The sequence below is a fragment of the Vigna unguiculata genome, chromosome 4 (assembly GCF_004118075.2).
Source record: "Vigna unguiculata cultivar IT97K-499-35 chromosome 4, ASM411807v1, whole genome shotgun sequence".
NCBI classification, from domain to species: Eukaryota; Viridiplantae; Streptophyta; class Magnoliopsida; order Fabales; family Fabaceae; genus Vigna; species Vigna unguiculata.
Genome location: NC_040282.1, coordinates 24,764,923 through 24,837,011, shown reverse-complemented (window position 1 = coordinate 24,837,011; position 72,089 = coordinate 24,764,923). Strand labels below are relative to the sequence as shown.

Sequence of the window (72,089 nt, the reverse complement as noted above, 5' to 3'; positions counted from 1 at the left end):
CGAGTGAGTACTTACTATGAGATTGATGTGTATTTATATATTTTTGGATCATGAATAAAGGCTTAGGTAACCAAAAGATATAATTGGATATTTAGTTCTTGTTGTTTGATATTCATTCCTTTACAACCATATGATGTTATTAGCTTCTTATCAGATTTATCCAAGTTACTTGGATACCAAATAAATATATTATTAACTGAATTCACATTTAATTATTTCTACGAGCTTCTCTAAGGTAGGAGGGTTTGTAAGTCCCTCAAACTTGAAATCCATAAATGAGGTGCAAGTGAATTGATTTGTAGAATGAACAAGTTTGATTGTATTAACCAATTAATGATTGTTCTTGTGTAATTAATTGTGGTTGAATTTTCAACACCATCTTGTTCATTTGCAATTATCTTTTGATCATTATTACTTATTATAAAAAGTGAAAAAAAAAGGTATTTGGTCATTTACTATGTATCAAATGAAACACTTGAATGATTAGTTCCTTCTATACAAAATATATCTGATTACTCATTTTTTTACTCACATTTATAGTCTTATTGCATCTTCCAAGTGATTCTTTTTTCCTTATTTATTACATTAAGCATGTTATTTTATTTTTTAGAGTAGATAGAAGTTTTTCTAAATACCCAATATATTTTGTATTTTTCTACTATAATTTTTTCAGCACAAACCTTTGTTTATTCTTTTGTTCATACATTTTTTCTGTAAATGATTGGATGATTCCTTTTGCATTAGATTTTTTACTAAGGTTTCAATTTGGATATTTAGAATGTAGTGTTTTGATTCCAAAGCTACTTTTAACACTTTGTAGAAGTTCGTGAAGAAAAAGTTTTATATGTAAGATTTCTTTATATTTTTAACTTTGTAAAATTGGAAAAGCCCAATCCAGTTTAACTTTGGCCCACTGATTTTTTTTTCATTAAAAATTGTTTATATAGACTAAAAACACTTAAAAAAGATGGTAATTGTTTCCTGCACCATATCATTTTCTTCTTACACCCTATCATTTTATTTAATTCCATTTTGTCCTTAGGAGTTTTATTTGAAGTGTTTAGGAAGGTGTAGTTGTGTGGTTTGAATAATGGATTCTATAAGGGGTATGTGACTTGCTGGAAAATAGATTTTGATAAAAGGAAAACATTGATCGGAAATTGGATTCCCAAAGGAGAAGTATTTTCAGGAATTGTGATTTAGTGTGAAATTAACTTAAGGGACAAATCAACTTGGACGAAGTGCGCTTAAGTTGATTGAGACTTGCTAGACTTGAAATTGTTGTTGTGACGAGTTGTGCAATGAACATAAGAGAAACTTGCTTAGTTAACATGTGCATTAGAGTTAGACAAATTTAGAGTTGAATTGAGAAGCTTTATGCAATATGCCCTGCACCTCACGAGACTTGCCGCCAAAGTGACAAGTTGACCTAAAGTTTAAGCAAGCTTGCACAAGAAGCAATCTAACATGTTGCCAAGCTGGAAGCTGACGTGGAACCTATGCAAAGATAACCCAAAACGACCAGTTAGAAGCTCCAATAGATAGAATTTAAGAGCTAGAGTTACCTATGTTAACTAGTTGCATTGTGAAGAAGTTGACTTTAAGACCTGCTACCTATGTGATAGGGTAGAGTAGTTAAGTAGTTAAAACAATTTTCATAGGTAGTTGACAAGTTTTATGAAATTTTCCAACCTGTAATAACTTGTATTTTCCAATAGTAAGTGTCTTTAGTAGTTAGGAACATATAAATCTGAATTTTCATACATATACACATAAAACGCCAATTTTACTCCACTTTTTATTTTTGGGTTGAAAGCTTTTGGAAGGACGAAGAGATTTGGGACATTGTCTCTGATGCGTTCCAAGCTTGGGACAATATGATTGGTGTGTTCCAACTTTTCATTTAAGTGCAATTGTGATACTTTTGCAAAGTTTGATAGTTCTTTGTACATATCATACATTTTATAGGTTCAATTAGGTTTTACGTATCTACCTTGTTGATTGAGGTCCTACCCTATCAAATTAAATAATGTAAATGCAATACTTAGGAGTTAACCCAAGGTCGTCTCCCAATGACCATTCTTTTCAATCAAAGCTCTCCAGATACAAACACAACACAAAAGGGGGTGGGGTTTGGCAGTTTCAAAAATTCAACACAAGAATAAAATGTAATTGCAAATCTGATAAAACAATAGTGAAAACGACATTGATTCCTATTCGAATGAAATTTCACCAATCACAGATTTCAAATTAAATTGGTTCTGTTATCCCTCATGAGACTCGGAATTAAGCAACTAAGCGAATGTTGACAACGAGTTCAATATACAATTGAGAAGTGCACACATTCATGAATCTGTCACAGTTCATTAATCATGAACAAAACCCAAAAAAATGAATTGCCCACTCTACAATATAAGCATAAATAGATTTGTTTCTTCATTACACGCAAATGCAAATTCAAAAGAGAGAAATAACAAAACTCAACCGAACAAAACACCAATCCCAAGGTTTCATTTCATTCTTTGCAAGGAATCAATGCATAAAATTAGTTGCCCATGGAATTCGAATGAACACCCAATCCAAAACGAAAATGCATCTGTTGAAACTGTACTTTAGTTGTTGCCCTTTTCATTTACGTTGAAATAATTTATTTATTTTAACTTTTTTAATTAAAGTTGTTTAACTATTTTCAAACAAACTTGATCTGTAGTGGTTCATATATTTTTTGGAGTTGTTAAACATGGGATTGTGACCTGTGCAGTTGCTATTATTTTGCTTTGTAGTTTTAGTTTCATTTTGTGTATTTAAAAGTCTTCTTCAATTCAATAAATGTGAGATATACACAACAATCTGCTTTTTGCTTTTTCTCCAACGTACTCCTCTATATTTTCTCTCTCTTAAAACACCAACAAAATGGTATCAAAGCATTCTTCTTAGAAGGACCTATTAGTGAATATTTAAACCCACCTTATTTCAATCCTTTAAATGGATTCTAAAACTCCTTACACAACACTAGCACTATTGTGTTTGATGGTAACAATTATTACATTTGGGCAGCACAAATGGAGGCACACCCGGAGGCAAATGATCTTTGGGAGGTATTGAGGAAGACTACGAAATTCCTCCTTTACCAACAAATCCAACTTTGGCTCAGATTAAAACTCAAAAGGAGTAGAAAGTAAGAAAGTCAAACACAAGAGCTACCTTGTTAGTTCTTGTCTCACAAGATGTTTTCACCAAAATCATGACAATTAAATTTGCATTTAAAATCAAGAAGTTTCTCAAGGATGAATATGAAGGAGATGAAAGGATTAAGGGGATGCAAGTAATGAATCTAGTTAGAGAATTTGAAATGCAAAAAATGAAGGAGTAAAAAACAATCAAGGAGTATGCAAACAAGCTTCTTTGCATTGTGAACAATATAAGATTGTTAGGTACTAAATTTTCTTATTTAAGAATAGTTCAGAAAATATTAGTAACAGTCACTGAAAAGTTTGAGGCTTCTATTACTACATTCGAAAATACGATTTATCAAATATTACATTGGTAGAACTCCTTTAGTGTTATGCAGGCCCCAAAACAAAGGAGCAAAATGAGGGATGTAGTTTTAGTGGAAGGAGCGTTGCAATCCAAACTACAAGTTAACAAAGCGAAAAAGAAAAAAGTGAAGAATTACAAAAAAAAAATTCAAAGGTTCAGAAGCTGCCAACACCAGTAAAGGTAATAAAAAAAGGACTTTCCTCCTTGTAAGCATTGTGGCAAAATGGGTCATCCTCCTTTCAAATGTTGTAGAAGACCTGATGTCAAGTGTGAAAAATGCAACAAACTATGACATCATGTGAGAGGAGCAACTTTGGTCAAGTTGTTGATGAAGAAGAGGAGCAACTTTTTGTGGCCACTTGCTTTGCTAGTTCAAATTCAAGCGATAAATAGCTTATTGATAGTGGTTACACTAATCATATGTCATTTGATTGTGAGCTCTTTAAGGAATAAGATACATGTGTAGCATCCAAAGTGAAGATTAGAAATGGAGAACACATTATAGTCAAAGGAAAAGGCACAATAGCCATTGAAAGTATTTCAGGTACAAAACTTATCAAAGATGTGATATTTTTACCTAATATCAGTCAAAATTTGTTGAGTGTTAGCTGGTTGATTCAAAAAGGTTTTAAAGTTATCATTAAAAGTGATCGGTGCTTGATCAAAGATGCACATGACAATGATGTGTTCAAAGTAAAAAGGAAAGGAAAAAGCATTGCACTTGATCCAATGAAGGAGGAGCAAATAACACTCCCTACAACAAATGTCCAAACTGAAGTTTGGCATAAAAGGCTTGGACACTTCAACCATACTAATGTTGTGAATTTGCAAAGAGTGGAAGTGGTTCAAGATCTCCCTTGTCTTGAGTTAAAAATTCCATAATGTAGAGCTTATCAACAAGGAAAGCAATCAAGACTTCCATTTAAGCAATCAACTTAGAGGGCGACTGAGAAGCTGCAATTAATACATACGGATGTGGTTGGTCCTCACAACACTTTGTAACTCAATGGTAGCAGGTATTTCTTGATTTTTATTGATGATTACTCCAAAATGTGTTGGATATACTTTCTTAGATTCAAATCAAAAGCTGCTAGTGTTTTTTTGAAATTCAAGCAATGGATTGAAACACAAAGTAGTCATAAAGTACAAGCTTTGCGATCTAACAATGGCAAGGAGTACACCTCTAATCAATTTAATCATTTTTGTGAAGAAGTAGGGATTGAACATCAACTCATCGCTCAATACATTCCGCAACAAAATAGAATGAGTGAGAGAAAGAACTATACCATTATGGAGATGGCTAGATGTTTAATGTTTGAGAAAAATTTGCCAAAAGAATATTGGTCGTAAATATTGTAGTTTTCCTTCTTAATTGGTTTCCTACTAAAGTTGTTACAAAAAAACTCCATATGAAGTTTGGTATGGTTTTAAACCCTTTTTGAAAAATCTCAAAGTATTTGGTTCTTTGTGTTTTGTTTATGTTCCTCAGGCAAAACATGATAAGTTGGATAAAAAGGCAAACATTGGGATTTCTGTTGGGTATAGCTTAATTTCTAAAGCTTACAAATTTTCTAGCCAAACACAAGGAAAATATTGATAAGTAGAGATATACATTTCATGGAGAATGATGAGTGGGATTGGGATGAAAAACATGTTAAATTTCCCGATCAAGTTTCAAAATCTCAACTTGATGAAAATGAGCTTGTAGATGACTTTCCAATTATAGGTATGAGATCACTTTCTAGTATTTATCAAAGGTGTAATGTGGTTGTTCTTGAACCAACGGATTTCTAGGAAGCAGAAAATGATCCAAATTGGATTACAACAATGAAAGAAGAACTCCGAATGATTGAAAAAAATGAAACCTGGAAGTTAGTGAAAAGACCCACAAATAGAAAAGTGATTGGTGTGAAGTGGGTATTCAAAACCAAGTTGAATCCTGATGGCTCAATCAACAAGCATAAAGCCAGGCTTGTTGTAAAATGATACTCTCTTTGTGTTGATTTTTTTGACACTTTTGCTCCTGTTGCAAGGTTAGATACAATTAGATTGCTTCTAGTTATAGTTGCACAAAAGAGTTGGAAAGTTTCCTAACTTGATGTCAAGTTAGCATTTTTAAATTGTTTCTTGGAGGAGGAGATTTATGTTGAGCAACCTAAAGGCTTTGTTGTGAAAGGAGAAGAAGATGATGTGTACTTGCTCAAGAAGGCCTTGTATGGCCTAAAACCCAAGAGCATGGTACAACATAATTGATGAGTACTTGATGCAATTTCATTATTGTCTCATTATATGTGGATGACTTATTGGTTATAGGGAGCAATGAAAAGCTTATGAGAAAATTCAAAGAAGATATGAAGAAAATTTTTGAGATGATAGATTTGAGGGAAATGGCTTATTTTCTAAGTATGTAAATAAAGTAGAAAAATGGAGAAGTATTCATCTGTCAAAAGAAGTATGCTAAGGAAATTCTGGAAAAATTCAGAATGGATGAAGGCAAAAGTGTAGATACTCCAATGTGCCAGAAGGTGAAGTTGAGTAAAAGAGATGATGTTGAACCGGTTGATGAAACTTTTTATAGAAGTCTAGTTGGTTGTTTAATGTACTTAACAACTACTAGACCTGATATTTTGTACTTCGTAAGTCTATTATCTAGATTTACCAATTATGCAACGGAAACACATCTTATTGCTGCTAAAAGTGTCCTAAGGTACGTGAAAGGGACTTTAAATTTTGGAATCAAATTCTGCACAAGTCAGAATTATGTATTGCAAAGATATTTTGATAATGACTGGGGAGGTTCTCTTGATGATTTAAAAAGCACTTCAAGTACTACTTCTTGTTTGGAACATGTGCATTGTCATGGTGCTGCCAAAAATAAAATATTATGGCATAGTCTACAGTAGAAGTTGAATTCACTATAGCTAGTAATGTTGTAAACCAAGCTTTATGCTTGAGAAAAGTGTTAATCGATTTGAATATGAAGCAAGAGAGATGCACTGAATTATTCGTTGATAATCAAGCTACGATCTCTATTTCAAACAATCCTATTTTTCACAGAAAAACCAAGCACTTCAACATCAAATTATTTTATCAAAGAAGTGCAAAAGGAAGGAACTATTAGCTTGATTTATTGAAAATCTGAATTGCAACTTGTTAATATATTTACCAAGCCTTTACCAAGAAGTAAGTTTGAGTTTCTTAGAGAAAAACTTGGAGTTTGCAACAACCAAAGTAAGGAGAAATGTTGAAATTGTACTTTAGTTGTTTCCCATTTCATTTACGTTGAAATAATTTATTTTATTTTTTTAAATTAAAGTTGTTTGACTGTTTTCAAACAAACTTGGTCAGTAATGGTTAAGATATTTTACGAAGTTGTTAAACGTGGGATTGTGACCCATGCAATTCCTATTATTTTGCTTTGCAGTTTCAGTTTCATTTTGTGTATTTAAAAGTCTCCTTCAATTCAATAAATGTGAGATATACACTACAATATGTTTTTTTTTTCTTTTTCTCCGTAACGTACTCCTCTATATTTTCTTTCTCTTAAAACACCAACAACATCATTAAATTGAAGAAAAGAAGACATAAAACACAAATTAAAGGAGGCAATGTGTAGAAAACGTTAACCTATAAGCTTCAAAACGTAAAAATCAGAATGGGGGAGAAGAAGCACCATTAAAAACCTCCTAAAACCCTGAAAAAATGTTGTCCCTTAAATTTGCCACTCATATTTACAAAAATCTCATTAAAGGCTTTAGAATTACAAAAATGCCACTATGGCCAAAATGTTGGCCCAATGACATGAACAAGCGAATTGACATGGCACTGATGTGACAATGATGTGGGAATGACATGACAACTCTCTCTTCATCTTAAGATTAGTGTCTAAGCTCTAAAATTGCTTCACATAAATACCAAAAAATAATTAGAATAAAAAATTAGACTAATTAATGTCAAATTAATCAAATTTCGAAATAATTGCCCAATTAAGCCTAATTGATGAAAATGCACTAACAATAGAAAATTAAGCACTAAATAACCATCAAGATGGACACAAAAAGGCAATGGAATATGAGAAAGTAATGGCTCATCACTTCTACATAACTCAAATTTGTACATAAAAATCACATTATGCATTACATGTAAAAAATTGATAAAAATTAGTTCATGACTAATTCTGCCAGTTTTGGTTTAACATGCAAATATGTAAATTTGACATAATTTGGTGTTTTTTCATATTTCTCTTGGATAATTCTAATGTTTAAAATATATTTCATGCATTTGCATTGAATATAAATAATTATTGCATGTTAAACTACAATTGCATAAAAGTTTGGTGCTAATTGTTAATTCTGCCAACTTTGGTCTGATTTGTGATTTTGTGCATTGCATGATGTTTAGTGTTTCTACATGTTTATCATGATTTTTTATAGTGATTCTAATATGTTTCATGCATTCATATTGCATTTAACTCGAATTTGCCTTTAGAACCTTATATTGCACTTGTTATCAAAAGTTGATTAATAATGGTAAATTTGTCCAATTGGTTTCTATAGAGTGATTTTGAGCATTTTGAGTTTCTAGTTAGTTACGTGTGCCTATCTTAGTTATTTTTAGGTAATAAAACTTGTTCCAATCCTTTTTATGCATAATTCATTGTTTTAGTTCATTTAGGCATTTTGTCGAACACATTGTAAAATTCAGTTTTCACTTACGCATTTCAACAAACACATTTTGTTGTCATACTCTACATCATTTTAGCTAGTTTTAAAGTTCCAAACATGTTTAGATAAACTTGTTCATACATTCCATTCATATGTGATTTTCATGCATTAGAATCCATTTTAAGTGATTAAACCAATGCCTTCATATTGTAGAATCATACATTTGTCCAATTTTAGTTTCTTGCTTTAGAAATAGTTCATACATCATTTGCATAGCATTTTAGGATTATTTTAGCTTAGTTTGAAGTATTATTTCTATATTTTCCCCCATTGTCATACACTAGACAAATTTTATACACTCCAAATTACTCTAACTTAGCCATTTCTTTTGATTGCCACTACTACAAAAATCACTTTAAGAGACAACACAAAATTGTGACTTAAACCATAAAAACTGTGGGCTAAAGTTTAGACAAAAAAGCTTTAGGCGTAGTCTAGGTGAGCGTAGATATAGGTAATAAGCTGCGATTTTCAATACGATAACAATTTTAAAATCGTTGCTTAAGATCCTCATAACAGACAATGATTTTGATGTACGTGTTTTTCAAAACTTCACATTTCCAACACTCTAAGATCTTGGCGTTTTAAGTCTAAAATCAAAGTGAGGGAAGAAATTCAAATTTTTGAGTTTTTAGAACTAAATTTTGCATTTTCAGTCATTTTTAGTGTATTTTATACTACATTTTTATGGATTAGCCCACACTTTTACAAGCAACATTTATATAAATGTTTCTTAGGATAATTTTTAAGTCACGTCTAAAAAAGTGTTGCATTTACTATGTTTAGACCACATTTTTATACCCATGGTCTCGTTTAGTGTTGTCTAAAGTCATTTTTGTTGTATAGTGATTCCCTGGTTTCTACTCTACTCAATTAAAATGGGAAAACTATGTTTTTGTTTAATCTTTATGTGATTAAGAGGTTAGAAATCCTCTCTAGGAACATAAGTATAAACCTCTCAAGGTTACAATGAGTTTAACCTCGTTAGGTATATGTCTCAATCTTCGCCTAAGATCAAGAACTCATAATCACAATAATCAAATGATCTCTCATGCAGGAGAGTTACAATGAAGCTCACAGGGTCACTTCACACAGTGAAGGATTTATAATGATTTTGCTCAACCCAATATCACTTTCTAATGAGATGAATATGACAATATAAGCTCATGGAGTAATCTCTCTTTCTCTTCAAGAATGAATTTGACAGTATTTCAATAGTTCCTTCTTTTCTCTTTTGTCTCTTCCCTTCTTCATCTCGGTCTTGATATTTATAGATGCATTTATATCACTTGACCATTAATGCAAAATATATCCATATTTTCATATATCTCATAATATCTTTTGTCATTTTTCACTTTGGAAGTTTGGATATTCTAAGTGTATTACTTCTTATGAATTATCAATTCTTTCCTTTTTGGTCGTTCAACAATTTGAGTTTCAAACATTGTAACATTTTGGCCTCAATCATCAAAATATACTCTCACAGCCTTCAATCTGCAAAGTTCTTTTTTCATGTCTCGTGATTTGGTCAATATTGATATGACAACATTTAGAATAATCAATCCAAGAGGAATTCAAAATTACTTCCTTTTATGGATACTTTGATATTAATTTAGCTTTCTGGATTTTCTTCATACATAAATATATATATATGTGTGTGTGTGTGTGTGTGTGTATTCAGTAATATCTTCAATTATTCCTTGTCACCATAATTTGATCTTCAATCAGAATATGTTCAAAATATGTTGAAACGTGTTGCACAATTCTCTTAATCATATTCACCATCAATTTCAACTTACAGATTTCATTAATCAATTTGCAATGGATATATATATATATATATATATATATATATATATGTGTGTGTGTGTGTGTGTGTGTGTGTGTGTGTGTGTGTGTGTGTGTGTATGTGTGTGTATTTAGTAATATCTTCAATTATTCCTTGTCACCATAATTTGATTTTCAATCAAAATATGTTCAAAATATGTTGAGACATGTTGCGCAATTCTCTTAATCATCTTGATCATCAATTTCAACTTACATATTTCATTAATCAATTTGCAATTGATCTTGATCACCTTATGATTAGACAAATTTCTTTCATGCCATTCTGAACTTGATTTGTTTTATCAATTTGATACTTGTTTTTGTGCTTTGACTCTTTACTCGTCAATCATTGTTGCAATTAGGTCGTCCAATGGAAGTATTCATCTAATAAGTTTTTTAGTATTTTGTTCCAGGAGTTGACTTGACTCGTTTGATAGATACTCGTCTAATGTCTCTGTGTGCATTTGCATAGGCTCGTTTATTGCATCATGTTGACTTGTTCTAGTTCTTCTAACTCGTCTAATCCTTCTTTTCTTTGCTTGTTTGCCTGCTTACTTTGACTCATCTACTCTTTTGTAGAAGTCTAGTGCTTTGCTACTTTAGAATGACTCGTCGGGTTAACGCAATTGTCTGATACATTCATTATGCTTTTGCACTGTTTGAGTTGTTTGGTTCTTGTATTTTGATCTGTAGTCTTGATTCGTCTAACGAGTTCAACTACCTTAAGTCATCTAACACTTGTATATAACCTGATTTGTCTGATAACTTGGTCGTCTGATCAAGCCTTTAACTCATCTAATAAGTGCAAAAGATAAGGTCTTTGGAAGTGTCGAAGAGGTAGAGGAAGTGGATGAACAATTGTTGGAGGTGGGAGAGAGAGAGGGGGCATAAGATTTGGCATCGAGGGTCTCAAACTAATGAGAGAGAAGGGACGAAAATGAAGAACGTGGCGTTGTGTTTGGGCAAGGGAGTGAAACTGTGATTTTAAGTCTATATTAATAGGTTCAATGTTAAGAAGCAAATGATTCACGAAGCACCAGACACATTTGTGAATTGGGTTGCCTAATTTTGGGTGAACTAGTATAAAATAAATTGTTTATTGTCTCTATTTATTATCCATACTCTCTCGGTCATTGCTAAAATGTTTTAAAAGTGTTTGTGAAAATATTCTACTTGTAGGAGACTTACCAATGTTCAAATCAATAAGAGATATAATAATAATAATAATAATAATAATAATAATAATAATAATAATAATAATAATAATAATTTGCAAAATAACTATGAGAAAAGAGGCGATACTTCCTTTGGTGGAAGTGTGCTTACATAGGATTTTGGTATTTGTAAATAAAGATAAATAAAAAAAAAAACTAAGATTTAATCATTCTTTTGATTCCTATTTTTATTTAAAAATATTAAGTTGGTCCTTCAAAATTTTTTAGTCTCAATTTAGTACCAATTTTTGAAACATTGATGTAATTTAGTCATTTTCGTTATGGCTTGAGAGAGATAAAAGATTTTTCATCAAAATTGAAGCCGTTAATGAGTATGATTTGCTTTCTCGGTGTAATTAACATAATCCTTATGTTAATTTAGTGAAAAATCCTTATATTGTTTCAAAAAATTTAACGAAAATGATCAAATTATATCAATTTTTCAAAAATTAAAACTCAATTAAGACTATAGAAAATTGGAGGACCAAATTGATACTTTTGAACTAAATGATAAAGCAAAATAATAGAAAGGATTAAGACTATTCAAAATAATGAGATAAAATAGAAAAGAATGTTCTAATAATGAGATAAAAAAAACTGTGTAACCTAATAAAAAAGATATTAGAAATATTTTGTCATATTTATTACTTTTTTTTAATGATGCATGTAACTAAGTATTTATTATTTATAATTGAGGTTATACAAATATATATATATATATATATATATATATATATATATATATATATATATATATATATATATATATATTTAACAATATATAAAGATGATTTCCTCTTTTGTATCCACATTTCAAAATATCTATTTTACCCTTTAAAATATAATTATTTATTAAATTTTTGAAAATTTACTTTTACTTTTACAAACTTTTTTATAAAATCATCTATTTCTGCTATTATTTTTTCTCTATTTATCAACAGTTATTCTCTCATATTTTTTTATATATTTGACTTTATTTTTAATAAATAATTTTATTTTATATATTAACTTAATAACATTACATTATCATCACCTACTAATATAACATCACGTATATTTAAAAAATGCATACACAAGGGGGCGACCATGCCTGTGTATACACTAGTTTATGTAAAATACACCTTCTCCTTGAAAATAATTAGTATCTTTTATTCATGGAAATTTAGGTATATGGAACTTATACGAGAACATACACCTTAAATAACATGATAGTGTGATGAGACAAGTAAATATTAGAGCTGTCAAAATGGGTTGGAACCCGCGGGTTAATCCGGCTCACCACGGGTTCGGGTCGGGTTGGGTTGAAATTTTTTACATATTTCAATACTGGTTGATTTTTGACCCGACTCATGTAAAACCCGACTCACTCGGGTTGAACCCGTGGTGAGCTGGGTTGGCTCACCAACCCGCAGATCAAAGGGTCACACAATTGTTTTTTATTTTTTTTATTAAGTTGGGTTTTACATTTGGGTGATGTTAGGTTTTTTTATCCAACACATAAATAATTTGTAATTTTTTTTATTTGGGTTTGTATTTGGATTGTATTAAAGTTATTAAGATTTTAATTAGAATTACAATTTAGTTTTGACTAAAAAAAATAAAAAAAATGTATTTTTTTTAATTAAGTGAACCCGTGAGCCAACCTGTTTAACCTGCCAATCTGTGGTGTGTCGAGTTGGGTTCAGATTTTTTTGGCTCGCTAAGAAGTAAGCCGGGTTGGGTTAACTCACTAAATTATTAACCCATGGTGGGTCGAGCCGGGTCGGATCGGGTTATCCGTTTAGACAGCTCTAATAAATATATCACAATTTATGGTAAAAAATATCATATTTAATTTTTTTGTGTAAAATTTCTATAATCAACTATTTTTATAATATCAATGAATTAAGGAAAACATAATATATAACTAGAGCTGTCAAAACGGGTCACCCGACCCAACCCGGCTCGCCCCGCGACGGGTTGACCACATAGTGGGTCAACCCAACTCAGCTCACTTATTAGCGAGCCAACAAAACTAAAACCCGACCCGACCCACCACGAGTTGGCGGGTTAAACGGGTTGACTCACTAACTCACTTAATTAAAAAAAAACACACAATTTTTTTTCTTCAATCTCAAGAAAACTAAATTATAATTCCGATTAAAAATCTAAATAAACTTGAATACAATCCAAATAAAATCCCAAATTATGTTAAACTCAAAATACAAACCAAAATCACAAAAATATAAATTACTATCTAACATCAAATCATTATTGTCACTTATCAAACTATAGTATTAGAATCTTGAATGAATAAATCCACAACATTTTCATCTCTTGAAACATGTTTTTTATCCCTATCTACAATATATACATATATATATATATATATATATATAATATAATATATAATATATAAATATATATATATATATATATATAATATATATATATATATATATATATATATAATATAATATATAATATATAATATATCACAGGTTCAACCTGAATGAGCCGGATTCTTAATGGGTTGGGTTCATTTTAATTTCGTACTGAAATTTGTAATTTTTTTTCTATCCAACTCGACTCGAACTCGCAGGTTATAACCCATTTTAACGGCTCTATATATAACAAAAAAAGTGCACATAGATGAATTTTGGTAAAAATAATAAGAAAGAAAACACAAATGATATTATATTTTATTTAATTTGAAAAAAAAACGAAAAAAAGCAAAAAATTCAAAAATATCTACTCCTTTAAATTTAAATTTTAAAACTTTTTCAATTTTTATTTTCTCTTCCAAGTCTCGAAAACACTATAAGTTTATTTGTTTCTGCGTTATTGCTTACGTGTCCAACATTAGCTGCGACACTTCAGCCTGGTTCCAAGAGGTTACACCTTTGGATGCACGCACTGAAGCATGCGCCACTCGCATCACCGTGGTTTCTCGTAGAAGCCACCAACAAGGAAAGTAAACGTTGCAAAATGGCGCCAAAGAAGAAACCAGAGCCCGATCCTAGCGGAATGTTCTCAGGCATGGTGGTGTTTTTGGTTCCCAAAGGAGTCCAAGCCCGTCGACTCCAGGTACAATACAAGTTTCAAGTTTCACCGGCTAACAATGGATATCGTTGTACATTTGTCATTTTTCAAAACCCACCTTTTTTATTTTCCTTTGAAGTTTCAAAGTTTTCATCTTTTCTAAGTTTCTTCACTTTTTCTCATGTATCAGATTTGGAAGGAGCGGTTGATGCAAATGGGGGCTATGATAGAGGAGCGCTTCTGCAAACGGGTCACTCATGTTTTTGCTATGAACTCAGATACGCTTCTTCAACAACTGGATAGGGACCGTTTGTCACGTTTTAAAGGGGTTGGTTTTTTCTTCATTATGTGATGTATGAGTGCTTAGTCTGATTATGTCTCCTTGGAGATGTAAGGAGGACAACAATAGTATCCATAAAACAACCCCATTTTTGATTGGTATTTCATCAGAAATATTGATTGGTATTTCCCTAGCAGTTTATTAAGAAGCTTGTGTTCTTTTGGAGGGCTAATAGATGTATTTATTGATGATATAGGGTCAATGTGGTCTCGGTTTGAGTTTATCTTTCAAGGATCAAAGTGGATATCTAATAATAGTGTTTGAAGGGTCTTGATCTTGTTTTGATCTCCTTTTTACTTTTAAGAATGTGTGTATTGTAGTATTGTACTTTGACTTATGTGGACTGTAATTGGTACTGGATTAGTTTGTTGGTATAGCAATTTCCTCTGAAATGTATAATTTGGGTTTCTGTTTTTGTGTTTGGAATGTGCTTTTACATGTCTTTTGTTTAGTTAGTTATTTAATTGTTTTCCGGTTAATGATCTACGTTGATTTGTGCAGAGAGTTCTCCTTTATCAATGGCTGGAGGACTGCTTGAAATCAGGGGAGATAGTATCTGAAGATATGTATGTACTGAACTTGAATCCTCAAGGCAAACCTGAAAAGTCTTTGGACCCTCAACCAGGCCAGAGCGATCCTCAGCAATTGCATAATAATAAAAAGACGAAATACACGGAAATTATAAATCATGAAAGTAACGATCAGGGAGGAAAAAATGATTCATTTTTATCAACAAGCAGCCATGAGGAAGGTGATAGTTTAAGTTATGGAAATACAAGACCTCAACATCTTGATTCTGAAAGTGACGTTGTAAGTGCTAAGATCTATCCGCCTACAGCTGAACATTATTTGGTGACAATATTTTACTCCAAAACAATAATTTTTCTCAGGCATCTCTGTTAAGAATAAGATTCTGACATATATAATTAATACTTTTTCTATCTTCTGGTTCATATAACTGTGTCTAGTGTTTGTACCACGCACACACACTCAAAACTCCGCTAACATGGGTGCACTTTGCAGTCATCTTCATCATACTGTCCACCTGATCAAAACAAAAACATAACAGAGATATTTGGGAAACTTGTAAACATATATAGAGGTAAGGCTTCTATTACACCTAGTCTCCTACATATTGCAATCTTTTTATATTTTGTGCTACTCTGGTGTTCTTATTTATTGTGGTATGCTGTTTGAAGCATTGGGAGATGATCGAAGGTCCTTTAGCTATTACAAGGCTATTGCTGTTATTGAGAAGTTGCCATTTAAAATTGAAAGTGCTGACCAGATAAACAACCTGCCATCTATTGGAAAATCATTGAAAGATCATGTAAGTGAACTATGTCACTAGACACTCTGTCTCGTAGTTTGTCACTTTGAAAGACAATATATATCTTTAATTTCTGAATCATAGTTCCCAATAGATTTATTGCTCTTTTGCACTATTTTGTCTTCTGAAATTTCTGTTGTCTTCTATGGTATCCTCTTACTTATTTATTATTACTAGGAATAAATGTGCATGGCATTGTCTAGTTGTACTGGAAATCCATTCAGCATGTTAACATCTACGAGATATGATTCTTTTACAAAGTTTGTTATTATTTGGCCATTGAATTATGGTTATTTTTATTAGAACATTTGTTTGGTTTATTTAGTTTTGCAGCTTATCTACCTTCTCCTTTGTCTTGTGAAATTTCGTTTTATTCATTTGTAGTAAGTCTACGAAATAGCTAAGTGATATTAATTTGGTTCTCAGAAAGACATTTCTGCCTCTTCTTTTGTAATGATGTAGAGCTTACTTTTAAATTTGTTTAGGTAACTACACAAACAACTATGTTATGTTATGTGTCTTGTCAGGAAAGAAAGAACACAACCAGAAATTTAGACCAAATATCTTGTGCAGTATTATTTCCACAATTGTTAGTACTACACACTAACATCCAAATACAAAGGAAGATTCATATAGGGCATTCCCTGTTTACACAACCAAAGACTCTCCGTACAAAAGACCCCTAACAGAGAGTGGACTATCGATAAGCATTGCTAGTGAAATAAAAAAAATACTAGGCTTTTCTAAATTTTTTAATACAGAGCACAACCTAAGTTGATTCCTAGAGGACACATTAAATTGTATTCCATCTTTAATATTTTCCTGGTGAAAATAAGATTGGTGGACTCAAAAAATAAATATAGATTGTAAAATATTCAAAATAATATTGGGTTTTAGGGTTTCTTCCCCAGCCTCATGCCTCACACCTCTTTGGATCTTTCTCACTTTGATTCAATGTGCAAAATCTGGTTGCGCTTCTTTGTCTTGGCTAGAGATCCGTGTCAAGCACAGAAGAACTCAATTCTTATTTGCACTCTGTAGTCATGTAAAATAAGATGCTCTATTTTGTTTGGTGTAGATATTGTTGACTGACACTTGGTGAAGACGAAGTTGATTGGTGTTTAATGCTTTGGTGACCCTAATAGCCTCTGATTCTTTAACTTTGGGATGGCTTCCTCTCAGGGATTTTATATCCCTTGGGGTTGTTTACAAAATCAGGGACAATCATCTTCCTCTAAATCATCTCAACTTTGTGGGCACAAAAACTTACATTTGTCCAGGTTCTCAGTAATGTCTGTGATATTCCTTTGTCACAGTTACCTTCTCCTTGCATACAAAGGATAGTGTTTCCTTTCTCATAGGGTAGTTCTCTGTTAGCTCTCCCAAGAACTCCAAAAACATCCCCCTCACAACCCCTAATGTAACTATATAAAGACTTTCTCGGAAAGTCTCCTCCACCAACACAACTACCTGCCTAATTACTTTTTTTCAGTAAATTTCCTTCTATAATATACATTCGATTTCCTCTCCTTATTTTGGTGCCATTTAGAAAGTGCTAGGATCATCACATTTCTGTGGAAGATTAGACTAGGACTGAGAGGCAACATCTCTACTCTGTATCAATGTAGACACATTTCTCCCCATATTCTGAATTTGTTTATCTTTTAGACTCCTCTTCTAAGTACACATTTCTTAAAGAACATAGCATAATTTGGAATCTCCTTAATTGCATCAAGGAGAGGAATGTTTATCTCCACTTTATTATAAGTCTCTAGCAACTCACTATCAAATTCTAGCTTCTTCGACTAAATGGCCCTGGAAGGAAAAGGAAGTGAAATCTGTGGTGCTAGGGCATTAGAAGGTGGTGGATACCACTGCTGGTGGCCTTTTGCAGGTGCTGAAGTCTGATGCTGCTATGCTGGTGCAGTTTCCTAGTTCAACTCTCTACCACACTCCTCATGGTGATGGAATAACCTATCCTAGGAGACAAATCCTTGTACATCTCTACTATGTATCAATGTAGACACATTTCTCCCCATATTCTGAATTTGTTTATCTTTTAGACTCCTCTTCTAAGTACACATTTCTTAAAGAACATAGCATAATTTGGAATCTCCTTAATTGCATCAAGGAGAGGAATGTTTATCTCCACTTTATTATAAGTCTCTAGTAGCTCACTATCAAATTCTAGCTTCTTCGACTAAATGGCCCTGGAAGGAAAAGGAAGTGAAATCTGTGGTGCTAGGGCATTAGAAGGGGGTGGATACCACTGCTGGTGGCCTTCTGCAGGTGCTGAAGTCTGATGCTGCTATGCTGGTGCAGTTTCCTAGTTCAACTCTCTACCACACTCCTCATGGTGATGGAACAACCTATCCTAGGAGACAAATCCTTGTGATTGTGGGATTGATATGCTAGTAATAAAACCATGATGCAACTAATATATAGAATTAAAACCAATAGGAATAAAATCTAAAACTTTCTAAAATATCTCAACAATATCTGTTCATAATATTTTTTTATGTTTATTTTAATCTGAAAGTGCTTTTCCAGAATTTCTTGAACACTAGACTTTTCACCCCATCTGATTTGCTACCATGTACAAATCTTTCTTCCTTCTTCTCTTCAACATTGATAGAGTACTCTCCTTACAATTTCTCACTTTCCTTGATTTCTATGTAACAGTTATTTGATTTCTTTCATGTCTAGCAAACTTCCTTTCATTAGGAAAGAAAGAACACAAAACCAGATACATAGACTGAATATCTTTTGTAGTACTATTTCAAAATCATCAGTATTATACTCCATCATTCACACATGACACTTCCTTTCACATAAGGTATTCCCTGTTTACCCAACCAAAGACTCACCAAAGACTCTTTGTACAAAAGACCCCTAACACCCCCCAAAGGGTGGACTATATATAGACTTTCGCACAAAGTCTCTCCCCTAAAACTACTAACATCATAACTACTTTTTTTTTTTAAATTTCCTTATATAACACACATTCTACCCTCATTATTTTTTTGCCTAACAGTTTACTCTATGCATACTCTATGCAGATTCAGGAGATCATAACTAGTGGGAAGTTATCCAAATTAGAACACTTTGAAACAGATGAGAAGGTATTATAACCATTAACCCTCGGTAGTCAGAGATCTAAATAATATTGTATTAATTAATAATACATTTTTCTAGCTTTAATGGATCATATTATATCTTTATCCATGATCCTTGTACAACTACAATTTTTTAGTTCTTTTCCATAATAATTATATGCACATTTACTCTAGTACAATACTCATTTATCGTAGTGCTTGATAGCTCTTAGAAAGTGGATCTAATTCAATCCTATAATTTTGTTAAGTGAGGTTTGTACCTTCTATATATTGTAGTTTTACCGTATCTCTAGTCGTAGTAGGATCTCAAACATGTTCCCTCACACCAAGGATTGGATGTCTCAAACATTAGAGTATATATATTTGTGGATGGTCCTAGAGTGTTAATGCTGCAGCCTGGCATCGAGTGAATCCCTTCCTTAAGCAGATTTGAACATTTTGAGCAATCTCTTTCAAGCCTGGCAGGTGATGAACTCTGTTGGCTTAAGTGGTGGAACCTCTAAGGGAATTCTTTCAATGCGTTAGACTCCTGTTGCCATGCACATGTCAAACATGATATCTAGTGGGATGATATTTTACCCACGGCTTAGTGTATTTTCATCTGGATAATCAGGAATAACATCACTAACCTTGGGTCTCTTTTCTGTTCCTAAACAGGTTGGACAGAACCCCGTTTAGTATCTTCCAACAATTCTAATTTGTCTTCAAGGTCAAACATTGGGTAATCTTCAAGGGGCTGTTAGTATGGGACCACAAGTCTTTGGTATGAGCCAAGGAAACCTTTCAGGGCTCCAAATGGTGCAAGGTGGGGTTCCCATGAACCAAAATGCAATGAGTGGTCTTGGTCCATCCATAGTCTCTTCTAGGAATGGCATAATGATTCCCACTCTTGGGATGTCTCAACAAGTACAATCAGGCATGCAACCTTTTATGGTACAATTGCCATGGCTGCTCTTCAACAATGGCCTCTTTATCAACTAGATGTTAAAAATGCTTTCCTCAATGGTGATTTACAAGAAGAAATCTATATGGAGCAACCTCCTGGATTTGTTGCTCAGGGGGAATCTTCTGGAATGGTATGTCGTCTTCGCAAATCCCTATATGGCCTAAAACAATCTACTAGGGCCTAGTTTGAAAAGTTTAGCAATGTTGTTCAGCAATTTGGTATAACTCGGTGTAAAGCAGATCATTCTGTCTTTTATCAACACTCGAGTGCTGGATGTGTTTATTTGATAGTATATGTTGATGACATCGTTCTTACAGGGAGTAACAACCATGGCATCTCTCAGTTGAAACAACATCTCTGTCACCATTTTCAGACCAAAGATCTTGGCAAACTCAGATATTTCTTGGGTATTGAGGTGGCACAGTCCAATGATGGTATTGTTATATCTCAGAGAAAGTATGCCATGGATATTCTAGAGGAAACTGGGTTGATGAGTTCAAAGTCTGTTGATACACCCATGGATTCCAATACTAAACTTCTACCAAATCAGGGGGAGCCTATATCTGATCCTAAGTAGTATAGAAGATTGATTGGGAAATTGAATTATCTTACCGTTACTCATCTTAACATTTCCTTTGCAGTCAGTGTGGTAAGACAATTTCTTAATTCTCCATGTGAAGATCATTGGAATGCAGTCATTCGCATCTTGAAGTATATTAAAAAATCCCCTGGAAAAGGATTGTTATATGGTTCTAATAACCATAAAGGAGTTGTTTGCTATTCAGATGCTGATTGGGTAGGATCTCCTTCTGATAGAAGATCTACATCTGGGTATTGTGTCTCCATTGGTGGTAACTTGATCTCGTGGAAAAGTAAGAAATAGAGTGTTGTAGCAAGATTCAGTGTAGAAGCAGAATATAGAGTTATGGCCTCAACTGCCTGTGAACTTGTTTGGCTCAAACAATTGCTTAAAGAGTTACAATTTGGAGATGTTACCCAAATGACACTTGTGTGTGACAATCAGGCTGCTCTTCATATTAGCTCTAATCCTGTATTTCATGAGAGGACCAAACACATTGAGATTGATTGTCATTTCATTCGGGAAAAGATCATGTCTGGAGACATCAAGACTGAGTTTGTTAACTCAAGTGATCAGTTAGTAGATATTTTTACTAAGTCTTTACGGGAGCCTAAAATTGATTATATTTGTAACAAGCTTGGCACATACGATTTGTATGCTCTAGCTTGAGAGGAGTGTTAGATATTGTTTAGATATTGTTTGATATTATTAAAATATTGTTAATCACAATATCAAACAATATCTTCTATTTACTCTATTTATTTTTCAGTTACTCTTTTTAATTGTACCTCTCTCTATTATAAAGAGATTATCCTATGTGTGGTTTATACACAAGGGAGATTAATCTCAATCCCTATTTTCTTTATTCTCAACACAGCCCCTTGTAAACAGTGCTTCAGCTAATATGCGCTATGGTCACAACAGACATCAGGTGGTATGCAATCTCCTCAATTCATATGTAAAGGTCTAGCAGGGAAGCTTGTTTGGGCAAAGACAAGAACTGTCGGTCTTAATCTCCAAACTAGAAGGTTACAGGGATTCTTATGCCTCTGAAACACTTGCAACAAACTAGCTCTCTGTAATGGAAATAGTTCAACTTATATCTGAGGACCACGTGAATAACAAACAATATGTAGGAAAGGCATATTTCTTAGTTTTTCTGACAACGAACCCACATGAATTTCTTGGGCAGCTGCAGTGTGTGCAGTTATACAATTACCATCATTGACATTGCAACTATCTATTTTTGACAAAGCCTTCCACTTGATTGAGATGATTCTACTTGGGGATCTGGTTGTATTTAAGCCACAATTGTCCACTCACAACAACAACATATGCAGAAACAACACCAGTAGTTGCAATCATAACAACAACATCTTGCAACAACAACTGCAACTTCCTCACATGTAGCAACAACAACTTCTGCAGCAGGAACAACTTCCATGGCTGCAACAACAGCAACAACAACTTCCATTGCTACAACAGCAGCAACAACTTCCTCAGGTCCAACAGCAGAAGCTTTCTCAGTTGCAACAATAGCTTCCACAAATCCAGCAACAGTTGCAGCTACCTCTACTTCAACAAAAAAATTCCACAACTGCAGCAACAAAAGAAGCGTCCAAAACCAGAGGTCATCTGAATATTGTCATTATGGCAAAAATTGTGGGTGAGGCATCGAATAGTAAGGGCTGAAAAAATGCTATGATGGTTGAAATGGTTGTTATAGAAAAGAACAAAACTTGGGAGATTGTGGATCTTCCTAAAGAAAAAAATCTTGTTGAATATAGGTGCGTATTCACCGTTAAATACAAGGTAGATCAGACAATGGAAAGGTATAAGGCACAATTAAAAGCTAAGGGATATATTAGAAGCTAAGGGATATATATTCAAACGTATGAAATTGACTATGTTGAAACTTTTCACTTATTGCAAAAGTGAACAGTGTTGGAATTTTATCGTCTCTTTCAACTAATTATAGATGGAGTTTGCAACAATTTGATGTCACATATGCCTTTCTGCATTGCAATCTTGAGTATGCTATTTCTGCTTGAGTTTAAAAGGTGTGTAAACAAGAAAGGAACTTTATAGATTGAAACAATCTCCTAAAGCATGGTTTGACAGGTTAACTATTGTAATGAAGAAAATGCGGTACAAACAAAACTTAGGTGATCATATATTGTTTATTAAGCATTCAATTTCATGGGTGGTATGTAATGAAGCCTGGAAAAATGTTTGATAATATAATTTGAAATGAAGGAGATACACAAAATGAAATATTTCTTGGGCACTGAAGTGACTTATTCCCATCATGGTATTTTCATCTCCCACACAAAAATGTGATGGGTTTATTGTTTGAAACTAGTAAATTAGGATTCAAACTAGTAGAGACACCTATTTAATAAAATCACAAACTTGGTGAATCAATTGAAGATGAAGTTGTGGATAGAGAATCTTATGAAAGGGTGGTTGGGAATTTTATCTACTTGTATGGCTAGGCATCGATACTGTCGATGTTGTAGGGGTTAAATCCAGTTCATGCGTAATCCAAAGGAGACTTATCTCATAGTTGTTTATCGCATTCTCCCATACTTGAATGGAGCTCTCGAAAAAGCAATTATATTTACAAAGGCCTGTGAGATGGTCTTAGAAGCCTACACAAACGCTAACTATGTAGGTTCTATAGACAAGAAAAGATCTATCTTTACATATTGCACATGTTTTTGGAGGAAATTTAGTCACTTGGACCACCAACAAACAAAATATTGTGGCAAGATCAAGCGAAGGGTCATGATCATAGGGATTTGTGAGATACTATTGTTAAAGATAGTTTTAGAAGACCTAAAGATTGATTTGGAGAAGTCTACGAGACTCCATTGTGATAACAAGTCATTACTAAATATTGCGCATAATTTAGTGCAACTTGTTAGAACTAAGCATGTTGAAGTAGATAGAGATTTCATAAAGGAGACATTGGATATTGGGAAATGTACACCATTTGTATCCTTTGGAAATAAATTTGCAAATGTATTGACAAAAAGGTCTAAGTGGGGCCACATTTCAATCTATTGTTGGCAAGTTGGAAGTTAATGAAATCCCCTCAACAACTAAAGGGGGAGTGTTAGAATCCATTAATTTATGTTGCAGTTAATATTTTCTTGTACAATTTTCATTACATGATTAAGAGATTTAATTACTTCCATAATTAGGAGGTAGAAGGATTAATAAGCTAATAATATATTTTATATTTATTGTATCAGATCATTGATACTAAATGGTAGATCATTGATACTAAATGGTAGGGATAGGTTATGTCCATCATAAATTAGAATATTATGTTATGAAGTCTTTGTATTATATGAATAATATCAGAACCAATTTTCTTGACATAATTTCAATCTTACTCCCTTCTCTTTCCCCCTTGGTTATCTATAGGTACGAACAATATCATTATTTGGTGAAGTATGGGGCATAGGTCCATCCACAGCAATGAAATTGTATGAGAAGGGACATCGTTCATTAGATGATCTTAGGAATGATGGCTCACTTACAAATGCACAAAAGTTAGGGCTGAAATACTTTGATGATATCAGACAACGGATCCCACGCCACGAGGTTTGTAACACTATTATTAAAGTCATAACATTTCTCCTTACCCCTCCTTCCCCCACCCAAAATTTATTTTGCTAAAACCTTTATAACCTTTTTTTATTTAATAGGTTCAGGAGATGGAACACATTTTACAAAAAGCTGGGGAGGACGTTTTACCTGGGGTGAGTGAGCAGTAGACATAAATTTTGGAATGAGATTAATGAGTTTCTATCTTGTCATAAATGTTTCATTACAATCTTTCACTTGAAATTTCTCTATCATTTATGTGATATTTTCAATTCAAAATAGATGTTTTCCATGTTGGCATGTTCTTTGAAGTAAAATGGGTTGTAGATGGAACACATGAAATGATAAACATTTAAAATAAAATACTGAACACAAACCACAAAAAATACAATAATGCACTTGTTGTTGGCTGCAAATATTCTTTATGCACAATCTGCAAATAACGACATACTTGCCTCATTTCTCTAATACCAAAACTTGAAAGGTTTTAATTTGAAACAAAGAAGATTCTTATTTAATTTATTCATTTGAAATGGTACATCGTCCTCTATAGATAGGGGACTATGACCCTATAGTAATTATTGAATATAGGGAAAATAGATTTGAGATTAATCTCCCTTGGTGTAAAACTACACATAGGATAATGTATTTATAATAAAGAAGACATGGGCTAAGCCTAATATACAAGATAAAGAATAATAACAAAGATACTAAAGATAGAAGATAAAGATATCGAATATATCTAACAATATATCTAATAGTAATAATTAATACGAGATGTGTCAGGAGAAATATCAAGAGTACTAAAAGGAGAAATATCAAGAGTACCAAAAGTAGTATCAGTATGAGATGGTTGTTGTATAACCGGGACAAAAGATGACTTAAGAGATTAAAAAGACTCAACTTTGAAAGAACTCTCCTCCTAAAGTAGAGAACGCATGTAAAAAGTTTTTTAGTTTCATTTAAAGTTACATCTATGGAGGTAAAAAAACTTTTGACTCAGAGGATGATTACAATGATATCCTTTTTATTAGATGCATAGGCAATGAATTTAACAAGCAAATCCAAACACTTCCATGAAGGGTAGATAAAAAAGGAGCAAATGGAAAGAAGGCATGCATGAACTCAATTGGAGTTAGACCATATATGACTCTAAAGGGTAATTGGTTAATAAGATAGATAGCATTTGGAAAAATCCGTGTAACATGGGTACAATCATCAAGAGAAGTGACTAACTATTTATCACTAGATATAATTAGAGTTTGATGCATGCTCCCAAATGTCATAATGAACTAAATAAAAAGGATGAACTATCTTTGTACGACTAGAAGGAAATATGGCTCAATGGTGTTTTACAAATTGACATATGTCACATTTAAATGACTTAATAGAATTTTTTTGAAAAAACAACGAAGGGAACATAAACTTTAGAACAAAAAAGGATGGGTATCATCCTAGACGACTGTGGAAAAGCCAAATTTGTGTAGACTCAAAAGTAGTGCATGACTAGAGACAAGAGGTATTGATCCTATAGTTTTTAAAGCAACACAACCCTTCCATTCCTTAACAATTCCAATTGTCCTCCCTGTGGCAAGATTCTAAAAAGTGATTAGGAAAGGTTACAAAATAATTTAGGTTATGGATAAGTTTTTGAACATGAATAAGATTAGTAGAAAGTTTTGGAACATAAAGGACATTTTTGAGGCTAAGGGATGTCAAAAGAGAAACATTACAATGTCTAGTTATTGGCATACAAGTCCCATTAACAATAGTAATGTGGTTATCAGGAAAAGAAACATATGTTAAAACAAGGGGTCATATGGTCTGTTGCACCAGATTTTCAAACCCTAGAGTCCTTACATAAAGTTTTAGAAACATTAAAAGAGGAATTGAAGTTCTTACTCGTCATGTCTAGAGAGCAAGTACTAAAAGATTATGTGGAAGATTTGAGGTTCAATTTCAGCATGTAGTGCACGTATTCCTTCAATTAAAGAGGAAAGAAAAGGCTTGCCAGGATTTTCAGAATCAAAATTTGAAGCCTTGCCAGGATTAACATCCCTTACACTACTTTCCAAATATACCCTACTAGTTGTATCCTTACATCCATTCCCTTAAAAATATTCAGATGTTCAGCCTTTGCAACCTCTATCCTCGTCATAACAAATATGACCTAAAATGCAGTTTCCATGTCTACTCTCATCACTAAAATAGGTACAAATGCAATTCACCTCAAACTAGAAAATTTTACCACACATGGAGGTCATGTTTTTTGAGATATAGCCTTATTACCCCAAAGTTGGTATTCACGACGATAAGACCTATCCAATTGAAGTGGTAGAATCCCAACTTTTGGGATTTGGTCTAGCCGATCTACCTAAATGCAAAGCTAGTTGAGCTTGCATATGCAGTTGAGGAAACAAAAATAGAAAATGCAAAGTAAAGTCGACTAAGATTGCACCTACAATAGAGGAATTTGTAGTAGCAAATGCAAAGCCAGCCAAGAATGCACCAACAACAGAGGAAATTACGATAGAAATTGCACCAACGAAAGCTAGAGAAAGTACTACATTGGTAGATCAAGGTCAAGCCACACAAGGAGACAATTGGATGATGTAATTCAGAAAGACAAGGAAGGGAGTAGAGTCTAGCACAACCCTAAGGCAAAGCTGTGAATCCAACCAGGCTCCACAAAATGAGTTTTCCCTGGGTAATATTGTTTCTAATCCTAAGCTTAATGATGACATTGACACTGTTGTTGTCTAAAGAAAACGGTTGAGATCTTTCTATTGAAAAATATGTGTTGTGTGGAAAGTTGTAAGAGGGGTATAGATCTTATGTGGAAACTCTTAGCAACATATATATAAACGTGTAGGTGACTCTAGAAAGAGGGGGGATGAATAGAGTCTAAAATTTTTTGCACATATTAAACCTAGTAGATACTCAATGAGTAATAATAAAACAAAGTTTAGAGCATTTATGGGGAGAATTATTTCCTTGATATTCAAATATAGATTAGTGTACAAATTTATTCCCTTGATTTTTTTTGTATTTTTAACAAATTGAAAAATATACATCATATTTTCCCCATAAAGAAATATTTAGTTATTATATAATCAATCTATAATTATTGTGAAGCAAATGTGCAATATTTACATCCATATTTAAACGCTAACCCCTCCCATCCTTCACTACTAATTGTGTTCTAATGTCTCTAATTTCCCTTTTAAATTCCACTTTCTTAAGATGATACCAAAGCCATTTATAGTCTATAAAATCCATTTAAGTTCCCTTTTAAATTATGAGTTAATTTACTCTTTTGGTCCCTTATTTGTCATGAAATTTCATTATGGTCCTCAAGTTTTTCGTTGTCTCAATTTGGTCCTCATTTTCTTAAAAATGACTCAATTTGGTCTTCACCGTTAACTTTAACCAAACGGTGTTAAAATCAACGCCATGTGTCAATTTTTGTTTTTTTTTTTAATTTTTTAATTTTTTTAAATTTTTAAATTTTTTTTTTATTTTTGACACGTGTCACTTTTACATTTGTGCCACATGTCAAAGTGACTCAATTTGGTCCCTATATTTGTTTTTAGTTTCAATTTAGTCTTAATTTTTGTAAAAATAAAGTAATATTTTCCTTCCTTAAATTGTTACTAAATTTACTTTTTTATAAATTTTATGGTGATATTCTTACTAAAATTAATGTTTTTATTAAATATTTCTATAAATATTTTAAATTAACTTTAAATTCTACGGTTAGAATTTGATTTTGTTTTGAACTTGAAATTTAGTTCCTAAACTTATGTGTGAAAAGTTATTTGATTTTTAATTTTTACTAAGTTTGTATAATATGATACACTTGATGCCTTTATATATGATGACAAAATTGTTAATTTTTGAAATTAAGTTTGGGGTTTAACTTTGTTTAATAATAAAACTAAAAAAAAACTTATTTAAAAATATTTCTACAAATATTTAATAAAAACATCAATTTTATTAAAAATATCATCATAAGTTGTATACAAAGATTAAATTGAGTCTTAATCTAAGGAGGACAATATTGTTTCATTTTTATAAAAATTGGTACTAAATTGAAACTAAAAACAAGTATAGAATTGAGTCACTTTGACACGTGGCACAACTGTGAAGTGACACGTGTCAAAAATAAAAAAAAAATTAAAAATTTAAAAAAAAAAATTCAAAAAATTCAAAAAAAATTCAAAAAATTCAAAAAAACCACAAATTGACACGTGGCGTTGACTTTACACCGTCTGGTTAAAGTTAACGGTGATGATCAAATTGAGTCATTTTTAAGAAAATAAGGACCAAATTGAGACAACGAAAAACTTGAGGACCAAAATGAAATTTCATGACAAATAGAGGGAACAAAAGAGTAATTTAACCTAAATTATGTGTTAACTCATGTGATGTACTAGAAGTTGGAGAGACATGGGAAATAGTTACAACCTTTACATGTGTTTGAAAGTGACAAGTGAAAGAAGTTACAACACTCAGAGGGGCTTGAAGGTGTCTTGTTGAAGGAAGTTACAACATGCAAATGTTCCTCTTCATATTTTGGCTGTTCACCATTGCACTTCTAAGGGATTCTGGGACATTCTTGATCCTTCTAGAATATTTTGGAATCGACTAAATATTAGAAATTATTTTTCTTAATGTTTTCTTCAATCATTTTGATTCTTTCTTTATCACTTTTCTTACCATGTTTCTAGTTAGGACTTCTTGATCATGTTCTAAATTTTCTCCTCCTCCTTGATTTGACATTTCTTCATCCGAAATCATATCAAGAAGTGGCAAAATCCAAGGAATCAATGTGTCAAACTTGACCCCGACCAAGGAGAACCATATTCTTATCCTAGGAAATACATAATGTTAGTTGCTTAACTAAATAATCTCACTGAGTGACTCTGTTACGTCGCCTTTGCAGTGAGTAGTAAGTCAATTATTAAACTCTCCTTGTCTAGAGTGTCTGGATGCCTTGACATGGATCTTATAGTATATTAAGAAGGCTTTTGGAAAAGGCCTCAAGGCTTTTGGAAAAGGCCTCATGTTTTGAAGATATGGCAAATCTGCACAAATTGTTGGGTATTCTAATGTTGACTGGGTAGGGTCATCAAACAATAGATGCTCCACTTCAGGGTGTTGTTTTTTTTTGAAATAATTTAATATCGTGAAAAAGTAAGAAACAAAATGTTGTGACAAGATCAATTGCGGCAATGACATTAGTCACTTGTGAGCTCATATGACTAAAGCGACTCAAAAAAATCGAACTTGAAAGTTCCCAAATGTGCCTTGTAGTAGACAACCAAATATTATTATGCATTGCCTCTAAAGCTGTCTTTGATGCGAAGATCAAGCATATCGAAGTAGATTGTCATTTCATAAGAAAACAATTAGAGTTTGGAGACATGACCACTTGATTTGTAAACTCTAGTGTAGCAAGCTAGACACATCTGACTTACATTCTTCAATTTGGTTGAGTGTTATAATTATAGAACTAAGGAATTTATCGTATACATAATCAAGAATATTTAGATTATATATGCATTATTAAGAATGTTTTAATTTATTTTTGTATCATATCTTTGTTATTAAGGGATATCAAATTTCCTTTACTTATTATATTAATTTTAATTCCTTTTTCTCGATAGAAATAATACATCTGTGTTGTCTCAATAACACGGTTTCAGCTCAATGTTTTATGTTTCCAAAATCAGAGCAGAACTCTTAATTTGTTGAAAACTTGCTCATGCTTCTGTTGTTTAATTTAGATTGTTATCATCTGTGGGGGATCATATAGACGTGGGAAAGCTACCTGTGGAGATATTGATATCATTATAACACATCCCGATGGACAAAGGTATGGCTTGATTTCTTATAACCTTTATTTGTGAAGAAAAAATGCGTTTAAATATATGGAGTATTTTCTTAATCATAATAATGCTATAGCAGAGTGGAAAAGCCTTCGGCTGCAAAAATATTCAAATAATGGAGTGATTTTCATTAGCTGCAATTAGTGCTGCTATGGGCTTTTTTAACCATGATGCTCTTACCATGATATAGGTTCCAAAATCCCAGTTTTAACTACAATTTGCTAATGCATTTTTTGCCTCAGAAGCCTAATAAAATTTGAAATCCTTATTCTTTGACCATTTAAAAGTTACCACTGGTTGACCTTGTTACTGCATACATGTCACTTTGCAGTACTTTTTTCTCACTATTTGATTTCATCATTTGGATGTCTTTATGCTCCCCAATCACCATGCGCCACCTAGCATTGCTTTTTTACTCCTAATTAACCTACAAAGCAAATAAACATAGATTAGCATGTTGACTTAAGTCAAGTCAATTGTAGTCAACAAGTCAAACCTAGTCAAAGGTCAACAAGTCAACTAAAGTTGAATCAACTAAGTCAACTTTGGGAATCAAAAATAACAAACACAAATGAAAGGGATGAAGGATTAGTGAACTTCCTTTCTAAACATGCTTAGTCTTCTTAAGCATGTGCCTCCATCCTTGGTTGGGGTCAATCCTTCATCACTTCTAATACCCCCTCTTCACGTCGAGGTATATACATCTCGTGTGTGGATCTAGAAAGGGGTGGTCCGTTAGCAGTCTGATAGTGGGTGGAACAGAATGTCCAAGAAATCTTGCCAGGATAGACTTTTTAAGCAATGGTTTTGATACCATGTTAGAAGTGGATTTTAAGCCTAATTCAACTCCATAAAACCAGCTTGTAAAGTGAGGTTTGCATCCCACTTATATACTATGAAATTGTCTTATCTGTAGTCAATGTGAGACTTCCAACACATTTAAACTATATCTTACGTCGTCTTAGAGATTCTTGAACTGCAACTTCTCTTTAACAAAATGACAATCAATTTCTAATTGTTTATTTTTATCATGAAAGATCATATTTAGATTGCACAACAACAACCAAGTGGGGAATTTTAATGGCATGTGGTAAAATGATATGGTTCAACAGTGTGAGAAGTAGGGAGGAAGGAACAAAACAAGACATGGCAATAACTTTCGAATGTGTTTGCATAGGATGAGTATTATAGGAAACAACAGGAGGTGGCAAAGGTTCAGTGGAAGAAGGTAATGTGGTTGGAGTAGAAGACCGAAGAGAAGACGATGGAGAAGGAGGGATAAGAATGGGCGCTTAAGGGGAGCAGGAGATCCAAAGTATTGAGAAGGAATAGAAGGAGAAGTAGAAGGAAAAAGAGTAGGATAAGGAAAACATAGTTCATTGAAAATGACATCCTTGGAAATATAAACATGACCAAACATGGAGAAACAAAGATAACCTTTGTGGGATGTGGAGTACCGAAAAAAAACACATTCCTCCGACGAAAAGGAAGTTTGTGTGCATGATATGGTCATAGGAATGGAAAACAAGCACAACCAAAAACCATTAAAGATGTATAATCAGGGAAACAATTAAAAGGAATAGTGTAGATTACTTTGAATTGCAAAGAGGCATTAGGTAACCTATTAATTAAATGGATCGCAACATGAAAAGTAAGATCACAAATTTCAAGGGAAGAGATGCATGTTGTAATAGAGTTAGGCTCAATTCGGTAATGTGGCGATGTTGAGTGATACCATGAGTGGCAAGAAAAGATGTAAAAGAGCAAAATTCACCACCCTAGTCAATTTGAATACTTTTGATTTTAGTGTCAACTGAAGTTCAACTTTAGATTTAAAATGTTGAAAGACAGATAGAGCCTTAGATTTATGCTTAATAGGAGAGAGACATATAAAACGTGAGAAAGGATCGATAAATGAAATATAGTATAAGAAACCGACAATAGAAAGAACATGGAAGGGTCCCCCATAAATGACTAAAAATTAATTGAAGTGGTTGCTATAAACAATAGCAGATGGAGAAGGTAAACGATAAGATTTACCGACACAACATGAAGAACAAAAAGAGAGATTTTTACTATTAAAAGGAACATTACACTGTGTCATAACAAGTTTTAATACATTAACATTAGGATGGCCTAATCTAGACTGCCATAAATTGAGAGACTCGGAGGATGGTGGAGCATTGGATGATGAGACATCACAAACAAGAGAGGTAATGGACAAGACAAGATGACAATGTTGGGAAACCTGGAGTGTGGGGGAAGGAATAGAGACCATTAACACCAATAACACCTTGAAGAAGAGTTTCATGAGTGACCTGGGATTTGATAATACAAAAGTGAGGATAAAACTCAAAATAAACACCATTATCAAGAGCAAATTGACACACACTAAAAAGATTTTTAGTATTAGAAGGAACAAGTAAATGACAAAAGTGAAAGATGAAGGAGGAGTTTGTGGAGGGATTAAGAGTAAGTTAAACTAGAGGCAAGAACATTCAATCCTTCACCATTGCCAACATAGATGTTGTCAAGACCATCAAATTGCTTGGATTGCTGGATGTTTTGCGAGTTATTAGTGACATGGAAAGAAGCACTAGAATTTTGGGACCCATGAGGCAATTGTCTCGGGAGTAGTTGAAGTGAGCAAGGCATTGGGCAGAACAGAAATAGGTTGTGTAGAGGCAACACTGGAACTTGAGGAAGCCATAGACAAAGGAGCAGTAAATTAGGATGGAAGATGCAATAGTTGATTGGTGGAAGGATTATAAAGAACCAAGGATTCATGTGGCCGATAGGTTGGATTAGCACGATAGTGACAAACATTGGCAGTATGACCATACTTAAGGCAAATATGACATTAGAAGTTGGCAAATCGACCACCATGGCCACGACCACGCCTTGCACCACCACGAACATTATACTTGGAAGAATTATTATGGAAAGTAGTAGGGGTAGAAAAAGAAGAATAATTTACATAAGGGGAAAAAAGACACTTTTGATGAAGTTCGAGGCACGCTTCATGATCAAGGAGGGCCTCCACTTCAGTGATGGGAGGCGTCTCAAATTTACTCTTGTTAAGAAGTGAACTTTAAGCCTAACTCAATCTCACAAAATCGGCATGTAAAATGAGGTTTGCACCTACATATATACTCTAAATAGGCCTTATCTCTAAGTAGTCGATGTGGAATTTCCAACACCTCCTTCACACTGAGGTATATATATATCTCGTGCGTAGAACTAGACATTAATGAGTGGCCCCATAGCGGCCCGGTAGCTGGTGGAACATGTCCAACAAACAACAAATCTTGTTAGGATAGGTTCTAAGAAGGACTCTGATACCATGAGATAAGACTCTAGACCCATCAACCATTGTAACCGTAGGTAAATTATCCAAGAGGATAAAGAAAACCAATATTTGTTACCAGAAATGTGATTTGTGGCACCTAAGTCAAGAATCCAAGGTCGCCAACAAAAGAAGATATAACTGGGCGTGCAATAAAAATAGTGGAACTACAGTTCAGATCATCTACATACCTTGAAAAGAGCAAATTGGCTTGCACTATCAGAAGAGGCAGCAGAAGAAGCCATGGAAAGAGAAAAACCCTAAAAAACCAAGATGGAGACGCCACAATCTAGCAGATTGACGAGTCAATGAAGATTTGCCACAAAGATCTCAATCTTTGATAAGAACCCAGTGTCCTGTGATAAAAACCAAAGAATCCTTCTTTAATGAATTCAAAATTCAAATATTGACAATCAAAAGCTTTAGGCTCTAGATACAATGTTAAGAATTTTGGACTCTAAGCTTAATTCAACCTTCACAAAACCGGTATATAAGGTGAGGTTTGCACCCATATATATACTCTAAATTGGCCTTATCTTTATGTAGTCGATGTGAGACTTCCAACAACTTTCAATTACATAAATAACTACAACATAATCAAGAGGAAGGCCCTTAATAGAAAAGCACCGCCCTGATCTTGAGTGTGGAGGTAGTGGGGAACTTGATAGCAATTGACATGAGGCCGAACAAACTTAATTAGGATAGGCTCTGAATTACTCTAATACCATATTATAAATTGAACTTTAAGCATAATTCGACCTCACAACATTGGCTTGACTTTACAAATAAAATGTAATTTGACCTTTGAGGAAAAAGAAACAAAATGTTGTAGCAAGATCTAGTGTGGATGCATAATATTGAGCTGTGACCTCAACTACTTGTAAGATTATTTAGCTTAAACAATAACTTGAAGAATTGCAATTTGAAGAGCTCACTTGAATCACACTTATATGTGACAATGAAGCTGCTTTTCATATTAGTTGAAATGCCGCCTTTCATTAAAGGACTAAATAATTGAGGTCAATTGTCATTTTATTTGAGAAATATTGTATCTGGAGATATCAAGATTGGAGATATCAAGATTGAGTTTATTAATTATAGGGATCAACTAGCATATGTGTTTACTAATTCGTTATAGGGACCTAGTATTGTTTACTAAATCATTACGGGTACATACGATTTATATATACCAGTATGGGGGAGAGTGTTACATGGGATGGGCTTAGGCCCATCTCTTTGTATTTTCCTATTATAATGCATAACTCTATGTGCTCTACACATATTATAGATTAAACCTATGTCTCTCACTGCTATCAGATTTCGGCCATGGCATTGCCATGGCGAAAACCGGTTGCAATTTCCCAACCTGTCGCCACATGGTGGAGGTGAAAGGGGTTTTTCGTGGCAGTTCTTGGTGGCCGTTGTTCGCATGGCGGTTGACGGTGGCAGAATAGTAATGGCAAAAAAAGCGAACTGAAGAAAGAGATAAGCAGTAGCAAAGCAGTAGCAAAGTGCAAGAGATATTGCAGCAACTGTGGGAAGAGATGAGCGGAGGTGAAGGGGGTTTTTCGTGGCAGTTCTTGGTGGCCGTTGTTCGCATGGCGGAGGTGAAGGGGTTTTTTGTGGAAGCGTTGTTTGCATGGCGGTTGACGGTGGCAGAATAGTAATGGCAAAAAAAGCAAACTGAAGAAAGAGATAAGCAGTAGCAAAGTGCAAGAGATATTGCAGCAACTGTGGGAAGAGATGAGCAATGTGGGAGATGAGATAGGTAGCAGCAGCACACAGAAACCTTAATTTCGTCATTTTCTATGTTTTACGAATGTTTAGTACATAAGGCGAAAATTTGGGCTAGGCCAATTGACATTATTTAACCTAAACCCTTGTACAGAGAACCCTCCTCTCTTACTCTTTTACATATTACTCGGCAACTCTTATTCTTTTACTACTTAGTAAAATATTGTTTAAAACATTTCTTCTCTTATTCTTTTCACTTTAGCCTTTGTTCTTATGGAAACTAGTTGTACTCTACCAAGTCCTTTAAGTAATTCTAGTATCTGGTCTTAAGGTGAATTATCCTTTAACTCCAAAGATCTTGTCCAAAGCAAGGGGGGTGCCTGCGAAAGACACTCTGATGCTTAAGATAATACTGGTGGTGATGTCAGAGAATTTCAGAGAATAATTATTGCGTAATGAATGCATGGAAGAACGTGCTATTTATACTATTTTATTTATGGTCCCCACCTAGATTGGGATTTCTTTGGTCCAAAATACCTTTTTACTTGTAAATCCATTGAAGTGGGTGAAATTACCCAAAAGCCCTTGTTGGTTTTCATTTCGTAGCTGTCGTCTTTCTAATGAAGGCATTGGTATGAGGGTTGACATGTTTGGGGTTGATGCCTTAACGTTCTGGTCCTGGTAGGATAGGGATGGGTACGGATAGTACGCTAGTCCCAGTTTTGGTGGGCTTTGAGTACGAGTAGTACATCTATCTATGGGTTGATACTATCCTTCTTGCCCGGGTAGGATAGGTTCGGGTATGGATAGTTCATTAGCCCCCTAATTTTTGTGGGGTTCGAGTACGTGTAGTACAACCTTAGTTACTACAACTAACAATGACAACTTCCACCACTGGTTGTCGTTGCTTGCCATTGTCAACCACCGCTGTCTGCCGCCACTGGCAACAACTGTCGCTTGCTGCCATTGTCAACTCTGTTTTTTGTCATTTTGTTTTTTTCTGGTACATAGACTATAACTATCTTTTAAAAGTTATACTTTCCACTATAACCCGTGATGGTTTTCGTTATAACTTTATAAATGATTTTTGGGTTACTGATATTTTTTGTTATCCCATATTGATAACATCGGTCTCTCTTTTTCAACAGACATTATCCCTATGTGGGATCTCTAATAAAAAAAGTATAATAATTATTGCATCAAATCCATCCATTAATATGTTGGAAGTCTCACATTGACTAGAGATAAGGCAATTTCATAGTATGTAAGTGGGTGCAAACCTCATCTTAAAGTCCACTATCTAACATGGTAATAAAGGCATAGTTAAAGCCTATCCTAGCAAGATTTGTGTTTCTTGGGCATATAGTTTCACCCGCTATCGTACGATTCACGATACGAATCGTACAATATGAAACAATTCAGGTCCCTGGCGATACGAATGATTTGTATCGTTTTTACTCCGATATCGTAATTGTATCGTAAGATACGAGTCCGAATCGTAATCATGATTCGATTCACGATACGAATTTACCCCAATTTGAAAATTTAGTTTTTCCCTCTACAGATTTACCCCCAAATTGAAACCCTAATTTTTCCCCATTATTTTTCGCACATTGAAGCTTATTAACGTTACTTATTAACGTTAGTGTGCTCGAAAACATGTTCTCCTCATTGCCTCTTGTGATCACGTCATCTCTGTTTGTTGCGGTGGTCGCACAATGGTGTAAGGTTGGTTGTGCGGTGTTGCGGTGGCGGTTGCAGGTCATCTCGTGCATATTTTTGTTCGTTTGTTCAGTGGGTTTGAGCTTCTGCGTTTGTAGTACAGTGGTCACAAGGTGGTAAATCTTAGAGAGGATGAGGATGAATTACGAATGATTAGAATAGAATTATTTTTTAGGTTGTTTAGGGTACAAGGAGCAAACACTTATTTTTTGGATGGCTATAATGCATAATTTGTTTAGTTGCATATAACTATAGTTGAAGGAATCTTATGCAGCAACCACATTGTATTTTGAAGGCCATGTTGTTGAAATTGTGAAACTCTGCGGTAGATACACATAGATACAACCATTCTATTTTATTATGAGATTGTTTTGTTATTAATTTTCTCTTTACATATTTATCTATCTTATATATATTTAAGTATAAACTGCATTCTTTTAATGTTTATAAAATGTTAATGAATTGTACGATTCACGATTCAAAATTTAAGCTCTTTGATACACGATACGATTCAAGATTCAACTACCATGGTCTAGTCCCACGTACGAGATGTATATTCCTCGGCATGAAGGGGGTGTGCTAGAAGTCCCATATCGACTAGGGATAAGGCAATTTCATAGTATATCAGTGGGTACAAATCTCACTTTACAAGCCAGTTTTGTTGGGTTGAGTTAGGCTTAAATTTCACTATCTAACAATATTTATGGGTGGTTTATGATTCATCATCATTTCTTGAAATCCAATGGATCTTCGTATAAATTCTTAATGAAATAAACTCAATCCAACCAATATTTTCACAATCAAATCTTTCTTAAATTTACCTTTTTAAAAAGTTTCAGAAATATTAAATTTGTTTTGGACAATTTATTTTAAACTTTTTTAAAATATTATTTTCATGGATGGATTCATCCATTAAAAAATTCATGGATAAATTGTGGGACTCAAGTCTCATATCTTGCAATTGAATGCTAACATCCAACAATGTTTCCCAGCACACATAGGCTGGCTGTGCTGTGAAGTAGGCAATAGAAATTTTGACTAGTTTTTTAATAGAATAGTGAATGGTAATGTATACAAATTTTCTCTTGGTAAAACAAAATTCAAAAAATGTCTTTTAGAAGCATGAGTTCACTTTGAATTCTGTTTTTACTTGGATTAACTACATAATTAGGCGTGTTCTAAATTCTTAAAGCAATTTATGTTAATCTTTGTGGATTCCTTAATTACTTCCGTGCTTACTTTCTTCTCCATTATTGGAAAAATATGTAACACTCAACAGCTAAGACATTACACTTTACTCTTTCTGTTAAGGAGAGAATGCAATTGACCAACATTTTGCACATATTTATCGTTGTTTGCTTTGTGGAAACTTCTTTTTTCATGTTAGAGGTTAAACAAATCTGTTCATTGCTTGCAGTCACAAAGGATTTTTGCCAGAATTTGTAAAACATTTAAAGCATATGAATTTCCTAAGAGAGGATTTAATTTTCAGTATTCACAGCGAAGAGGTAATTTTAGCATTTTCTTGTGACCTATAAATTATGTGTTTATTTGGTTGATTGATTAAGCTTTCCAGGAAAGCATTGATACATTATTTTATTTGTATGTTGATATCATCAAAGATTAGTGTTTGACTGCATGCTTGCATATAAATATGCAAAGCAGTAATAGTTTGTTGAGATGTAACTATTAAATTGCACTTAAGCTTGACATCATGACATTTTGGGTTTGTTTGCAAATACATATGTGCTATATAGTTGATAATGTTGAAAGTTCCACATTGACTAGAGATAAGACAATTTCATAATATATTTAAGTGAGGTACAAACCTCACCTTACAAGCCGGTTTTGTGAGGTTTAGTTAGGTCTAAAGTTCACTTCTTAACATGGTATTAGAACCACAGTTAAAAAGCTTATGCTAACGAAATTTATGTTTTTTGCACATATTGTTCCACCCACTATCGAGTCGCTATCAAACCATCCATTTCTAGATCCATGCACGGGACGTATATATTCGGCATGAGGGGTGTGTGTTGGAAGTCCATCATCAACTAGAGATAAGTCAATTTCATAATATATAATTGGAGCACAAACTTTATTTTACAAGTCAGTTTTGTGGGGTTGAGTTAGACTTAAAGTCTACTTCTTAACATATAGATTGAAATTTTACATTTTAGTCATTTGAAGGATTGAATAAGCTACCTTGAAGTATGACACGAATTTTGAAATGACCAGCTATTAGGATAAAATGAGGAAGGTGCCATCAAGTTTTTAAATTTTATGATTTATTATTCTTTGTAACTTAGATTGATCTTTGCTATCAAATGCATATTTATTGGTTACCTATTCAAAAGGAATACACATATTACTAGGCTCCAACAAAATGATTCCTTGTGTATGGTGATGTCACCTTTGATAAAAAAACCACTATTTTCAACCTTATCTTTAGGGGAAAAACTTATGTATTGAACATGAGAACAATTCATTGTTAACAAAACTCCTTTCTTCCCAAATTAGGTCTCATTAACGCTCCACCAGTTATTCAGTCTAACACTTTACCATCTACTAAGTCTATTGCCGCTCCTATTCATTCACCTTGAGTGAACCCCAAATATAACTGGAGAACAAACTTACAATGTTAACCGTCCATTGGAAGTATACTCATGAAGAGAAGGCCTGTTATTTAATCACCACAAGCCATCAATCTGAACCTATACCTTAAATACTTGAAATTAATGAAGAGCACAATATGCTAGCCATTGACGTTCATGATCTTCCAATTGCAGTAAGGAAAGGTGTTAGAGCTTGTACCCGTTGTCACACTTTGTGTCTTATGACAAATTATCCAGTAATCACAAAAGCTTTCTTGGTAATCTAAATACTATCAGTATTTCAAACACTGTGGTTGAGGCATTGAATAGTAAGAACTAGAAAAATGCTCTGAAGGTTGAAATGGGTTTTTTTGGAAAAAGAACAAAACTTTGAAGTTGGTGGATATACCTAAAGGAAAAAATATTGTTGGATGTAAGTGGGGGTATTCATTGTTAAATACAAGGCAGATGAGATATTAGAAAGGTATAAGGCAATGTTAGTAGCTAAGGATATACTCAAATATATGGGATTGACATTCTTGAAACCTTTTCGCCTATTGCAAAAATGAATATTGTTAGAATTTTATTGTCTTTAGAAGCTAACTAAGGATGGAGTTTGCAACAATTTGGTGTCATAAATTCGTTTCTGCATGGTAATTTTGGGGAAAAAATTTGCATGGAGGTCCAACATGGGTTTAAAGCCGAAGGGGAAAATGTGTGTAAACTAAGGAAGCCACTCTATGGATTGAAGTATTCTCCTCGATCATGGTTTTGCATGTGTTTATTGTAATGAAGACCATAGGCTACAAGCAAAGTTAAGGTGATCATAAACTGTTTATTAAGCATCACCTTCCAGGAAAGTTATTGCACTAATCGTCTATGTAGTTGATATAGTTGTAACAGGAAATTGTCTGGTAGGAACGAAAGCTTTAAAAAAATGTTTGATAATAGAATTTGAAATTAAGGAGTTAGGAATTTTAAAGTATTTCTTGGGCATTGAAATGGTTCATTCCCATCATGATATTTTCATCTCCCAACAAAAATATGTTAGATTTATTGGCTGAAATTTGTAAATTAGTATGCAAACGAGTAGAGAGACCTATTGAACAAAATCACAGACTTGGTGACTCTATTGAAGATGTAGTTGTGGATAGACAATCTTCCCATTGATCTACTTTTCTCACCAGGCTTGACATTGCCTTTGCTTTAGGCATTCTTAGTTAGCTCATGCCTAATCCAAAGGAGACTCATCTTAGAGCTACCTATCACATTCTACAGTACTTCAAAGGAATTCATGGAAAAGGAATACAATTTACAAAGCGGAATCGGATGATTTTAGAAGTCTACATAGACTAAGACTTGCAGGTTCTATAGACAACAAAAGATCTGCCTTTGGATATTGCACTTTTCTTGGAGGAAATTTAGTCAATTGGAAGTGTAAGAAACAAAATTGTGGCAAGGTCAAGTTCAGAGGCCAAGTTTAGAGTCATGGCCTTAGAGCTTTATGAAATATTGTCGTTAAAGATAATTTTAGAAGACCTAAAGATTCATTGGAAGAACCCTATGACACTGTAGTGTGAGGACAAGTCAACAATAAGTATTGCACATAATCTAGTGCAACATGATATAATTAAGCATGTTGAAGTAGATAGACACTCTATAAAGGAGAAATTGGATAATGGCACAATATGTACACCATTTGTATCATTTGGAAATCAACAAAAGGGCTAAGTGGTGTTGGGATTTCTTGGTTCCTTACACTTTGTGTCTCAAACTTTAATAGGAGTTCTCAACCCCTTCTCTACTTCATATATCTTTATCATTATATAATTTGAATACAATATATCTTGATATACCTTTAGATGAATCAATCTCCACTCAATATTTTGTTGCACTAATCTATCTGGTAGATGTTTTTGCAATATTTCTTAATTCATTGGTAATTTCTTTGTTAATTTTTATTTCATTACACAGGGTTCTGATTCTGGCGTGGACACTTACTTCGGTTTTTGTACCTATCCTGGGCAGGAGTTGCGTCGTCGTATTGATTTGAAGGTGACAATTGTAGCTTTAAAATATTTAGGGTTTTCCTTTTATCTTTCATTTGACATGTAGCATGGCATATTTTAGTTTTATTCCATGTTTTCTTTTCTATTTGATAGTGTTGTGACTATTAATTATTTACTTAGTATGTTAGCACATAATCAACAATAGGATATTGCAATAAAAGTTTAGAAGTAATTCTTGTCAGTTTTATGCTGTTGCATCACCTTTTAAAATGGTTGGTTTTAATGTTTTTGTAGGTGTACCCAAGAGACATATATGCATTTGGACTAATAGCTTGGACCGGAAATGATGTGCTGAATAGGAGGTACTAAACTTTCTATTTCTAGAGTGTCTTTTGGCCGTTGATGTGTAGTAGAGTAGTTCAAATAGTACCTCAGGGATTGTTCTTTTGATTTATGGGAATATCATTGTAATTTACGTTTAGGGAAAATTAATGAAAGGTTTAGAAGTGAAATGAATATTTAATTATTTTAATAATATAGAAAGAGGTTTCCTTATTTTTTTTTAATGATGTACCATTGTATCTATGAAATTGGTTTTTAGTTGTCAGCTACGTGGCATCTTAATATTTGTTTGTGTCAATACATTGTTAGAAGTATATGGGCCCCCTTGGCCTATCTTTGTAATGCAATGTAAATGATATATATCACGTTCGCTTAGTGTGCTTGAGATGCTCAAGGATTTAATCGTATGCCAATAATTTATTCTTATCCGGTATTGAGAGCCTAGTCGAAGTTACTGAAATCGCGGCTACTAGAGAAGCCACATGCACTCATGCATGTCTAGAACCAGGTGTGCTTCTTTCTTCATTCATCACTGGCGACCACGTGGGGCAATATGTCCAGCATCTACTTCAATTGTTCTCTTCGGTGTTGAACTTGCTTCAATGCTCCCTCTTCCAATCTAGTCTCAACTTAGTGATTGCGGCTCATTTTACATGTCCCCTCTTTTTTAGGGATGTTTCTCTCTCTCTCTTATCAATGTTTCTCTCTTTTTCATGTGCCCATGGCTTCTACAAGTGCTAGCTTTGAATCCTCTATCCCACTCTCCACTAACAAGTTAAATGGCTCTAATTATGACACTTATGCCTCTTATATCAAGCTTTGGCTTAAGGGATAGGATTATGTTGATTCCTTACCAGACAATGACCACAATTGATAAAAAAGGATCACCTTCATTGGTGAAAAGTTGATGCCCAAGTTTTTACTATTCTTATATAGACCATCTATCCTTTGTTCAAGTTGATTTTCCGTGCCCATGACACATGTACAAGGGTTTGGGAATGGGTATGATCGTTGTATACCAATGACACTCAACACCTTTATGGTGTTTGTCATAATTTCTTGAGTGTCATTGTGCCTAGATGCCTTGATAGTCTTGTGGCTGAGTATTGGGGTTCATGGTCTTTTAGGTTACTTCAATGAACTTTTACCTCTTCCTACCACTTCTGCCCAGGAACTAGAGCAATGTTAAACCTTTGCATTGATTACCTCTTATGGGCTTCTTGAGAGTATGTCTGTTTCTGATCAGGTTTTGTAGTCTCTAACCATGTCCAAGTTGAACTTTGATGGATCCATCCTATTACGTGAGTGATTCAAGTTATCCCCCTTACATACACTTGAACTATGTAAGGAAACAATATTTTTTTACTAGTAATAGGCACACCAATTACTAAATGTTATCAAACTTTATCATGTTCTGAGAAAGGGCTCAAAATTCAACTTCTTCATTAGAATGACACATATCATGTTTTTTTTTTGCTTTCCTAGGTTACGAAACTTTCTCCTAGGAACATATAATACACCGAGGTAGATTTTCTTTTAGTATCAAAACCTTCATAGCCTACATCAATATATACTTTTAGGGTCAATGTGTCTTCTTTCCCAAACAATAGCCCTTTTCCTGGGTTTGATTTCAAATACCGAAGAATTTTGTGTATTGCTTGCATATGTCTTTCTCTTGGCTCATGCATAAATTGGTTTACCACACTAACTTCATAAATAATGTTCGGTCTTGTGTGTGATAGATAAATAAATAAGTTTCACTACCAATTTGATATTCAATATGTTCTACCAGAGAGCCCTTTTCAATATCAATTTTACATGTAACGAAATGCTTTATGAAAGAAGTGCGATCTCTGAAGCTTTGCGTGTAATCTTAGGAGACCATTACTTTTGTTAGATGTTGTTAGTTACAATATCTTATGTTAGTTATAATATTATGTGTATTTGTCTTGGCCCATATATTCTTATATTATTTTTCATTATAAATATCTTGTGTATCTAGAGCTGGGGAATTAATCCTATACCTAGTTTTTTCATTATTTTCACATGGTATCTAGAGTTAGGGTTTTCTGCTAAACCCACGTTTTTTCTGTCATTGTTGCTAGTCGTCATCGATAGACCTAGAGCCACCATTTAGATGAGAAACACCACCAATCAAATCATTTCGGCCTAGCGACCACCACGATGTCCTGATCATCTTGATTGCAGATCTGAGGCTCTCTCTAGCGCAAGTGTGAACATTGTCACAAGCTAGGTCACAAGATTGTCGGCATTATGCTTTATATGGTCATTCTCCTTGTTTTGCTACAATGGTCCAAACTAAACTTTCCTCCATTTAATGTGGATTCTATTTCATCTAATACCACAAGATACTATGCTATTCTCAATGAATTTATCAAATGGTACGAGGGTTGTCAGAACCTTAGTTCCACTGCTTCTATCGCACACATACGTGCATCTTTTGTTGGTCTAACTCACTCTACTTCTCTTGGACCTAGGGTTCTTGACTTGGATGCCACCAACCATATTACGGATAACAAATCTTTGTTTTCTTCTCGATCTTCTATGGGTTATTTATCTTCAAATACCATGTCGGATGGATCTAAGGTCTTATCCTGGTGTTGGTACTATTAATTTTTTTCTTCTTTGTTCATTGATAATGTTCTTTATGTATATGAGTCTGCATTTGACTTATTATCCATTAATCAACTCAAGTGAAGAAGATTTTAGAAGATTTTCTGTTAATAAGAAAACATGTAGTCAGAACAAAATAGCCCTAGTGATGGACACCCATATTTGCCCCAAACAATAAGGTACAATTTCTTAAATAGAATAGGATGCTTGGGCCACATTTATATTGAGCATGGTCTTCTCAACACGGGCTGGTTGGATGGATATGGTCGTGGTGGTTGACTTGATTTATGTTTTTCAAGATATTCTGTTCTTCTAGTAAGTATTTTTTATTAGAAAAATGATTTTTTGACAATTAAATTTTGAAATTTCTCTTACAATATAGTGACATCTTTCAAGTGGCTATCTATTTTTTTGCAATTTTTCATTTCTCTATATTTCAAAACTACTTAACAGATGACACCTCAGGTTGTAAAGAAAAGTTGTCAAAATTTAATAGTCAAAATATCAGTCCTTTTTATTAAGAACAAAGCGCAAGTTTTGCTAATAAAAATATAATAAAGATTCACGTAGTTATAGCAAAATAACTCAAATCCCCCAGTAAACGTGGTCTATTATTTTATTGCTATCTCATTTTTTTAGAGTTTTCTTCTTCCAGTGATTATTGAGAAGCTTTTCCACTCTAGCTTTTTATTGTTTTCTTGCGCACGATGTTTTCATAACCTTACCTCATTGTCTATTTGATGGGCCTTGTTCGGTGTCTTGTTTATCTTGGGTTGTCATTTCTGTGTCATGCATAGCTAATAAGTCACGATGGTTTTTCTTATTCTGGGTGTTTGAGTGCAGGTTGAGGTTGATAGCAGAATCTAAAGGATTCCGGCTTGACGATACTGGGTTGTTTCCAGCCACACTTGGTTCTGGCAACAAACGGGTATGGCATAAAAGAATCCTTTATATTTGCGTCATGATTTGCTCGAATTCTCATACATACTTTTGTTCCACTTCAGGGTGCAAAAGGTAGCGCAAGTTTGAAATTTAATACTGAAAAGGAGGTATTTGATTTCCTGAACTTTCCTTGGCTTGAACCAAATGAAAGAAATCTCTAAATATACGCACGGTTTGGGAGAAATCTTCTCCTTGCTCTCTGCATTCAACTTTTAGGAATATGCTGATGTATATAGCAAATGCCTTTTTGGTTTATTCTCTGGGTGCTGCTTTGTAAATAGATACACTTGTAAGATACAATCGCATGTCTGACTTCAGAATTTTTTGTACAATGGCACCATAAGATGAGAACTGTTTTGCTGGATGGATTTATTTAAAATATATTTTAAGTTAATTGTCATTACTGTAGTTTAATCATTGATCTTACAAATTGTTCTACCGTTTAACATAATTTTAATTTAATATTTACATACAAAGTTTGTTGAACTGGTTTCTCTGTAAAGTGTTATCTCTGCAACCGTTATCTCCTTGTACATTAATAACTAAATCTTTAATGTTTAGGGTTTAGGATGTGAGCTCCACTCGGATGTTAGCTTTATCTTCTACAGCTTTGAGAGAATTCTTTTTCCACGGCAACTTTTAGCATATGGGAAATATTACCTGAATGCTAAAGTCTTGTGGGGGTGGCTTTCTTATGTATAGATCGTGACTATATACATTTTGTAAAAAAGAAAAAGAAAAAAAAGCTAAATGTTTTAAATGAAATGGGTTAACAGTATATTCCGACAAGTTTTCTTAAAGACTTATACGAAAAATTAAAACATAAATATGAATTAATTTCTATAATAATTAATTTATAAAAGCTATATTAATCTTGTAATTAGTTTCTATTTATTTCTGAATTCATGTCTTTTGTTTCCTAGAAAATTACAAAATTATTTTAGAAAAAATAAAGGGTTAAATATGTTTTTGGTCCCTCAACTTTCAGCGAAATTTGGATTTAGTCCCTCCAATTTAGTCTTTTATCTTTCAAAATGCGTGAATTTAGTCTTTTTAACCAAATTTTGTTAAGTTTATCTGACGTTTCAAGCCTATTTCATAATAGTATTTAAATTATTTACACTGTTTGAAATGCGCTTGAAACGTCAGATAAACTTAACAAAATTTGGTTAAAAGGACTAAATTCACGTATTTTGAAAGATGAAAGACTAAATTGGTCAAAAGTTTTGATGAGGGACTAATTTCAAATTTCGCTGAAACTTGAGGGACCAAAAACATAATTAACCCAAAAATAAATTCATACATATAATTCCATTCAAATTTAACCTTATTTTCAAAATCTGTCGTCCAAATCGACCTTACCAGATTCTACAATACTCTGATGAATAGTGTTGAAAAAGGGGTTTGGTCTGGAGGGTCAATATATTAGTTTGCCAAAAATTTGGTGTCAGATTGAAATTTTCATGTTAGTCCATTATGGCTCATCTTATCTGACGGACCGAAGGCAAATGATTGGTCTATCAGCATGTTTTTTTAATAAAAATTTGAAAAATATAAAAATTGGTTTGTTTATATTAAATTATTTGAAAGATGCAATATTATAATTAAATTATTAATATTGATAAATTAAGTTTTAATTATTAATTATAATATAATAATTTAACAAGATATTAATTATTTTTATTTAAATATAAACATTAATTAATCAATTGAAAGTTAAAAAATATCCATAATATATTTTAAATAAATATATATATATATATATATATATATATATATATATATATATAATTAAAAAAATAGTGGACCGGACGAGTTGGAATTTTCTACCTTGTGGTAGGTCAGATTAGTTCAATTTATTTTTGGCAGGCTTGGTTAAAATGGATTAGATTAACTCATTTTGTCTTTTATGAATAATCTAATCGCATAAGTTACTCCAAATAATCATAATTAACCTTCTTACTAATGTAGTATAGGGATTATGTCAACCAAAGAAAAAGAGGTCAATACAATAATATTGATACAAAAGAAAATGTTTTGGGTTTTTCAAAAGCAAAAACATAAAGATAAAGAAATAAAAATCAAGGTAAATGAAATATAACGAAAAGTGAAATTAATTGGTTAAAATTAAATTATACAGGAAGTTGAACACAGTTCAAGGCTGTAAATTGAAGTAGAATAAACTAAATCAGTATGAATAAAGATAGAGAAAAGGGGAAAATAAACGCATAATTTATGCAGGATTGAAAATAGTTCAGAGTTAGGCAAACAAGAAAAAAGATAAAAGCTACCGAAAGTTGTTTTTCTGGTATGAGTGTTCGTACTGCCATTTTAGAATTTGTGATTATGTTTTGTCTGCTAACTTGGTATGAGTTTAATGCCTTATCTTAGTCTCTTTGGGTCCCTGTGTAGTCAATCCACTTGTATGTTAGGTGGAGAACGACTAGCCCAAAACATTGCTAATTGATCCAATTTCCAATGTGAATTACAGCCAGAAAAAAGCTCCAAAGATAATGCTTTAATACTAGAATTAAATCTCTTTGAGCCTACAGTCCAACACCAAAAAACTTAGTTCAATTGGACATCTGTGAAGAAAGTTATGAGCAAAACAATGAACAAAGGTCAAGGCATAGCAACTCTAAGTTTTAGCTATAAAAAAGTCTTTTATGCTATATTTACTATAACTTCTAAATTTCCTAAGAAGTGCAAACACTAAGCTAAGAATGAAAGATAAAAGAGATCAAAATCCTAAAGAAAATAAACCTAGATATGAGAGTATAGAAATTGAGTTATCACTCAATTGCCATTGAGAGAATAATTTCACAAAAGGAAAACAAACTTTTAAAGAAAATATTTGTTGATTAATAGATGGTGTAACTTTTAGAATACTTAATATTACTTATCTCGGTGATGAGTGCATTTTTATATACTTTTAGAATACTTAATATTACTTATTTTGAGATATAATTGAGTTTAAATCCAATTTTGTAATTGGGACATGTCCAAGTAGGATAAAGTGAGCTTTAAATAAAATAATATACTAAAATCAACTTTGTTTTTGGATGATAAGTATTATAGGCGTACAAAATGCACTAGACGTTTTAGATACAAGAGTCTAATTAGAGAGTTTAGTCTGTTAGCACAAGTGACCTTGGTGCATAAATTTGATGAAGGCATGAGATTATATGAGGTTGATGAAGATTTATTGATGATCAAGTTTCTTGTTTTTTGAATTTGGAAGTGACGTGAAGATTAAAAAGTTTGACTCTTGTATTGTATTCATACACTATATGACATAGGTTCGATGTCGTTTTGGTCTTGGTGCGCCCTTTTCAATGTGTTAAAATTGTTTTTAAATGGTTAAAAGGATTGTTGCATATAGTTTTGGAATGAATGTATTCAATCAATTGAATTGTTATTCAATCAACAAATTTCACTTAAGTCAAGTGAAATCAATAGATTGTACGGACAAATCAACCTGTTGAATTCACTTATGACCAAGCTTTATAAAATGGTTTTCAAAGAGATAAGGAACAAATTGAGATTTCTGAACACAAAAAAACTGTAATACAAATTTGGAAAACTCTCTCTCTTTGAATCATAGAGTTGCAACTATTGATTAAAGATCTTGGTTGATCTTGGAAGCATTTTTGCTTGGTTGAAGCTTGAAGAACACATGTTTTGGTTGGCTAGGGATAGCCTCCATCATGGTTGGTTGTTCTTATGCTTCTATACTATTCCTGTTGTGATTCCAAGTCTGTAAGTGAGATTCTTATAGTGTTGGGGATCAGATTCTTGTTGATTCAAGAATCTTGGTGTTTTTGCTTTAATCAAAAGTGTAATAAATTGTGTAAAACTTTTCATTTAGTGCATGATCAGGCTTAAGTTGTCTTGATAAATTGGATGTAGCTCAGTTATTGAGTGAACTAGTATAAAATTGTTTGTGTGAACTTCTTTCCCATATCTTGTTCATCATTTAAATCTCAAGAAAATCAGCTAAACCAATCTTTGTTAAGTGTGCATGTATTTTTACGTTATCTAGTAATATAACTAAGTTGGATATAAACATTGGAATGTATCTTAATTGAGAAAGCATGTTGTTTGAGTGAGTTTTGTGCATTTCGCGTTTCTGCATAATTTCCTACAATATTAGCTAATTAATTTCATATTTTAATTAGTTGAATCATTTGTATGAACAAATTAATTTGTTGTTTTTTTATTTTAATCAGTTAAAAGTGTACACTCCCACAATACTTGCTTTCTAATTTTGTGGTCAGTTTGATTCAATAAAAAAAGGGTTTTAGGTTTTCAAAAAGGAAACAAAATTTTATAAAGTCAAATCATCCCCCCGTCTTCTTGGCTAAACTTACCATCTAAATACTTACAATTGGTATTAAAAGCAAGGTTCTTGAAAGTTATTTAAGTTTAATCCTAAATTTATTTTGAAATGGCTGAAAATAAGCTTCCTTTTGCAGAAGGTGCTTCATACATGGGCCACCTATGTTTAGTGGTATTAACTATTAGTTTTGGAAAATTAGAATGAAAATTTTCATTGAATCAATCGACCAAGGTATTTAGGATGCAATTGTGAATGGACCTTACACTCCTAAACATGTTGTTGATAACAAGCAGGTTGAAAAGCCATGGAATCTATGGATAAAGGAGGAGAGAAAGCGTGCTTAATATGATTGGACAACCAAGAATATCCTCACTTCTTCATTGAACATAGATGAGTTCTTTAATGTCTCTTAATGCAAAAGTGCAAAAGACATGTGGGATGTGCTTGAAGTTACTCATGAGGGAACAAATGATGTGAATACAGCCAAGAGTATCCTCACCTCTTCATTGAACATAAACGAGTTCTTTAGAGTCTCTCAATGCAAAAGTGCAAAAGACATGTGGAATGAGCTTGAAGTTATTCATGAGTGAACAAATGATGTGAAGAGAGTAAGGAAACATGCCTTGATCCAAGAATATGAGCTGCTCAAGATGCAACAAGGAGAATCAATAACTGAAGTGCAAAAGAGATTCACACATATTGTCAATCATCTTATAGGCTTGGGAAAGCAGTTTGATAAAGAAGAGCAAAACATCAAAGGGCTAAAGTGTCTTGATAGGAGTTGACAACCTAAGGTTACGACTATCTTGTAATCAAAGGATTTATTCACTATGACCACAATTGCATTGTTTTGGTGAGCTAAGGGAACATGAAATTGAGATGCAAAGGCTAAATGAACAAGAGTCAAGTGACAAAAAGGTGAAAACTATAGCCTTGAAGACTAACACCAAAAAGAGTGATGAACTCGAGGAGGAGATGGCTGAATCAAAATAAATGAGAACTTGAATATACTAATTAAAAGGTTTGGACAATATCTCGAGATGAAAGGCAACAAAGGTAATCAAAAGAGGTACAATTCCAAACAAAATGATTCAAGTAACACTCCTAGTTTCTCTTGTTATAATTGTGGAAAACAAGGACATATCAAAATTGAATGTCCAAACAGTAACAAAGAGAAATAGAAGAATGGTGATAGGAAAAAGGAGAAAAAGCCTAAGGAAAGTCGTGCCTACATGCTTGGAAAGACAGTGATGATTTAACAAGTAGCTTATCACAAGATGAAAGTGAAGAAGCAAACGTGTGCCTCATGGTTGGATATGAGTAATCTTCATCAAGCCAAGTAAGTTCTCTGTCATCAAAAGACAAGAACGACTATAATAAATTGTTGCATGACTTTGAAGAATTGCATAATGAAGCTAACAAAATTACTGTCATAAACAATCGATCAAAAGGATTAAACAACTAGCTAGAAAACAGAGTTATCAACTGGAATCAAAATTAACCGATTTAAAAACTAATTTCTAAAACCTAGACATGAATTACAAAAATTTAACCTGTTGCAAAAATCAATTGGCTACAAAACATTGTGAAAACTACATTGTTTTGGAAAATTGACAAAAGGGAAAGCAAACCTAGAAGTTGTTCTTGACTCTCAAAATTGTGTTTTTGGAAAGACTGGACTAGGTTACAACCCTATTTTTGAAAAGAAAGCTAAGAAGTTTTCTAGTTTCTTTTCCAAAAGTAAGCCAGATGATATGTTGTTCTTTTCTTGCAATTATTGTATGAAGAAAGGCCATGTTTATAAGAACTGCTATGCAAGAAAACATGATGTTCCTAAATAATTTATGAAATGAATCCCAAATAGATCAAGAAAGGTGTAACCATATTGGAACCAACCTATCAAAGGGTACCATGTAATATTAATTTATTTTACAGGTCATAAAACACGAAAAGAAGGACTTGTGGTACTTAGATAATGGATGTTCAAGGCACATGATAGGTGACAAATCCAAATTTGCAAAGTTGAAGTTAAAGGATGAAGGTTTCGTGACTTATGGAGATAACAACAAAGGAAAAATACTTGAAAATGGAGTCACAAGCAAGTTGGGAAAAGAGTCAATAACATTTAATTGTTTAATCTGCATCATGCATCAAATAACATATAATGTCTTCTTACAAAATATGATGATACATGGTTATATACATATGCATCACTTGAATCGATTGAATAGAAAATAGCTAGTTAAAGGTTTTCTAAAACTCATGTTTAAGAAGGATAAAGTATGTGAAGCATGCCAAAAGGGAAAGAAAACTAAGGTTTCTTTCTAACCTAAAAATTTTGTTTGAACTGAAAGGCCTTTGGAATTGCTTCACATGGATCTATTTGGACCTTCACGAACCAAGAGTCTTGGTGGAAACTTCTATGCATTGGTAATTTTTTATGATTATTCTAGATTCACATGGACACTATTTTTAGCTTCCAAGAATGATACATTCCATGCATTTAAGAAGTTTGCCAAGGTTTTGGAAAATGAAAAGAGTTCTAAAATTGTTTCTTTAAGAAGTGATCAGGGTAGGGAGTTTCAAAATGGAAAGTGATAGAGGCCGTACCCCACCAAATTAAATCAGATAAAATGCAGTATATGAAAGTGAACCAAGTCGTCTCTCATCGACCAATATTTTCATTCAAAGCTTCAATTTCCAAATGAACACAACAATAACACAAAGGGGGGGTTTGGCAGATTCACACAAAATTGCTAAATTCTAATAGAAATAGCAAAACTTAATTAAACACAGAATTCAAAATGTATTGATTCCTTGATTCCACTGAAAATCCACCAATCACAGGTTACTAAATCAATTATCTTATCTAATTTCTCATGAAATCCGAATTAATCAACTATGCGAAAATTAACACAGCTTCATTATGTCATTAAGCATAGCACACATCCTTCTTTCAATTTCACACACACAAAAATTAAGCAACTGTGGCAGAACCCGAACTCACTAAGCATGACAAGGGTTCTGAAATTGTGGAAAACATGGACCCATGATTAAGCATCACAAATTCCATTTCATTCAAAGCTACAAAATTGAATAGGATGAAGAGAAAATAGGAATTGGAGTGCACTGCAAAACATCAACCGCATGGTTTCAATTCAGTTTCTTCAAGGAACCAATACGAAAAACTTAGCTAGACATGGAAAATGGAAAAATCAACCACTTCGAATCTGAAACAGAACATCAAACTCAAAAACCCTATCCTATGAATTCTGAAAACGCAATTTAAGAGCAAAAAGAGAGATTTCAAAGCTTCAATGGAATGTAAAATGATGTTGTGATATATAAACATGAAAACCACATTAATGGGTGTTGTTCCAAGTCTATAAAACCCACAAAACGAGCTGCCCAAGATAGAAAACGAATTCAAAACATAAAACCCTTAATGGGTGCTATCAAATGTGCATAAAAACGGTAAAAACTAGTAAAAAACGTGATAAATCGCAAGGGGCACCTCCATGGAAGCTTGGAGAACGAAAATGGTGGTTGGAGAGAATGTAGAAGATGAAGTTGCGGCTGCTAGCATGGAAGGAGACCTAATTCTCGTGGTCACATCCACTCTGCCACTCATATTTACAAAATTGTCACTCTGTCACTCAGAATTACAAAAATGTCACTCCTGGGCCTCTAATGTTGGCTCATTCACTCTGCTGACGTAGAAATGACATGGAAATGATGTGATGACTCTCTTCAACTGAATATTGATGTCCAAGCTCCAAAATGGCTTCACCCAAATACCTAACAATAATTAAAAACAAAAATTAGGCCAAATAATGTGAAATTAGTCCAAATTCAGAATAGTGGCCCAATAAAGCCCATCAGATGAAAAACACTCTAAAGATGAACAATTAAGCATTGATATGGTTGTTTGGATGTTGGGGGTTGTGTGTTCAAAATAAAGTTTGATTGTGATCTTAATGCTTAAGTGTTACTTGAATGAGATGTTGAATATTATTTGTCGTGTTTTATTTACGAAATTCTTTTATATATAATTGTTTATGGTTAGCTTACCCCTATTTGTTTGTTTATGTGTTTGTTGTATGTGCGATGATCGTATAACGTGTGTGTTATACAGGAGCAGATGATACTGCAGATAATTTTGGCATGGAGTAGATTGACAAGAGGCTGGGGTGGACTCAGAAGTTTATATAATATTTAGTTGTTTTAAGTCACATACTAAAAACTATGTAATTTTCTTTTGTTCGCAATTGTTATTTGAATTTATTTTGACAAAGTGACGTTTGAAATATGTAATTTAAATTAAATTAAAAGTTTTTTTATTAGTACATTTTCAATGATAATCCTTTCCAACTAAACGTGATAATTTTCTAACTTTCCGTGAAATCTCAAAATTGGGGTGTTACATATTGGGCCTCAGAAGAAATTGGGCTTTAGAAGTAATTTTGGATCAAAAAGGAGAGTTGGGCTAAATGGGCCGAGAGTAGTGCATCTACTTTAGAGAAGCCTAAAGGCTTCTCAAACTTGCTCTCCAAGGATGAGAGTTAGTTTTCCATTGCAAGAAAAGTGTGACTTGATTAGGTGGCAAGTCACACCTCCCACATGCTCCTTTTTGGCTAAAAAATTCAACTTTCTAGACTCCTTTTTCCCTCCACTTTTTGGAGACTCCTTGGTCTCATTTTAGCCTATAAATAAAAGGCTTAGGAGATGTATTTTTGAGCTTGAAATTGAGTAATGAATTGCTGCCCAAATGTGTGCACAAATATCTTTTGAGCTCACCTTAGAGTAAACTTTTCTCTAGTTTACTCTAGTATTCTTCCTTAGGAGTTGGCCTCACCTCTCTTAAGAATCCTTTCACCTACACCAAACCAAAAACCTTAAGCTTCTTTCCTTCATGCTTCCGCATCCAACACCATCAATGGAGCCTCCATTCTTCATGCAAGCTTCAATGCAGACAAGAAGAAGCCATGTGGTATCATGAGCCTTGGTTACTCTCAGTTTTAGTGAGTTAAGTGCTTCTTCTCCATTTTTCTTTCAATTTCGTGTTGTTCATCTCTTCTTCTACTTGTCTTGCTGTTTTTGTTCCTTTTATTTTGAGTATTCATGTCTTTTTTACTTTTGTTCATCTTCATTTGCTTCATGTTGAACCATCCTTGTGTGCTTTAGGTGTTCTATTTGGTTTCTACCACTTACTTTTCATTTTAATTGAGTAATTGATGTTTTTTTCGGTTTATTCTGTTGTTCTTAAGTTTATTTTGATTTTAAGATCCATATGTTTTGTCTGGAGTCATGTTTAGTCCATATATGTCATTAATTCCTTGTTTAGCTTTTAATTTGCTTTGAATTTGTTGGTGATGTGCTGTTGAATTCTATTTCAGATTTGAGTACAGTTTTTAATCCTTAAAAAATGAACACTCTCTTCTCTCTTGGAGCCTTGGAAATGAACCTTCACATCTAGATAACCTTAGTTATCTTAATGTCTAGTGGGAATTTTCTTTGTGCTTGCTGGAAACTAGCTGTTGTAAGAGCTACAAAAAGAAAGAAAAAAAGCACAAAAAGAATACAAGAAAGTGTCAAAAAGAATCAAAAGAAAAGATCAAAAGAAAATGGCAAAAGAAGTACACTAAAATCACTACCATCATTTGAGTTTGAGAGCATTATTTTGTTGCATTTTACTATTGTTCCAGTTTCTATCCAACTACACACTCTATGTATTTGACTTATCATAAAACATTGGCTGGTGCAAATCCAAATTTGATTTTTGCCTCTTTTAGCTAAGACATAGACGAAAAAGAGAAAAAAAAATCATTGAAAAATGTTGAGAAATAAAAAAATAAAAAATAGCTGAAGTAGAGGCTTGAATTCACGTTTTTGGACTGGCAGTGAGTGAAAAATCAAATTTCAATGCAGTTTTGTAGCTTATTTTGGTTGTTTTTCATCCATTCTAGTGTCATTCATTAGGTAATTCATTTGAGTGTTTATCTTGTTTCTTTACCTTGTTTCTAGTTTGTCATTTCTTTGGTAATCCTTTGAGTTTGTAATGACATTATTCACTTTTGGTTTAGCAATTATAATTTTGTGCTTTTCTTTCTTTATTTCTTGACCTCTTTTTGTTTGGTTTCTATACTTAGTGCATACTTCTTTTTGGAGGTGATCTAACTTTCCTAAGGTAGCATCCTAGGAGGTGGAGTACCTAGTCCTGAAAGAGAATCCTCTTTGGTGAGATCAAGAGTGAAACACTTGTGAGGACCAAGCCAAGAAGACAAAGTCAAGAAGACCTTTTACATTTTGTGCACTTTTATTGTATTCAAATTGAGTTGTAAAATTGTAATGTTTTCCTTCTTGTGTTCATGGCCTAGTTAGGTGTCTTGGGGGAGTCTTAGGTACTCAATTCCATCTCCTAACTAGAACCTCTTCTATACATTAGTGAAGTGCTTTTAGTGGTGAAGGTTGAAGGTTCCAAGTGCCTTCTACTTCTACCAAAACTTAGGCCACATATAGCTTATAATCTTTCTTGTTTTTAATTTTCTTGTTTGATAGTTTAGTGTGTGTCAACTTAGTCTTTGAATTAATTTAATTTAAGAAGTTTTGAACAAAAGTTTCAAGTTCACTTGGCTAGGAAAGACTTGGTATGTAAGCAATCTAAGTGATTCACCTCTCTTTCCTGGAGGAGAACTAAAAGCTTTTGCTATCTACTTCTTCTTTGAAATTTTCTTTAAAAGACCAAAGTCTTCTAAAATCTTAAAAAAATGTCTCAACCTCCTTCTCAATGTATGGGTGCTTCAAATGAAGAAGAAATAAGTTTGAAACAAATTACCTTTGATTTGAGAGCACTACTACGTTGGAAGGAAGATGAAACAATTGCAACGGAAAGGGAAAAACAAGAAAGAGATAGGTTTGATCAACTTTTAGATGAAGAGAGGAGGGTAACAAGAAATATGGAAAGGTTGCATGAGAGGATGGGTAATAGGAGTCAACACTTGTACTCCCACATTCCAACACTAGTCACACACTATGTAGAAGAAGATAGTAGAGACTAGTTAACAACTTCTATCAACCTCCTCCTCCTCTAAGAAGAGAAAGAAGAGAGCCTAGGAAACCAAGAGCCATTAGAATAGACCTCCCTCACTTTTATGGGAAAGATGATGTTGAAGCTTATCTTGATCGGGAAATGAAGGTTGAGCAACTCTTTGCTTGTCATCAAATAAGTGAGGAGAGGAAAGTACCCTTAGCTACCCTTAGCTTCCAAGCAATGCTATATATTGGTGGATTGCCCTCAAAAGAGATAGGAGAATCAATCAAAGTCTCAAGGTCAAATATTGGAATGACCTCAAAGGAGCCCTTAAGAGAAGACATATTCCCTCCTACTATCATAGAGAGCTAATGGATAAGCTCCAAAGACTCCATCACAATAAAATAAAAGTGGAAAAATATAGACAAAAGATGGAGTTATATATGATGAGGGTTGGGATTAGGGAGTCTGAGGACACCACCATTGCAAGGTTTCTTAGTGGCTTAAGTCTTGAGATAAGAGATAGAGTAGAATTGTTGCCCTACCAAGACTTAAACGACTTGGTTCAACTTTGCATAAAGGTAGAGCAACAAATTCTAAGGTAAAATTTTCGAAATGACTAGTCTAACTCTTATACCAAGAGAGAATTCAAAAGGGAGGGTAAGCAAGTCAAAGAGGAACCCTCCAAAAGTTTCAAGGAAAAGGAGAAACCAAGGGAAGGAACATCTACACACACTCGCACTAGTGAAATAAAATGTTTCAAGTGTCTTGGTAGAGGTGATGTTGCATCTCAATGCCCCACCAAAAAGACCATGATCTTAAGGGGTGTTGACCACTATAGTAGCCAAGATGAGCAAGAAAGTGATAGTGAGACTTCTAGTGAGGAGTCTAATGATGAGTCTAAGGAAATTGCCTATCCTTGTGAAGGAGACCTTGTAATGATTAGAAGACTTCTTAGCAACCAACCCATTCCAAAAGAGCCAACACAAAGAGAGAACATCTTTCATACAAGATGTAAAATTTTAGAACACACTTGTTCTCTCATTGTTGATAGTGGTTCATGTTGCAACTGTTGTAGTACAAGGTTGGTTGATAAGTTGGCTTTGACTATCATTCCCCATCCAAAACCTTACAAACTTCATTGACTTAATGAAAGTGACGATTTGACAGTCCGACATCAAGTGAAGGTCAAGCTATCCATAGGGAAATATGAAGATAGTATTCTATGTTGTGTAGTACCTATGGAAGCTTGCCATGTTTTATTAGGAAGACCTTGGCAATTTGACAAGAAAACCATGCATAATGGTTTTACCAATGAAATCACCTTCACTCACAAGGATAGAAAATTTGTCTTACATCCTTTATCACCATCCCAAGTGGTAGAGGATTAAATCCAAATGAGAAAGAAGTTGGAAAAGAAGATAAAAGAGGATTAAAAAATGTCCTCCATCTCTCTCAAAAAGTAACTAAAGATGAATCTGAGGTGGGAGAGATTAGTGTTCCTTCTCCCAAGGTCATTCAACATGAGAACATTTTGACTATAAAATCTTTGAACCAAGTTCTCAATGATGAACAACCTTCATGCCTCTTGTTGTGTAAAGGAACACTCACATGCACTGCCACATTTCTTGAACTTAAGAGTCTACCTCCTAAAATTGAAAATATTTTGAAAGAGTTTTAGGATATATTCCCTAAGGAAAGGCCAATTGGGCTTCCTCCTTTTAGAGGAATTAAGCATCAAATAGATTTAGTGCCTGGGGCAAGTCTTCCAAATAAACCAACCTATAGGACAAATCCTCAAGAAACAAAGGAGATAAAGTCTCAAGTGCAAGAGTTGTTGGAGACGGGTTGGGTTCAAAAGAGCCTTAGTCCTTGTGTTGTGCCCGTTTTGTTAGTGCCTAAAAAGGATGGAAAGTGGAGAATGTGTTGTGATTGTAGGGCTATAAATAACATCACCATCAAATATAGGCATCCAATCCCTAGGCTTGATGACATGCTTGATGAGTTGCATGGGTCCCTCATTTTTCTAAAATTTATCTAAAGAGTGGTTATCACCAAATAAGAATCAAAGAAGGTGATGAGTGAAAAATCGCTTTTAAGACCAAATTTGGACTATATGAGTGGTTGGTGATGCCCTTTGGGCTTACTAATACACCTAGCACATTCATGAGCCTGATGAATCATGTCCTTAGAGAGTGCATAGGAAAGTTTGTGGTTGTCTATTTTGATGATATCTTGATCTATAGCAAGAGCTTACATGAGCACATAGACCATCTGAGGTCTATCCTTACCATCCTTAGGGTAAATAGTTTGTTTGCTAATAAAGAGAAATGTACTTTCTATGTAGATAGTGTAGTTTTCTTAGGTTTTTTTGTGAACAAAAATGGGGTCCATGTTGACCCTACAAAAATAAAGGCCATCCAAGAATGGCCTACTCCTACAAGTGTTGGAGAAGTTAGGAGCTTCCATGGTTTGGCAAGCTTTTATAGAAGATTCATTCCTAACTTCTCTACTTTGGCTTCACCCCTCAATGAGCTTGTCAAGATAGATGTGATAAAGTACAAGAAGGAAAAAAGTAATGTGGTGGCTGATGCCTTGTCTAGAAGGCACACCCTGTTTCCAAAATTGGGAGCCCAAATTCTTAGATTTGATCACATTCCAGAAATGTATGTTCAAGATTCTGAGTTTTCCAATACTTATGCTGAGTGTATGGAAAGACCTCAAGGAGGTTTCTATGTGAATGAAGGGTATTTGTTTAAAGAAGGAAAAATTTGTATTCCCCAATGCTCACAAAGAAAACTCCTTGTCCAAGAAAACCCTAGGTCTTTTGAAAGAAAAATTCTTTTGGCCCCATATGAGGAAGGATGTCTAAAGGCATTGTAATAAAATGTATTTCATATTTGCAATCCAAGTCTAAGACAATGTCCCATGGATTATAGACCCCCTTGCCTGTTGCTTCAGCCCCTTGGGACTTCCAAGAACATAAAGGGGTTTTGATTATATTTTTGTGGTGGTAGATCGTTTAAGAAAAATGACACATTTTATACCATGTCACAAAGTTGATGATGCTAGCAACATTGCTAGGCTTTTCTTTAGAGATGTGGTCAAGCTTCATGGTATACCACGCACTATAGTTTCTGATAGAGACACTAAGTTCCTTAGCCACTTTTGGAAAACACTTTGGTTAAGGCTAGGAACTAAGCTTAATTTCTTTACTTCATGTCACCCACAAATTGATGGGCAAACTGAAGTTGTTAATAGGTCTCTGTCTACTATGCTAAGGGCAATTTTGAAAGGAAACCACAAATCTTGGGATGAATGCCTTCCCTATATTGAGTTTGTCTACAATAGAGTAGTTCATAGGCTACTAAAATCTCTCCATTTGAAATTGTTTATGGTTTAATCCTCTCACTCCCATGGACTTGCTACCACTTCCTACATCTGTTGATTTTATTCATAAAGAAAGGGTGGTGTTAAGACTTTGGCAAGTGTACCAAGTCGCGCAAGTAGTAACCGGTAAGACCGGGATATCGTTTCCCAAGAGACTCGTGTATACTAATTAATTGCGTAATTAATGACTAATTTAAACTAATGAATAAATCCATATTTTGAGTTTTAATGTATGAAATTAAACTTTGCATAAATAATTAAAATTGAACTTTGGAAGTTAAAGGCATTTAGTGAATGGAAAAGATTAGAAATGATATGACTTGATATTGCCGGGGTTAGAATTCACCAATTATGCTCTCATGCAACTACAATTTAACATCCTCTTCATTAATATGCTAATGCCAACCCACAATATTACTCAAACCCTAATTCCTTAATAGATTGAGCCTAAATTTCCTTATTAAAAGCCAATTCCTTGAACTCTTAATAAGCAAATTTGCTTTATGCACAAAGGTTTAAGACGACCAATGGGTCAAGCCTCATTCCTAGGTACAAGCTCCATTGAGTTTTCTTATTCCGAATTTAGGTTTCAAAAGATATTTCCACACCCAATGAACCAAAAATCATGCAAGAGATGGCTAAATCAATGCAAGCTTTAAGTGAAGAAATAAGAAGACTAGCAATTAATGAAAGAGTCATATATATAATCAAAACATTTGAATTTACACAAGAGTTTCGTGGCAACATCTAACCCCAACAAAAATGGGTTTAGCTCTCCATTGCCATAGAGAGCTCAAGCTTAAAAATGGAAGAGATGGAAGAGAAAGAGATACAAAGAGGAAGATGGAGCTGTTCCCACAAGCCCTAGCACTCCTCCAAGCTCTCCAAATGTGTTCTTCGTGCCTCCAAAAATGCCAAAGATCAGTTTTCCCCTCGCGAAAACAGAAGAAAAAGAGCCAACTTACCACATCAGCGAACACTGGCACCTGGCGGAAGGATCTCACCGCCAGGCACAAGCCACCAAATAGGGGGCAAGTCTTCCCGCTACCACCCGGCGATGACCAAGTGCCGCTAGGCGGTGACTAACAGTAGCACCTGTCTGGCGCTTGGCTGGCGCGTGGCTGGCGGTTTGTTCTGCCTGGCGCTGGTTTCACGTCGCCAGGCGCTTCCTGTTGACATTTTTCTTCTTCTCTTTGCTATTCCGGGTCACTCATTAGTTTGGATTTTTGGAACAAAGCTTCCCATCTACAAAAAGGACACAAAAATGGGGATTAGTGGTATATTTAGATCAATGTAACCCAAAATGTATTTATTTACAAAAGTAAGGTAAAATTGAGGATTAAGTAGGTTAAAAGCTTTGGAAGAGATGGTTTTACGAATGAAATATAGCTTGGATAATGGTAAAAATTAACATTATCAAGTGGCAAAATCTGATTTTGTTAAGAAAATGCATGAGAGGATTAAAAGACAAATCCAGCAACAAACAGAGCGGTATGCTAAGTACAACAATAAGGGGAAGAGGGAAATGATTTTTGAAGAAGGGGATTGGGTATGGCTACCCCTTAAAAAAGATAGATTTCCTAAGCAAAGGAAGTCTAAACTTAGCCCTCGAGGTGATGGTCCCTTTAAAGTGCTGAAAAGAGTCAATGATAATGCGTATAGACTAGAGTTGCCTGAGGGCTATGATGTGCATGCCACCTTTAATGTTGCTGACTTTATACCTTTTGCATGTGGTACAGATGATGAGGTAGAGACTACAAATATGAGGACAAATCCTTCTCAAGAGGGAGGGGATAATGAGATGCCTCTAGCCAAAGGACCTATAACAAGAGCCATGACTAGGAGAATACAAGAGGAATGGGTCACAAATGCTCATGCAAGGTCCAAGATAAACTTCACATAGGCCAAGGAAGATGTGAGATGTGAAGACTTAGCCTAGGACTCTTTGCTTGTAAATACTAGATTAGGATTTTATTTTGGGCTTTGTATTTTGAACCCAGTAGAATAGGGTTTTCTATGGACCATGTATTGGGTCTTAGAGGAAATTGGGCTTTAGAAGTAATTTTGGACCAAAAAGGGGAATTGGGCTAAATGGACCGAGAGTAGTGCATCTACTTTAGAGAATCCTAGAAGCTTCTCAAACTTGCTCTCCAAGGATGAAAGTTAGCTTCCCATGGCAAGAAAAGTGTGACTTGTTTAGGTGGCAAGTCACACCTCCCACATGCTTCTTTTTTGCTCCAAAGTTCAACTTTCTAGACTCTTTTTTTCCTCCACTTTTTGGAGACTCTTTGGTCTCATTTTAGCCTATAAATAGAAGGCTTAGTAGATGTATTTTTGAGCTTGAAATTGAGTAATTAATTGCTGCCCAAATTTATGCACAAATCTCTTTTGAGCTCACCTTAGAGTAAACTCTTCTCTAGTTTATTCTAGTCTTCTTCCTTAGGAGTTGGCTTCACCTCTCTTAAGAATCCTTTCACCTACACCAAACCAAACACCTTAAGCTTCTTTCCTTCATGCTTCAGCATCCAACACCATCAATGGAACCTCCATTCTTCATGCAAGCTTCAATGGAGACAGGAATAAGCCATCACCTATCCTATGCTCTTGTGTAGCATAAGCCCACAATCATAACACTGTAAAAAAACCACAAACAATTGCAAGGGTAAGCTAGTGAAAATAAAGCACACCTATAATAAGAAAATTATCTAGTTTTCCCATAATTCACACACATTACAAATCTTTAACATTCACCCACACATTCACTACATCATGCCATGATCTACTTTCAGAAGATTTCATGTATTTAAATTTAGTCACTGTGAGATACTACACTCAACAAGAGAATACAACCACCTTATAACAACATTAATCTCCCATGGTACCATAAGCTCTTAAGAGCAGCGTTTGCAAGATGTGATTATTTTCCATACCATGACTAAACCACACTACCTTAACCAACAAGGTTAGCTTCTTCAGACCATAGAACCATTATCCCTTGTCAAAATCATGTATGTCTTCTTGAAGTCTCCATCAACTCTCATCCCTAATTACCTTGTTCTACTTGATTCCAATAACAAGTAGAGTTTGAATGATCTCATTACTCTGGCTCACATTCAATACACCTACCATGCACACACACTTCAGACATTATACTGGATACACAAAGATTTATCTCTCTCTCTGTCTCTCTCTCTCTCTCTTTCTCTCTCTCTCCCTTTCTCTCTCTCTCGTGTGTGTGTGTCTACGTGTGCATGTCTGTGTGCGTTTGCATGTGCGCACTTGTGTGTGTGTGTGTGGCTTCAACTCAACTAGCTTTTCACATGCACAAATATGTGCACCTTCGTATATTCCAGCCTCATGGCTCATTCACATAATTTTGGCCTCACTACGATGCTTCCAATATCATACTAGGCTCTTTTGGAATAACATCTGATACTCAAGGTAAACAATACCCTTGTTTAGCATCCGTTAGACGACATCATCTTCAGACGCTCACACCATATTCCAATCAGAAGTATCACACCACATGATAGAAAAACCATTCCGAAATTAGCTTCCCTTACCTATAAGATTTTTCTTTACTTTCTTTCCTATGTCACCCTTAAGGCTTGCACCTTTTACTCTACACAAAACAAAACTCAGATTAGAAAGTTGAGTACTCCTTCTTCCAAAAACTATAAAGCTTTTATCTTAGACTCAAAGGTTAAACACCCACATGCTTATCACTTAATCTGAACCAAAAAAAAATGGAGAATAAACTTACTACACTTCCAACACCACGCAGACAAATAGAAAACTCTCTTCACCACAATCATGAAAATCACTCTAGGTTTTCTATTAAGATACCAACTCACTCAGGATTTTAGAAAGAAGCTACAGGAAATGAGAAAGATATGAACTTTAAAGAGAAGAAAGGTGGTAATAAGATATCCAGATTAGTTCAAAAAATAGTCTTTATCTAGTCTTAACCTTTTTAATGACTAATTAACCATCTCCCAAGTCAAGTAATCGTTTTTATTTACTCTACAGTATTAAAACATGTTCAATCTACTCCAACTCATCCTCAATAACTTGTTAGTCCAGTTCTAATTTGCAAATATCTACTTTTGCCTTACATATCATATACTTTTCTTAATGCAATGTGAACTCCTTCATTTAACTCATCGTCTACTCTCCCCACATCTACTACAATTATCCACCTAAATCGTCTACTCAACTCAATTTCCTTTTCCATCGTCTAACCAAGTCATTTTGTTGTTTTCTATTGCCTTCGTCTATGACTTCGTCTGCTGAGTGTAATTACACTTAGCATCTACTCTATGCAATTTATATCCCCTCATTCCAGGACTTTTATAATACTCACATAGGCGTCTAGTCCATTGTCTTATGGTCTACTTTGCATGATTTATCTTCTTCGTTACCCTATTCATCCAATTTATTATTCGTTAGATTTTCTTATGTTTTCCCCATAGATATACATAAGCGAGATTAATCTTTATTGGACCCATTTTTTCAAAAGAAATTTCTTGTTTATTTGTTCAATAATTTTTCTTAATTTTAGAGATATATGTAAACAAATTAAGTTTGTTAAAGAAAACAATAATTGTGGGAATAAGTTAACTTCTATTGTATTAGAAAATAAAATTTAGTATAAATAATATGATACCATGTTATCAAAAGATAGTTCTTGATTTCTTTCATAATAAGTTTCAAATTCAGAGTTGTTTAACTATTTTATAAAAACATACTTAATTATAATCTCAAATTTTAGATTGTAATACATAATTCTATCAATATCTTCCCCTCTAAAGTGTATCTCACTTTAAAAAATATAAACTTGATCTAAAAAGGAGTTGACCGTCCGCACAGATTAGTTTAAATCAGCTCAAATCCAAAAGTATAAACAAATGGATATATATAAATCTCAAGATACAATCAAAGTATTATGTAGTATTTTATAGATATTACCAAGAAATACAAAGACTGTAACTTCAATTACATGATCACAGACGAGAAAACATAATGAAATAACTCAATACAAATTAATGATCAAAACTTGGTACCATAAGACTACACTTAAATTCACCAGAGATCCTTCTGGAAACTTGAATGCGCTCAAATTATATATTATATATATAAAAAAATAAAAAGAATGGAACATGACCCTAATGTACAAAGGAATCCTTCCTGACCCTGAAAGAAGACAGGGCTCCCTTCTGGGTGCGCTCAAATAAGATTGATAGTGAAAGAGACATAAGGATGGGCATCAGCATCACCTGCTACAAGACCAGCCATCCCAACCCCATCATCCTCGGTCTTCCAGTAACCACTGCACGTAAATATGAAAGGAACAATAGCAATATGAGCATGTAACATTAAAAAAAAAAAAAAAAAAAAAAAAAAAAAACTATATTATAGATAAATAATAGAACTATAAAAATGGTCTTGTGGATCAAATCTATATGGTGGATGCAAGTTCTGCTGAAGTATGTCATAGGAATTAATGATTGAATTTATGAGCATGTTTTATCATAATGCTAGTATACCACCCTCATACCGCACGGCTAGAAGTAGAATTAAAAGATAGCACTACTAATAATAATTATAATAATAGTAATAGTAAAAGCAAGACAGCTATAATAATGGGTTGCATTGCCAACAGTAATTGAAGGCAATTAAACATAGAGTATGTGGTAGTATGGTGTAATGACGTGAACACTGTAATTGATGCTTCTTTAAAAAAAGGAGCATTGGATATTTTGGAGAGAAAATCACAGGACTTTAACAAATTTCGTTTGCTTACTATCTCTTTTTCATCTGGTACTGAAGGGTGCCAAGTGTCAACATCTCAAGTAATTTTGAAATTAGTCAATGATAATTGATTAAGGAATCACCAAATAATTGAAACTTGCTGAGTTTCTAATGCATTTACCAAATTTTATGTGAAAGATGCACGAAACCGTAAACTAAGACACTGACCAACACCCATTTAGTGACAAACTCGCCAAAATAAAAAAAGCAATTTTCTTAGGCATCTTATTTTCTTTTGAATCAATACGAGTCAATCTTGGTAGCGTATAAAATTAAGTATATCTATTTTAAGCCACAGAGACAGAAATAAGTCCATTACCTGTTTGTGCTATCGCTCAACCCTTCAAGGATAGAGCGTACTTTCTTCTCAGATTTGACTGATGGAGCTAAAACACATGCCTGGATGACCACAAAAACCGATGGTCAGTGATAAAATATTTGGAGGGAAAAAAGCGAAACTGAAAGGTGTTGTATAGAGTATATCTAACCAAGAAAGATGGTGGAAGACCATATCTCAGAATGCTCTCAGTAAATACACGTACTGCACAAAAGTGCATCCAGGAGCTGAAAACCTTCAGTAAATAAAACAATTAAAAACGTCAAATCAGAAATCACATCATTTATGATAACAGGGCAAGCACAAGAGTGAGATCACAAAACTTATTAATATTTTAAGATACTGAGAACTGAAAACAACAGAATTTTCAAAAGTAAACAAAAAAGTAGAATTTTTACTCTAAAAATTAAGGGGCCGCTAAAAGGCATCATCAACATATAAGAAATTCAGAATGTAAATTGAAGATAGTCAAGTAATTGATAATAACTGATTTCATAATCTGCTCAGTTTCTTCCTGCGACCTGAAAATTGTGCATTGTAATATTTTGGACATATATTGTACAAATTAAATGATGTGATAAATAAAGAATAATACCTCTCCATAACTAGTATAACACCACTGTAACAGAGAGGCCCTCAATCTTTCCTGGTCTTCTATCAATTTCTCTAACTCTTGCTTGCGACTCTCGTGTGATTCAGGACTGTATTCGAAGTCACGAATCTGAAGTAGTCCATAAACAAGTTACTGGATGTAAATCTAAAAAGAATATGAATTTTACCAATCTTCTAAAACTGAAGACAGTATTCGCAACTTGAGAAAATATACTTACTTGGAACCCTTTTTCTCGTGCACTAGTTCTAAAATTGTCTGCAACACGACTGAATAGTGTTACATTATAAAGAGCATATTCGTTATCTTCATACAACTTGTTGGAAGACCTGGGAACCTAAAATACTTATTTTAATCAGAATTAAAAATAAACCAAGGCAAAAAGCTTGTATTCAGGAATATTCCAGAGTTAAACATGGTTAGACTATTTATTTAAATTTCAGAGATTTTTTTATATTAATTGGGTAAAATATATAGTGAATCATCACTCATATAATCTTGGCTAAGTAGCAGCAGAGTATATGAGCAAATATGGCAACTCTTACCACATAGTTGGTCAACGTTTCATAGCTTGAGAGCCAATCCTTCTGTGAATACTTTGGAACAATAGCAAGAAGGGTAGTTAAATTTTCTGATGTTATAATATCCTCAGGTTTTACCAAGTTGGAAAGATCACGCACAGCTAAGCTAAAACAAGCAAAAAGCGCATTCAAGTCAGATAAGAAATATAACAGTATTAAATAAAAAAGTCATGATCGGCCAATAAACAACATTCACACCTTCCAGCTTGCTTTCTATTGATGGTATTAAGCTGACTGCGAATATTGTTATACTCAGAAACACGAACCTGCAGAAAAAAAGAGTTAAGGACAAAACAGAAAATTTAATCAACAGAGTGTAAAATGGGGATTCTCTATTGGGTTAAACATGTTTTAGTCCCTGAATTTTAACACGATATTGGAACTTGTCCCTGTCCGAAACTTTGCTACATTTAGGTTACCAAACTTAAAAATTAATGGAAATAATTCTTTATCTAATTATGTTAAATTTTTTTGACGAGTAAAATGCATTTCATGCTAGTACTTGAGTTTTTTACACCGTTTAACACGTTCTCACTTTGGAAAACAAGTTTGACACGTCAAAAAAAGTTTAATATAATTGGGTTAAAAGGACTATATTCATTCATTTTAAAGTTTGAGGACCAAAAAGTATCAAAGTTTCACACAGGAACGAATTTCAATTTGTTTGAGTTCAGTAACTAAAAAAATATTTAAACTTTCTTTATTTTACATTGTTCATCAGCAATTAACAATGTCGTTCTTTCTTTTATTTTATTTTTTTCAAGAATGGAACAACTTTAGCAAAAGCCACTGAAATTGTATGATCAAAAAAATTTCATATGGTAGATAGAGAGCCTTCTTTTTTGATCAGAAAGATAGACCCTTAAGTTTAATTCAGTCTACAGTGTACAAAATGGGAATCTATGTCCTTAAAATATGAAAGATTGACTACATTTCTAAGGGTTTCACTCAAATGCATGGTTACTTGGATAGTTTTTCTCTAACAGTGTGATGAGAAGAATGCTTTCAAGCATGGGGATCCTGAGGAGGAAATCAACATGGATGTTCCTCCAGTATATAGAGTTGCTGCCAATTGTATTTGCAAGTTAAAAAAAGCTTTACATGGCTTTGGAAAAAGCTCCCCCGGTGTGGTTTGAGTGAATCAATAAAGTCATGAAAACCTCAGGATACAAACAAAGTCAAGGAGACAGCACTTCAATTATCAAACACCCCACCTCAGGGGTAGAGACTATATTCTTAGTGTATCTGTAGATGATATAATTGTCAATGTCATTGGTGATGATTGGAATGAACAAATTGAGTCAACATTTAGAAAAATAGCTTTAGATAAAAACTCTTGGGAGGCTGAAGCATTAGTTGGGAATTGAAAAGTTTCAATCCAAGAAAGGCATTACTTGACATTGACTATGCAATTGGGAAAACTCCATAACTTTGAGAAAAATGAGAAAAGGAACTTTGAATTATACAATTTGAATATGAGGTCCAATCAAGGATTTTATCAAAATATCTACCACAGTTGAAAAATAGAGCCAACAAACTTGGCACAAATTTGCTTAGAGAACAACTTTTACAAAATAAAATGACAATTAATTTCAATGATATTTGGTCCTATCATAAAACACAGAGGTGGAAGAAATGTAGTGCTTCATAATCACAATAAATTCTAATTTGTTGAATTTCACAAAAATTTCAGTTTTTTAAGAAAATGTTTTAACCACACAAGATAGCAAGTGAGTGATGTTAAATCTCTATATTCAAATAGTAACATGATCTTGTACAACATATATCGGCATCAAAGGTTACTGAAGAATTTCAAACTCTCCTTTCCATTGAATTATTCCAGTTACAAAACTCTTAAAACTCAAAAACCGTCTTCTTTTCCTTCTAACCTTCCTATAAATTGATCCTATTTGATAACAAACTCTTAGCTGTAAAAACTACCTTCCAACTGCATTCTTAGTCTCTGTTTTTAAACTTCCTCATTTAATAAACCTATAACCTCCCTTATTGTCAACATGTTGTATTTGCTTGCCCAACACACCCGGTAATCAAACAAGGCACAAAACCAAACAACAAACACTAATCTCTAAATAAAACACCACTGAAAGAAGTTACTCCAGAGCACAATAATGCCAAACATGCCATTAAGGGATGGAACAGGAATAGAAATACAAAAAAGATCAGCTTTGCCAATCATGTTTGATTGCCTGAAAATCCTTTTGTTACACTCACCCAACCTCTCTGAAATCTCTATATACCATCATCAAATTGTCATCAGCCATAGGAACATCTGGCATTACTTAAATAACAAAGCTGTTCCAATAACTAGAAGAGAAACTGAATAAAAAACATGAAGAATGCGAAAGACACAAGAAAAAGAACCAATCGAAGCAAGACCACTAAATTACCACAGGATATATATACATCACTGTAAAAAAGTAGTCTGCGCAATCGGCTATCACACAACAAAATCAAATTATGACCAAATCTGCCTTAGAAATATGAATAACCTTGAGATCATCCTCAATCTTTGCCACCTGACCATGAATCCCATCCACAGTCTCCTTCAACGGCGACATAGTCGGGTACCTGGCTTCATCCCAAACAAACCTGCACCAACCACAGAACCACCAAATCCTCATCACACAACAACAAATCATCAGAAACAGATCACAGTTTCCAGTCCAACAAACCTCGTCAAGTACGAATCAACAGGGACTCCATCCACCGTCAAAGTACTGGTCACCGCGCCCGACACTCTCTCCAGATCATCAATCTGTCGCCTGATCTTGTGTGACACTCCCTCCACGAAGTTGTTCGACTGCACACACACACAAAACAGATCTAGCTCAGTGAACAAACAAACAATTAATGATCTCTAAGAAATCCGGAGCCGTGCCACAACGTAACAACATTCCTCCGTAATTTTTTCCTCAATATCTACGATTGCAACGGAACCCGTGAACAGGCGAAACGAGTGAAAATTTGTTGGTGTGATGGAGAATTTTACGCACCTTAACGAGATCGTCGCTGAGAGAGAGGAGAGAGTCTAGGGTTCCGACGCGGAGATTAGGAATGTTGAACTGCGAATTAGAAGAGAAAATGAGAAGAAAATAAGAGACGGTAGTTGGTTATATAATATGAAGCGTTGAGGGGAAAAACAAAAGAGAATGTACTCTGTAAAGAGGGGTGTCGAAGGAGTGTTTTGAGATTTCTTCCTGCAATTTGTTCCACAGAGTGGATGCGGAATTCTGAACGGGGAGAGACACTACCCAGTACCTCGTCGCCATTCGACCTTTCTTTCTCTGATCACGCGGAGAAATGAAATATACAGAGAGAAAGACCGTGTTTGTTTGTCTGTGTGGGTTGATGGAAATTGGAAATAGATCGTGCTTCTTCACGCACACATAGTTTTAACGTGCAATTAGATTTTGTTTTCTAGTTGGGCGTGATTGCATGAATGGTTGTTTTGGGGAAGAAAGGGATGAAAACGGAAACAACTGGAAACAGGGGAAATTTTTAACACATGGAAGTACAAAATAAATTTTTAATTATTTGATTTAATAAAAATGAAAATTACGTAAAGGGTAACAAATATTTTTTCACTTTCTTATTCATTTTTGTAATCAATTCTCAAAGAGCTTGTACACGTAAGTATCGAGTATATCAGTAAATCACATCAATATCAAGTATACGTATAGCGTATATCGTATATGAATGAATTCTAGTATACTATATATGAATGAATTCTAGTATACTTATTAAACAAAACGAAATGTATAGTACATCTATCGTATATAAATAAATTCTTTTTAAGTCTTTCTTTCCTCCGTATGCGTTTAACCTACAAATTTTAAAAACTATAGATTAAAAATTAAAATATATTTAAATTTAAAATTAAAATAAATAAATAAAAATTAGATGCACTTTGGGCGCCACTACCGGTGTAGTTGTCAATCAGTGAAAGGAGTGGGGTTAGAGACCGCAAAACCTTGCTCTCGTCAAATCCATGAGCAATGCTTCGGCAGTTACGGGAGGAGCCATATTGCTGAAATGGGTAATAGTCATATTATCGTCTACATATCGAAAAGGCATTTTTTTCGACGCCATGAGCATTCGTACCTGATATATTATTCTCTACTAACTAAGCCAATTAGAAATGATTCTCCTATAATTATGTTTAAATCTTTATAATTAGGCTTAGCAAATATTATGTAATTATGCATAGCATAATTACATACCTTTTGTGGTGTATAAATACCCATTTCGAATGCATAATAAGACAGACATTCAAATCATCTGCCATATCTCTTTCTTGCATGATATCACGAGTCTCTCTCTGATCCAAACCTCGCCTTTTTGCGTTTCATGTCGTGCGCTCCTATCTTTCGCACTGCCTCATGCTCCATGGCTCGCCTCTTTACGTTTGACATCGTTCGTTACTTCTCTTTGTCGCACTGCGTCACGCTCCAAAGCTCTCTCTTGCATTGTCGTCGCTCCCTAACAATGTCCAAACAATGTCGTGCC

The 72,089-nt window shown here is 33.9% G+C and overlaps 2 protein-coding genes across 4 annotated transcripts; one reads left to right on the top strand and one right to left on the bottom strand.

Moving 5' to 3' along the window:
* The first annotated feature begins 14,134 nt into the window (after positions 1-14,134).
* On the top strand, positions 14,135-45,878 carry LOC114182526 (DNA polymerase lambda). Of its 3 annotated transcripts, XR_003604106.1 has the most exons (15): positions 14,135-14,371; positions 14,517-14,654; positions 15,168-15,476; positions 15,690-15,768; positions 15,866-15,996; positions 19,056-19,118; positions 24,071-24,250; positions 24,355-24,408; positions 30,043-30,131; positions 38,364-38,454; positions 38,938-39,003; positions 41,510-41,592; positions 41,841-41,908; positions 45,366-45,450; positions 45,527-45,635. XR_003604106.1 is itself a non-coding variant. In XM_028069413.1 (14 exons), exons 1-14 carry the CDS (start codon positions 14,192-14,194, stop codon positions 45,623-45,625), a joined length of 1,647 nt encoding a protein of 548 aa, XP_027925214.1. In that variant the 5' UTR covers positions 14,135-14,191; the 3' UTR covers positions 45,626-45,878. The 3 variants fall into 3 exon arrangements, 2 of the variants coding, with proteins under 2 accessions (XP_027925214.1, XP_027925215.1); XM_028069413.1 differs by lacking the exon at positions 38,938-39,003 and having other exon boundaries at positions 41,512-41,592; positions 45,527-45,878; XM_028069414.1 differs by lacking the exons at positions 19,056-19,118; positions 38,938-39,003 and having other exon boundaries at positions 41,512-41,592; positions 45,527-45,878.
* A 19,243-nt stretch (positions 45,879-65,121) lies between these two features.
* On the bottom strand, positions 65,122-71,053 carry LOC114180245 (V-type proton ATPase subunit C-like). Its single transcript, XM_028066532.1, has 11 exons — positions 70,739-71,053; positions 70,577-70,645; positions 70,256-70,383; positions 70,073-70,172; positions 67,761-67,828; positions 67,527-67,668; positions 67,202-67,318; positions 66,967-67,092; positions 66,523-66,606; positions 66,354-66,433; positions 65,122-65,552 (listed from the first exon to the last, which is right to left on the bottom strand). The coding sequence occupies exons 1-11, from the start codon at positions 70,850-70,852 to the stop codon at positions 65,450-65,452; spliced, it is 1,131 nt and encodes a 376-aa protein (XP_027922333.1). The 5' UTR covers positions 70,853-71,053; the 3' UTR covers positions 65,122-65,449.
* Between the last annotated feature and the right edge of the window lie 1,036 nt (positions 71,054-72,089).

Coding starts and splice junctions, on each gene's coding strand:
- LOC114180245 (XM_028066532.1), bottom strand. CDS start 70,852: ATGGCGACGAGGTACTGGGTAGTGTCTCTCCCCGTTCAGAATTCCGCA. Junction 67,829..70,072: donor AGATTGAGGATGATCTCAAG/GTTATTCATATT, acceptor TTTTTTCTGCAG/GTTCGTGTTTCTGAGTATAA. Junction 66,434..66,522: donor GTCTTCCACCATCTTTCTTG/GTTAGATATACT, acceptor GTGGTCATCCAG/GCATGTGTTTTAGCTCCATC.
- LOC114182526 (XM_028069413.1), top strand. CDS start 14,192: ATGCACGCACTGAAGCATGCGCCACTCGCATCACCGTGGTTTCTCGTA. Junction 24,409..30,042: donor GGGAGGACGTTTTACCTGGG/GTGAGTGAGCAG, acceptor TGTTTAATTTAG/ATTGTTATCATCTGTGGGGG. Junction 45,451..45,526: donor TTGGTTCTGGCAACAAACGG/GTATGGCATAAA, acceptor GTTCCACTTCAG/GGTGCAAAAGGTAGCGCAAG.